This window comes from Hyperoodon ampullatus (assembly GCF_949752795.1).
Source record: "Hyperoodon ampullatus genome assembly, chromosome: 5".
NCBI lineage: Eukaryota > Metazoa > Chordata > Mammalia > Artiodactyla > Ziphiidae > Hyperoodon > Hyperoodon ampullatus.
In genome coordinates this window covers 7722990-7795078 of record NC_136918.1, presented here as the reverse complement: position 1 = coordinate 7795078, position 72089 = coordinate 7722990, and the positions used below count along the sequence as shown (strand labels likewise).

Sequence of the window (72089 nt, the reverse complement as noted above, 5' to 3'; positions counted from 1 at the left end):
GGCACCAGAGACATACCACACACATCTGGGTGGTGGAGGAGGGGTCATTTCCCCTAAAGGGTCCAAACCAAGGCCTGCTGCCCATCCCCTCAGAAGCCTGTGGTTCCAGAGCCAGGTCAAGGATCTTCCCTCTGCTAAGCTTCCAACCTGAGCATGAGCAGTCATTCTCCCCGGAGCCCTGAATTTCCCAGCAGGGCGGACCGGGGGTCCATGCACAGGCAGGTGCCGAGTGGGGGAAGTACTGCTGCCTGGCCACGCCGAGGCTCTGTCCACTGCCTTTCCACGCCACCTGCTGCTGTCCCCAGGATCCCAAGCCCATCCTGGGCCTCTTCATCAACAGAGGCAATGAACTTGGAGAGGTTTAAAGTGGGAAATGTCTGGGCATCTCTTCTCCCCAACACAGGAACTTACATTTCCCTGCTAGTGGGCTCTCAGCACGCCTGCTTTATCTTCAGAAAACTAATAAGATGTGCTTCAGCCCAAACAGCTTTCTACCTAAGCCTATTATCAGATGGCCTGCCAGTCACTCCCTGTCTACCTGCCTAGCTTTCTGCAGAGACGGTGCCTCCTTTAAATTCCGGACAAACTCATTCTCCACAGTCAGACCTATGGGCTGGGTCAGACTCAGGAAAGCTGTCAGTCACTGTGGGCAGAAGGAGGGGCCTGGCTCATCCAGGGGCAGAGGTGGCACTGCCCATGCAGGGGGCTTTCATGTGGGGAGGGGAGATGAGAGTTGCTACAGAACAACACCTGATGGGGGCAGCATGGTCCAGGCACCACTTCCTTTAATTGTCATAACAACCCTGTAAGGGGAGTATTATTATCTCTGTTTACGGTCAGGAAATTGAGGCTCAGAGATGTTAAGTGATTAAGATTCCCTTCATTCATCCATTCAGTCAGTCAGCAACTCTTTACCACCTCAGTGTGGGTTCCCCTGAAGCAGAGCCTGATGAAGGGGTTTGGGACTGTGTGATGTAGTGAGGGATGCTCTCAGGAGAATCACAGCAGGAAATGGGGGAAGCAGGTAGCCTGGGGAAAGGGCTGAACCAGGATGTGGTCTCAGGTGTAGTTTTGCCTTGGCCTGAACCACTGAGGGGGCTCTGGAGCAAAAGTAACGCCACAGAGTTGCCCCACCTCAGATGAGGGGGCTGAGATCTTGAACCCTTGTGTCAGCTGGTCACTGCCCCCTGGGGGTGGTGGTGCCACCTCCCAGTGTCCCTGGATGAGACAGCTCCTCTCATCCTAAGGCCATTCTCTGGGGACGGTCACATGTGCCAGCTCTTGTAGCAAGAGCTGGTATAACTGATGCGGTAGGTTGACCTACAGTGACTCATTTCACCCAAGAGGACCAGGGTTTGTGTAGGGTAATCTCGCTTTGCCCAGAACTGAAAGGTTCCCAGGCTGCAGGATCTTCAGTGCTAAGACCTGGGCAGTCCTGGTGTTTTGCTGAAGGACCTGCTTTCAGCTTCAGGTTCAGAGGATTCACTGGCAAAATAACCACTCCACACTTCAATAAGCAAGAAATAAGGAAATTTATTATATTAGTAGTAGGTTACAGTATAAGGACAAGCTATATATATATATATATATATATATATATATATATATATATATACACACACACATACATCATCAATTTGGGAGCACTTACATCTGTACGTATGTTACTAGTTTGAGAGAACGTTCATCACCAAATTGAGAGAACAAGCAACATCATCAACCTGGGAGAATTTGCATCACCAGGCTGGGAGAACAAGCAACATATAAAGAGATAGAAGTGCATACATCACCAATTTGGGAGAACTTCATCCAGAACCAAGCAATGCTGGGAAGTCCCTGGAACAGCAATCTGCAGTCCCAGTTGGGAAGGTCCCGGGCAATGCCTCCACCCTACGGGTGAGACTTCAGAGTGTCATCCCAAGGAGTCCTGCTTTTATCACCAAGCCGCGAGCTGATGGTCATCAGCTTACGTGCAAATGTGCAGCTCTGGCTACTAAGTTAAATGCTTGTATTTCTAATCGTAAATCTCAGAATGTTCGCTGAACCCCGGGAACTGGCCAGATTCCCAGGGCCCAGGAAGCTTTGCAACTTACTCCCTGTGCTGGTTCTCAAGACCGACTTTCATGGCTTCTGCTGGTCAGCAGTTTGGCATGAAACTCTTTTCAGGGTCTCTGTTCAGTCAAAGGCTTATTATTGCCTCTGAAGCCTGAACAAGACTATTTTATTCACTTCTCTAACACCTGGGCAGCCTGACACTAGTAAGGACCCCTACCTGGCGGCAAAGGACTCTGAGTGGGGCGCCGACCACGTCTCCTGGATTGCCTGAGGGTCGTGACGTGTAAAAACTCTTCTTGGTAATGAGGAGGTAGTGGTCAGTGGTAAAAAGACATGGTCCCTGCCCTCAGGAGCCCAGAGTCTGGTTGGGGAGACCCACAAAAAAGGGCAATGCCTGCACTGAGTGGAAAGAAGCGAGGGAGACTCAGGGAAGGAGGGGTGGGGCCTTTGGAGGGGGACAGATAAGGTTTCCCAGAGGTGATAGCCAGTATGAAGCTGAAAGATGGCTTAGCTGGGTGACGAAGTTGGGTGAGCAAGGCAAGGGGATATTCTAACAACGAAGATTTCAGATGTAAAGACAGAAACCCAATTCAACTACAGAAAAAATATGGGATATCCAAGCATGGACTTAGAGATGCTTCATGTATTAGCTGAGAAACACATTTCCAGCGCTTAGTGACTTAAAGAAACAAACATTTATTATCTCGCAGTTTCTGAGGGTCAGGATTTTGGTGGTGGCTTAGGTGGGTGGTCCTGGTTCCAGGTCTCCTATGAGATTGCAGACAAGATATTGGCTGGGGCATCCAAAGGCTCGACTAGGGCTGAAAGGTCCACTCACATGGCTGTGGGCAAGAGCTCGCTGGCTGTTGGCAGGAGACCTGGGTTCCTCACCTGGGTCTTTCTTTAGGGCTGCTTGAACGTCCTCTGACATGGCAGCTGGCTTCTCCCAGATCAAGAGATTCAAAAGAAAAGAAGATAGAAGTGCCTTTAAGACCTACCTTCAAAAGTCTCACCCTGTAATTTCTATCACATTATATATATTAGAAGCCACTCACCAAATCCAGCCCACCCACAATTCCCCAATTAAGCTCCACCTGTTGAAGGGAGGAGTGCCAAAGAATTTGTAGACATATTTTAAATTCATCACACCAGGTTTGACTGGATTCAGGGTTGAAAATGAGGTCTCTCTCTCTCTCTCTCATTCTTTCTCCTGCTTCCTTTTCACCAAAACACGTTAGAAATGCCTTAGCAACTCCTGTTAAATCATTTCCCTCTGTTCCTCATTTACTCAATCAGTGTTTATAAGGCACTTACACAAAGCAATGATTAAGCCAAAGGAATGTATTTCTAACAATAAAATATCAGGCATTGTGGAAGTTTGGTAGGGGAGACATTTTGGGGTAAGAAGCATAACTATCTCCTTGTTCCAGGTCGAAAACTATTTCATCCCATAATAATTAAATGTAAGGGACCACCGCTTTTCATATCTTTTTTTTTCGTTTCCTCCTTACAGCATTTACTGACTATGCCATCCTACATGAGCACCAAGGTCCTGGCTATATGAGTGTGACCATCAATGCACAGGGTTCAACACCAGTTACAGGCTTGCAGAGCTGGGCCAAATAACCACCGCCAACAGCAAGAATAGCAGTTTAAAAATTCCAGGCTCTGGTCTAAGTGTTCTATACATATTATCTTGTGTGATTTTCACAACGGCTCCAAAAGGTAAGTACTGGTATTACTGTCATTTTGCAGTTGAGAAAACTGAGGCTCAAAGAAGTTGAGTCAGTTGTTCACAGTTACATGCTAAAATATGGTGGTTTTGAACCCAGGTAAAGTGATTCCAACTGCTCTGGTCTCTGCATTCTGCTAAACTGACTTTGGTTAACACACCACATTCTAGGTCAATGACATGATCCTCTGGGTGGAGACTCGCTTATGTGGGTTGCATGTGGCATCTCCATGTGTTCTATGGAAATGGCAGATGGATACTATTGTGAACTCCCTACGACCCCTGCGCCCTACCCGGGAACATTTTGTTCTCCGTGAATCTCCAGGCAAGGTCAGGATTTCAACCTCTGTCACTCCCCTGGGAAATATCTTACAAGAAATAGCAAAGTAAAGCTTAGCAAAAAAAAAAAAAAAAAAATGCAGCATATTAGAACAGGAGAATATAGCATAACTGCATGCATTTTCTCTCTGCATCTTCATACAGGTGCACTGCACTGAGAAGGGGCTCTGAAAGCATGCTTGAGCAGCATCCAGGGAAAGGCCAACCCAAATGTGGTCATTAGGAATGCGGTTCTCTGACTTTCCTCTTTCTGGGGCAGGCAACGTCAAAGCTGCACACACCTGCCCCTTTGAGGTGAGGTGTGGCCATGTGGCTTGCATTGGCCGGTAGAATATGAGTGGAGGTGACATGTCTCACTTCTGGGTGGAAGCCATGCTCCCTCACTCTGCTGCAGGGCTGGCCAGGCTGCAGATGATGCATGTTCTGTCAGCCTGGGGCTCAGAGCGGCACAGCCCAGTGGGCAAGTGATAGGCATGCAGTGAGAGAGAGAGTTACACTTTTTTTTTTTTTTTTTTGCGGTACGTGGGCCTCTCACTGTTGTGGCTTCTCCCGTTGCGGAGCACAGGCTCCGGACGCGCAGGCTCAGCGGCCATGGCTCACGGGCCCAGCCACTCCGCGGCATGTGGGATCTTCCCAGACCGGGGCACGAACCCACATCCCCTGCATCGGCAGGCGGACTCCCAACCACTGCGCCACCAGGGAAGCCCTACACTTTTCTTAAGCCATTGATTTTGGAGTTGTTGGCTACTAGATCATGATCTGGTATGTCATGACTGATGCATCAAGTCTGTCTGTCCCCCTGCTGAAGGAATTACCCTAGATCTCTAATTGATCTAAGGGACAGATCATGCTTTGGAGACTGCTGTAGCTGGATTTGGGATGGACCCATTGCTTACCTCAAAGTCACATAGCCAAAGTAGATTAAAAATGGAAAATTGAAATGAGGATCATAATGGCCCTTGATAGATGCATGGACATTTAATTTTTCAAAGACTTTCTGCATTGATCATAACTTTTGCCCAGAATAACAACAAAAACTATATGTGACAGATTCTGTTTTTCAATATCTACCGTCCCATTCGCTCTTCTGCAATGGGACCTTGCCCTTCCTCCGTCAAGAGATGAGGTTGATTTCCCAATCCTTGATCCTAGGCTGGACTTTGAGGACTTTGAGGACTTTCACCGATAGAATAAATCCAGTGGACTTTGTGCTTTGCCTGTTCTGGGAGTAGCTCTGAATTGACTGCATCTTGTCTGCTGTGTTTAGGCTCTGAGATGAGATACCATGTGGAGAGAGAAAGAGAGAGAGAGGAGAGAGAGAGAGAGGGAAAAGATATATTAAGAGGTACTACTGTGCCAGATATGTGAGTGAAGAAGCATCATGGAACTGGATTCTCCAGCCCCAGAGGCCCCAGCTGATGCCACGTAGGGCTAAGATGAACCACCCAGCTGGATCCTTCCCCAGATGTGTGACCCATATAATCATGAGCAAAACAGACGGTTGTCTTTAGCCACTATGTTTTGTGGTGGTACGTTATGCAGCATTAGACGACCACAACATGAAAACCACAGTAAAACCTGGAGATAGCTAAGGCGTGACTTATTTTCTTCTTTTAAAGGTAAGGAAACTGATGCTAAATGACGCTAACTCCTTTGCTTGGGATAACAGTGCTCCTCGGTGCAGTAAAAAGGGCTAGAACACGCATCTTCTGATTATCAGCCTTGTCCAGGGTTTTTCCACAACAAAAGATATCCTGGCACATAGGATGCTTGGAGCATATTTTAAAGAGGATCTACATGAGAGGAAAATGAAGCTGAGAGGGACTGAGGGCCTAGCTCAAGGTCACCTGGGGAGTCTGGGCCACTGACCAGACATAATCCCCCACCTTTTGACTCCAGGGTCCAGTTCTCTGCCCTACAGTCTTCTGATTTCTCTATTACCCAAAAGAAGAAGAGTGAATTGCTTGAACAATTAAAATGTGTTTTTTTGCCTTTGTTTCTTGGTAACACCCTGTAAAAGCAAGATCATTCTCGGGTGGATGGTAAATAAAAAGCTATGAAAGTATCTCATTGCCACAGGCTGAACATTTGAAGGGAAATTTGCTGAGTGTGAGCCATACTTGAAGCTAAGGGAACCGAGGAGACAAGGCAGCAGTCTGTTCCCACAGCCGGAGACCCCAGGCTCGCTCAGACCCACCCTTGGCCATTTGTTTTCTCAAGATAGAAATAAAAATATAAATATCTTGACATGCTTCATATATCATATTTAATAATTATATATATTATAATTTATAAATTATATAGTTTATATAATGGTGCAACCATTTTATCGAGTGGTTTAAAGCCCCGTTACTGTCTCCAATATGTTCTCTCACATCTTTCTCTCTCCATAATGTTACCTCTAGAAGATTTTATAGCTTTCTGGTCACTTCTTGGTCACAAGAACCCTGTTTTTAGGTGTTAAAAGGTCTAGTCAGATCTAAATAAAAATCCTAATCTCACATCTCACTTTTCTTCTTCCAGGTTAGAATGAGCCAAACTGAGGGATCCACAGCGGGAAAGGAGGGTACAGGGACCTTGTCCTGCTTCCTTGATGTCCTTCCATGGCCCTGCTGCTGGCTCCTGCTCCCACTACTTTTTCCCCCAAAGGTACACCCACAGCATCTTACTCCACCTGGCAGTCACTGCTTTTGAATGAGATTCCATCAGACTGCCTCCAGCCCACTAACTCCTGTGTCCACTGGACACATGGGAATCTGATACATCCTTGTCCCACCAAATGGTGGCAGTGCAGCCACCAACTCTATCCCATCTCTCCTTGTTCTGACATTATGGGCAGCTACTGTCAGGCTCTGCCCTTATATTTCCAGGCATGAGTCTCTAGGCTCATGTATCACAAATCCCAGAGTAATTTATCAAGGTGTATCAGTTAGCTAGTGGTGCAATAATGCTATGTAACAAGCCGCCTGCCAAACTCAGCAACATGTAGCAATAAGCACTTATTCTCACAGTCGTGGGACTTCAGTTCAACTGATACAAGTTTGCCTTGTCTGGCAGCTCAGCTTCAAGTGATGGTTCTAGGTGGTCTTGGCTCCTTGCTGCTGGTTGGGCTCAGGTTTGGTTCATGTGTGTTCCTTCAGGGCCAAAACTAAAGGGGGAGCAGCTTCCCTGGGGAAGCTAAACCCGGGAGATGACAGAAGCACAAGAGAACAAACCATGCACACTTCAAATCTCTGCTAATTACCACGTCTGCTAACATCTCGTTGGTCAGAACAAGTCCCGTGACTGAGTGCAAATCCAGAGGTGAGGAGGTAGGTGTACTCTGCTCACCATGGGGTCAAAACAAGTCACATGACCAGGTCCAAAATCAGTGGGGTAGGAAAGAACACCCCCATGGAGACGGTTGATTGGAAGGAATATTTGCTCAGTAGAAATCTAGGTTACCACAGTCACTAAGATGGGATTTCGTTTCTGCAACTCAGCTTCTAGCTGGAGAGCAAACTGCCAGCCCTCCTTCTTGCAAGCACCTTCAATCTCTCCAAAGAGTTCTCTTCCTGTCTTGAGCGGGGGCACCCCTTCCCCTCCACAGCAGAGGAAGGGAGGAGACCAGTTCTCGAATCCTACTTTATGTTCAATGAACTCTCTTTGAATGACTCATCTTCTCAGTTATAAGCGGGATGGAGTGTTTGTTACTGGACTGGTTTTGCTGTCTTGTAACTAGTCCTGCATGGATGTGTCTAGGGTTTCTCTTTAGAATGGGTGTATATGTACCACCTTTTGTTCTCAGCTTTGGGCTTCAGCCAACCAGAAGAAAAGTCCAATTAGCTGGTCTCTTTCTACAGGATTGTCTGTTTCTCCCCCTACTCCCCTGCAAGACCAATCAGTGGACCCCTTTCCATGCCAGCATATAAACTCTCATTCCTTTTAATGACCTTAGAGTATTTCAAAGTATGGAGATATCATTATTTAAATACCCAAACTCTTAAATGGTAGGCATTTAATTCATTTTTATTGTTTTGTTATTTTGAACAGCTTTGCAAGAAGTATTCCTGACATGCATCTTTATACGCTTGTTTATTTCCATAGAATATATTTCTAATAGTGGGATTGCTGAATTAGCAATAAACTCCAAAAAATAATTTGTGTGTTTTTCACGGGGAAATTAAAAGCTAACATAATATTTCCTTACAACACTTCTTTACAACCACTACTGCCAGAGGCATTACTCTTTTACATTTGTGTATACTGGCAATTCTGATGTGAAAGTGGAAAGTCCCAATGGTAAATCTGATTTAGAGTTGAGAAGATACAGGCAAGAAAAACACCTCAGTTGCTCCCTTTTCCTTTCTCTAAATTTTGTTGTATATGTGCTTGAAAGAATGTATTGCCAGGTTGTAGTGCCAGGTTGAAAGAATATCTTAAGACCAAAGGAGAGACCAGTCACTGGCGTTTCTGGTTCTTTGCAGAGTCTCCAGATTCTTTGCAGCAGCAGCATTTTGTGTCTTCTGAGCCAGACTAACATGCCAAATGCAGGAGTGACAAGAAGGACCGTTCAGATAATACATAGCCACTTAATGGGATGGACAAGCTATAGATCATGATTGCATCCAGATTCCCTGAATTCATCACGTACACCGTGGAACATAAACTCTTATATTGAATGGTAATAAAAGGTAATATCCCAGCATCTATTCTTCCGTCTTTGTTATTTGAGTAATACTATTACATTGTAATAAATATAAAATATTTTAAACTTATTTCTTTTCTGATTATTAAAGAAATATAGTAGAAGAAATGTATAAAGTGAAAGTAGAAGAAATGTATAAAGATGCAGAGAAAGATTTACCCCATAATCTCACCACTTAGAGGCCTATAGAATAAGTTTGGTGTTTTGGCCCTGATTCATACAAATATTATTGCTGGGTCTGCAAAAAAGGAGTATCGCCCCCTGGCGGGAGCTTCCTGAATAGCAGGTAATGCAGGCAATCGATCATTTACTAAGAAGGAAACAACGGAGAAAAGGAAGTGATAGATTTGTTCACCTTTATTTCAAGACAAACGGCCTTGGAAGATTCAGCAAGAGCTGGGGAGAGGGGATGGAAGAAGCACAGGCTTGGAATCAGAGGAGGAACACAGAGGTGATGGAGAGGGTTTCCAAAAAAGATTCATTTATTCAACTCTCTTGTCCTAAGGCACCTCTGCTTGTTACTATGATTAAATTTCTTCATATTTCATTGGCTACAGTATAGTAAGTTGAAGACAGTGTAAACCTGCTGTTTTGATTGAGTAGCTCTTTGGGAGCAAATTGAAACATAGGCTTCCCACATTTGAAAATCAGGCAAAACTATTTAATCTTTCTAACGTTAGTTTCTATAACTTTAAGAGAGCAAGATGAAAGAAAAAAGTAACAAAGACAAACAAACCAACCTAACCACAACCTTTCTCTTTGGGTATTAGAGAACTGGCAAAGTGGCTGTGAGGAGAATCTGTGACCCGGGGACCCTGGAAAAGGGATTTATTTGCAGGGGCTAAATAAAAGGGGCATGATTCTCTTCCATTTAAACTGTGCTCTAAAAGGTTTCCACTTTAATTATATTAGTCACCACAGGAGGCCCAATGCTCAGGCATTGCCTAGGCAACCCTCTGTCACAGATGCTGATGCTGTGCTGGGGGCTGGGGAAGGGTAGCTGGACCACAGCAGGGATTTCTGACCTTGTCAAGTTTGAGGGTCTCCCTAAATGTCGAGCTATTTCTGGTACCTCCCCAGGCTAGTGCTTGTGCTTTCAGAAGCTCTTTGTATATTGCATTTGTTCATTGCCACAGCAGCATCAAGTTTGAAAAATGCAAGCTCGTGTGTGGAACAGGTGCTGCTACTTTCTTAGGCTGCGCACACTGCTTGGTGAACATGCCAATTCCAGGGGCTCTTTGGTTGCTCTGTGACCCAATACTGGGCGTTCCTAGGCCAGGAGACCTCTGTAAGCCTTTCATGGCAGCGATGGTGACGGGCCTCCCAAGACTGCCCTGGGAAAAATTGCAAAGAGGCCCTCTTACCCTCATCTCAGTGTAAAACTAAAGAGCTCATAGATGGGCAAATTCTCCTAAATGTAGGGCCTTTGATCTTGGAGCCCCTGGACTCCTGCAGGGTGGGGCATGGAGGTTGGATGAGGGGCTTCTGGTCTGCATTGAAATCCTGTACCAGATCTTGTGTGTGTGTGCTTTTCGCTAGGGTCTGTCATTTCTCCAGATTCTCAAAGAGAGTCTAGGAATTTGGGAAAAGTTCGGAACTGCTCTGTGTTAAAAGATGCAGGTCTCATCAAGACACGGCTGAATGGAATGATGGCAATCGCATGGATTATCATTGCAATTGTAGCAACAAATCCCAACTACTGGGCATCTGCATCCGTCCGGCGCTGTGCTTGAGGCTGTGGGGATGTATTCTCCTTCTGTGACCCGTGGTCCTCATGAGTGTCCTTCCCAGTGGGCATTACTCTCCCCTTTCACAGAATGAACTCCTGAGGCTCAGAGAGTGTCAACACCCCGCCAGGGTCCTGCAGAGACAGAGTGGCAGAGACTGGACAGGGGCCCAGGTCTGGTGCCTTGATGCTGGTGCCTCTCTGGGAAATCATCCCAGGAAGGTGACAATGGCTCAAATGAGGTGTCCTCCTGGGAATCCCTGCAAATGTGTGAGAGACTTTGCCTTCCCATCCTGTCTCTTCCTGGAGGGCTGGGAAGGAGACCTTGTTTTTAGAGTTGGTGTCAATCTCCTGAGAAAATCCACACTTCACAGGCAAAGTCTCAGGTGAGGTCCCTCCAATCAGCAGGTGGGGACTTCCCTGGTGGCACAGTGGTTAAGAATCCGCCTGCCAATGCAGGGGACACTGGTTCGAGCCCTGGTCTGGGGAGATCCCACATGCCGTGGAGCAACTAAGCCTGTGCACCACAACTACTGAGCCTGCGCTCTAGAGCCCGTGAGCCACAACTACTGAGCCTGTGCGCCACAACTTCTGAAGCCCGCACGACTAGAGCCCGTGCTCTGCAACAAGAGAAGGCACTGCAATGAGAAGCCCGCGCACCACAACGAAGAGTAGCCCCCGCTCACCGCAACTGGAGAAAGCCCACGCGCAGCAACAAAGACCCAAGGCAGCCAAAAATAAATTTTAAAAAATTAAAAAAAATTAAAAAGAAATCAGCAGGTGGATTCTCACCTGCAAACCCACAGAGTGCTGGGCTGGTCCCGAGGGAAGGTGCCTCATTCATTTCTCTACAGCTTAGCCATTCAATTTTGCCCACAGAAGACCTCCGCTGCTTTTAGAGTGGGAAACAAACACTTGAGTTCAGGGTGCTAATGTCCGACACTGGACATCATTGGCCCTTCTGTCACTGGGGGACAGGTGCCCAAAGCCTCTGCTGAGATGAGACAACAGCACAGGGGAAGAGCCTGTCTGGACCTTGTCACGGGGTCTTGGTGGGTGTCTCTGGGTCCAGGTGAGGACCTGGGCCCCTATTTCAGTGTCTTTGTCCTGCAGACCACCTGGCAGACTTCACTCACCCTCCATGCCATCCCTCGGGCGTCATCTGCCTCCTCTGGGACCCTTTCTCGACTCCCAGGGCATCTCAGCCCTCCTCCCAACACGACCCAGCCTGCCCTGCACGCGCTGTGCCCTTTTCACTAGGTTTCTCTCCTGAGGGAGGGACAGTGCCCCCCTCATCTCTATGTCCCCAGCACCCTCACCGTCCTCCCTCCCCCTGCCAACCTCTCACCTTTCAGCTTCATTCTCAGACTAGCTGTTTGTGAGAAAAGGGTGCGGGGTGAAGGCAGAGCCCTCACCTATCACAGCCTCCAGGGCAAGGCTGCATTCTATCTCAACCTCTCTGTGCCACTTACAAGCTGTGTGACCTCGGGCAAGTTACTTAACCTCTCTGTGGCTCAGTTTCCTCACCAGTAAAATGGAGATAATAATAGTGCCTACATCACAGGGTTTTGTGAAAAGTAAATGAGCCCGTACATGTAAAATGCTTGATACAGTGCCTGGAATGGAGTCATAAATGTTAGCTCTTTTGGTTATAATTACTATTATTATTCATTTTCAGCTCAACAACCTATATATGCTCCTCATCAACCACAGGATAAACTTAAAATTTGTTTTTCATTGACCCCTCTAATCTGGCCACAAATCCCCACTTAGGCTTATCACTCATTGGAGATGAAAAACACATTCCTGTGTATTTTTCCTTCTGACACTTCTGGTCACCAAACGTGTGAGGGTTTTCCCACACCAGTCAATTGTGCATGACACCAGCTGGGTGTCCTTTAATTCACTTCAAATCTGACATTGTCTACCGGGAGTCAGCTTCAGATCCCACCAGGGAAGGGCTTGGTCCCATAAGACTCTCCCCACTTCAGACCTGTCACAATACCCAGGTCTTTACCTGCATTGCTGAGCCACTGGCTACACATCAGGGTTCCTAAAACCCCTCCTTGGATTTGATCATTTGCTAAAACAGCTTACAGAACTCAGGGAAACAATCACCTATGTTTACTAGTTTATTATATAATAAAGGATACAGATGAACAGCCAGATGAAGAGATACAATAGGTGAGGTCTCGGAGGGTTCCCAGTTCAGGAGCTTCTGTCCCCGTGGAGATGGGGTGCATCACCCTCCAAGCACACGGATGTATTCACTAGCCCAGAAGCTCCTAGAACCTGTACTATTGGGATTTTTATGGGGCGTCATCATGAAGGCATGATTGATTGTTAACTCCACTTCCAGACCCTCTCCCCTCTCTGGAGGATGGAAGGTGTGGTGCTGAAAAATTGCAAACTTCCAGTCATGGTTTGGCCTTTCTGGTGACCAACCCCCATCAAAGAGCCACGTAGGAGCCCACCCAGAGTCACCTCAATAGAACAAAAGATACTCTCATCCCTTAGGAAATTACAAGGGTTTTAGGAGCTCTGCATCAGAAACTGGGGTCAAAGGCTAAATGTTAGAACAAAAGATTCTCCTAGAACCCCTATTTACAAGGGTTTTAGAAATTCTGTGTCAGGAACCGAGGGCAGAGGCTAATGTATATATTTCTTTTTGTTTTACACTCATGCATTTGACACACTAGTCCAGCTTCTACCTCCTTCTTTGTGCTGTTCCCCTGCCTACTTCTCGTTTCTCTGCTCCTTTAATTCCCTTCAACTTTTGTGACCCCAGGGATGTTGCGTGTCTTCCATGAAACCTGGTCTGGACACAGAGCCCAGTAGGGGTGGCCTTGACTTTCTCCCACTGCTTCAGGTGTGGAAGCCTGTGGAGGGCAGAGCCTCCTCTGTGTGCTCCTCTATTTGGCTGGTGCAGTACTTGGTCAATTTTTATGGAGTGAATTTATGGTCTACTTTGGTGTTCGGAAAGAAACTTCCTAGGCCTGGCTTTATTAAGATGAAAGACTCCCTTTATCTTGATTTTCTTGGAAGGCAAAAAAAAAAAAAAAAAAAATCAAAGAAATAAACCCTGAAACATCTACAGTTTTATAGAGAAGGCATTATTTCTGAACTAAATGATTTTTTTCCTAAAGGAAAATTTAGAAATTGTAGCTCCTGGTGGAATTAAAGGAATGAAAATGTAGTCATGCATAGATTCACAGCAGCTGAAGAACTCTGTTTGGGACTCTATTTTGCTACCTTCTACACTTTGGTAAAAAATTCAAGCTTCTGGGCTCGGTTCAGCTTTGCAGTAACCCGTGTCCCTTGGGCTTCTCCCCAAATTGCATCTTTTCCTAGATTCAGTCAATTATTTGCCTTCGAGTGCATTAGTTTTTCTGAGAACTTCTACACAACCTGACTCTTCCAATTGTTCACTGGCAAAGAAATCCTTTGATTTCAAACCAGAATGTCCTCACAGATCATTTGGAACCCAGGGTGACAGGGAAATGTCCCACCTTATCCCTTCCATCACGTCAGCCCTCCCCTTCCTCCCTGTTCCTTTCCTGTCCCAGAGCTGTGCCTCTTTATTTTTTATTGGAGTAGACTTGATTTACAATGTTGTGTTGGTTTCAGGTGTACATCAAAATGATTCAGTTCTATGTGTAAATATTCTTTTTTCAGATTCTTTACATTATAGGTTATCACAAGATATTGAATACTGTTCCCTGTGCTATACAGTAAGTCCTTGTTGTTTACCTATTTTATATACAGTAGTGTATATCTGCTAATCCCAAACTCCTAATTTATCCCCACCCCCTGCCAGCTTTCCCCTTTGGTCATTATAAATGTGTTTTCTATGTCTGTGAGTCTGTTTGTTTTGTAAATAAGTTCATTTGTATCATTAAAAACTTTTTTTGAATTTTATTTTATTTATTTTATTATACAGCAGGTCCTTATTAGTCATCAATTTTATACATATCAGTGTATACATGTCAATCCCAATCGCCCAATTCATCACACCACCACCACCACCACCACCCCCGCCGCTTTCCCCCCTTGGTGTCCATACGTTTGTTCGCTACATCTGTGTCTCAATTTCTGCCCTGCAAACCAGTTCATCTGTACCATTTTTCTATGTTCCACATATATGTGTTAATATACGATATTTGTTTTTCTCTTTCTGACTTACTTCGCTCTGTATGACAGTCTCTAGATCCATCCACGTCTCAACAAATGACCCAATTTCGTTCCTTTTTATGGCTGAGTAATATTCCACTGTATATATGTACCGTATCTTTATCCATTCGTCTGTTGATGGGCATGACCTGGCTATTGTAAATAGTTCTGCAATGAATATTGGGGTGCATGTGTCTTTTTGAATTATGGTTTTCTCTGGGTATATGCCCAGTAGTGGGATTGCTGGGTCATATGGTAATTCAATTTTTAGTTTTTTAAGGAACCTCCATACTGTTCTCCATAGTGGTTGTATCTATTTACATTCCCACCAACAGTGCAAGAGGGGGGTACCTTTTCTCCACACCCTCTCCAGCATTTGTTGTTTGTAGATTTTCTGATGATGCCCATTCTAACTGGGGTGAGGTGATACCTCATTGTAGTTTTGATTTGCATTTCTCTAATAATTAGTGATGTTGAGCAGCTTTTCATGTGCTTCTTGGCCATCTGTATGTCTTCTTTGGAGAAATGTCTATTTAGGTCTTCTGCCCATTTTTGGATTGGGTTGTTTGTTTTTTTTAATGTGGAGTTGCATGAGCTGTTTATATATTTTAGAGATTAATCCTTTGTCCATTGATTCATTTGCAAATATTTTCTCCCATTCTGAGGGTTGTCTTGTCGTCCTGTTTATGGTTTCCTTTGCTGTGCAAAAACTTTGAAGTTTCATTAGGTCCCATTTGCTTATTTTTGTTTTTATTTCCATTACTCTAGGAGGTGGATCAAAAAAGATCTTGCTGTGATTTATGTCAAAGCGTGTTCTTCTTATGTTTTCCTCTAAGAGTTTTATAGTGTCCAGTCTTACATTTAGGTCTCTAATACATTTTGAGTTTATTTTTGTGTATGGTGTTAGGCAGTGTTCTAATTTCATTCTTTTACATGCAGCTGTCCAGTTTTCCCAGCACCACTTATTGAAGAGACTGTCTTTTCTCCATTGCATATCCTTGCCTCCTTTGTCATAGATTAGTTGATCATAGGTGTGTGGGTTTATCTCTGGGCTTTCTATCTTGTTCCATTGATCTATGTTTCTGTTTTTGTGCCAGTACCATATTGTCTTGATTACTGTAGCTTTGTAGTGTTGTCTGAAGTCAGGAAGTCTGATTCCTCCAGCTCCGTTTTTTTCCCTCAAGACTGCTTTGGCTATTCGGGGTCTTTTGTGTCTCCAGACAAACTTTAAGATTTTTTGCTCTAGTTCCGAAAAAAATGCCATTGGTAATTTGATAGGGATTGCACTGACTCTGTAGATTGCTTTGGGTAGTATAGTCATTTTCACAATGTTGATTCTTCCAATCCAAGAACATGGTATATCTCTCCATCTGTTGGTATCATGTTTAATTTCTTTCATCAGTATCTTATAGTTTTCTGCATACAGGTCTTTTGTCTCCCTAGGTAGGTTTATTCCTAGGTATTTTATTCTTTTTGTTGCAATGGTAAGTGGGAGTGTTTCCTTAATCTCTCTTTCAGATTTTTCATCATTAGTGTATAGGAATGCAAGAGATTTCTGTGCATTAATTTTGTATCCTGCAACTTTACCAAATTCATTGATTAGCTCTAGTAGTTTTCTGATGGCATCTTTAGGATTTTCTATGTATAGTATCATGTCATCTGCAAACAGTGACAGTTTTACTTCTTCTTTCCCAATTTGTATTCCTTTTATTTATTTTCCTTTCCTGATTTCCATGGCTAGGACTTCCAAAAATATGTTGAATAATAGTGGTGAGAATGGACAACTTTGTCTTGTTCCTGATCTTAGAGGAAATACTTTCCGTTTTTCACCATTGATAATGATGCTTGCTGTGGGTTTGTCGTATATGGCCTTTATTATGCTGAGGTTGATTCCCTCTATGCCCACTTTCTGGAGAGTTTTTATCCTAAAGCAGTGTTGAATTTTGTCAGAAGCTTTTTCTGCATCTATTGAGATGATCATATGGCTTTTATTCTTCAGTTTGTTAATATGGTTTATCACATTGATTGATTTACATATATTGAAGAATCCTTGCATCCCTGGGATAAATCCCACTTGATCATGGTGTATGATCCTTTTAATGTGTTGTTGGATACTGTTTACTAGTATTCTGTTGAGGATATATGCGTCTATATTCATCAGTGATATTGGTCTGTAATTTTCTTTTTTTGTTGTATCTTTGTCTGTTTTTGGTATCAGGGTGATGGTGGCCTCATAGAATGAGTTTGGGAGTGTTCCTTCCCCTGCAAATTTTTGGAAGCGTTTGAGAAGGATGGGTGCTAGCTCTTCTCTAAATGTTTGATAGAATTTGCCTGTGAAGCCACCTGGTCCTAGAATTTTGTTTGTTGGAAGATTTTTTTTTTTTTAAATTTATTTATTTATTTTTTTTTGCTGTACGCGGGCCTCTCACTGTTGTGGCCTCTCCCGTTGCGGAGCACAGGCTCCGGATGCGCAGGCTCAGTGGCCATGGCTCACGGGCCCAGCCGCTCCGCGGCACGTGGGATCCTCCCAGACCAGGGCACGAACCCGTGTCCCCTGCATTGGCAGGCAGACTCTTAACCACTGCGCCACCAGGGAAGTCCCTGTTGGAAGATTTTTAATCACAGTTTCAATTTCATTACTTGTGACTGGTCTGTTCATATTTTCTATTTCTTCCTGGTTCAGTCTTGGAAGGTTATACCTTTCTAATAATTTGTCCATTTTTTCCAGGTTGTCCATTTTATTGGCGTAGAGCTGCTTGTAGTAGTCTTTTAGGATGCTTTGTATTTCTGTGGTGTCTGTTGTAACTTCTCCTTTTTCATTTCTAATTTTATGGATTTGAGTCTTCTCCCTTTTTTTCTTGATGAGTCTGGCTAATGGTTTATCAATTTTCTTTATCTTCTCAAAGAACCAGCTTTTAGTTTTATTGATCCTTGCTATTGTTTTCTTTGTTTCTATTTCATTTATTTCTGCTCTGATCATTATGATTTCTTTCCTTCTGCTAACTTTGGGTTTTGTTTGTTCTTCTTTCTGTAGTTCCTTTAGGTGAAAGGTTAGATTGTTTATTTGAGATTTTTCTTGTTTCTTGAGGTAGGCTTGTATAGCTATAAACTTCCCTCTTAGAACTGCTTTTGCTGCATCCCATAGGCTTTGGATCATCATGTTTTCATCGTGATGTGTCTGTAGGTATTTTTTGATTTCCTCTTTGATTTCTTCAGTGATCTCTTGGTTATTTAGTAACATATTGTTTAGCCTCCATGTATTTGTGTTTTTTACATTTTTTCCCTATAATTCATTTCTAATCTCATAGCGTTGTGGTCAGAAAAGATGCTTGATATGATTTCAATTTTCTTAAATTTACTGTGACTTGATTTTTGACCCAAGATGTGATGTATCCTGGAGAATGTTCTATGTGCACTTGAGAAGAAAGTGTAATCTGCTGTTTCTGGATGGAATGTCCTATAAATATCAATTAAACCTATCTGGTCTATTGTGTCATTTAAAGCTTCTGTTTCCTTATTTATTTTCATTTTGGATGATCTGTCTATTGGTGTAAGTGAGGTGTTAAAGTCCCCCACTAATACTGTGTTACTGTCAATTTCCTCTTTTATAATTGTTAGCAGTTGCCTTATGTATTGAGGTGCTCCTATGTTGGGTGCATATATATTTATAATTGTTATATCTTCTTCTTGGGTTGATCCCTTGATCATTATGTAGTGTCCTTCCTTGTCTCTTGTAACACTCTTTATTTTAAAGTCTATTTTATCTGATATGAGTATTGCTACTCCAGCTTTCTTTTGATTTCCATTTGCATGGGATATCTTTTTCCATCCCCTCACTTTCAGTCTGTATGTGTCCCTAGGTCTGAAGTGGGTCTCTTGTAGACAGCATATAGATGGATCTTGTTTTTGTATCCATTCAGCAAGCCTGTGTTTTTTGGTTGGAGTATTTAATCCATTCACGTTTAAGGTAATTATCGATTTGTATGTTCCTATGACCATTTTCTTAATTGTTTTGGGTTTGTTTTTGTAGGTCCTTTTCTTCTCTTGTGTTTCCCACTTAGAGAAGTTCCTTTAGCATTTGTTGTAGAGCTGGTTTGGTGGTGCTGAATTCTCTTAGCTTTTGCTTGTCTGTAAAGCTTTTGATTTCTCCATCAAATCTGAATGAGATCCTTGCTGGGTAGAGTAATCTTGGTTGTAGGTTCTTCCCTTTCATCACTTTAGGTATATCATGCCACTTCCTTCTGGCTTGTACGTTTTCTGCTGAGAAATCAGCTGATAACCGTATGGGAGTTCCCTTGTATGTTATTTGTCATTTTTCCGTTGTTGCTTTTAATAATTTTTCTTTGTCTTTAATTTTTGCCAGTTTGATTACTATGTGTCTCTGCGTGTTTCTCCTTGGGTTTATCCTGTATGGGACTTTCTGTGCTTCTTGGACTTGGGTGGCTATTTCCTTTCCCATGTTAGGGAAGTTTTTGACTATAATCTCTTCAAATATTTTATTGGATCCTTTCTCTCTCTCTTCTCCTTCTGGGACCCCTATAATGCAAATGTTGTTGAATTTAATATTGTCCCAGAAGTCTCTTAGGCTGTCTTCATTTCTTTTCATTCTTTTTCTTTATTTTATTCTGCAGCAGTGAATTGCACCATTCTGTCTTCCAGGTCACTTATCCGTTCTTCTGCCTCAGTTATTCTGCTATTGATTCCTTCTAGTGTAGTTTTCATTACAGTTATTGTATTGTTCATCTCTGTTTGTTTGTTCTTTAATTCTTCTAGGTCTCTGTTAAACATTTCTTGCATCTTCTTGATCTTTGCCTCCATTCTTTTTCCGAGGTCCTGGATCATCTTCACTATCATTCTGAATTCTTTTTCTGGAAGGTTGCCTATCTCCACTTCATTTAGTTGTTTTTCTGGGGTTTTATCTTGTTCCTTCATCTAGTACATAGCCCTCTGCATTTTCATCTTGTCTATCTTTCTGTGAATGTGGTTTTTCCCCCACAGGCTGCAGGATTGTAGTTCTTCTTGCTTCTGCTGTGTGCCCTCTGGTGGATGAGGCTATCTAAGAGGCTTGTGTAAGTTTCCTGGTGGGAGGGACTGGTGGTGGGTAGAGCTGACTGTTGCTCTGGTGACAGAGCTCAGTAAAACTGTAATCCGCTTGACTGCTGATGGGTGGGGCTGGGTTCCCTCCCCGTTGGTTGTTTGGCCTGAGGCAACCCAATACTGGAGCCTGCCTGGGCTCTTTGGTGGGGCTAATGACAGACTCTGGGAGGGCTCATGCAAAGGAGTACTTCCCAGAACTTCTGCTGCCAGTGTCCTTGTCCCCACTGTGAGCCACAGCCACCTCCCGCCTCTGCAGGAGACCCTCCAACACTAGCTGGTAGGTCTGTTCAGTCTCCCCTGAGGTCAATGCTCCTTCCCCTGGGTCCCAATGCACACACTACTTTGTGTGTGCCCTCCAAGAGTGGAGTCTCTGTTTCCCCCAGTCCTGTCGAAGTCTTGCAGTCAAATCCCACTAGGCTTCAAAATCTGATTCTCTAGGAAATCCTCCTCCCTTTGCCAGACCCCCAGGTTGGGAAGTCTGACGTGGGGCTGAGAACCTTCACTCCAGTGGGTGGACTTCTCTGGTATAAATGTTCTCCAGTGTGTGAGTCACCCACCCAGCAGTTATGGGATTTGATTTTACTGTGATTGCACCCCTCCTACCATCTCACTGTGGCTTTTCCTTTTTCTTTGGATGTGAGGTATTTTTTTGGTGAGTTCCAGTGTCTTCCTGTTGATGATTGTCCAGCACCTAGCTGTGATTCTGGTGTTCTTACAAGAGGAAGTGAGGGCATGTCCTTCTACTCCACCATCTTGGTTCCTAATCTCTCACTGATTCTTATTGAGGCCTTTCTTACATATTTTGCCACCAGGTGACTCCTAAACTGCTTGTTCCAAATGGAAGGTAGTGTGGGACTGTCAAATGGGGATCACGTGCATGATGCCCTGCTTTTCCAGCTTCTAGGGGATGCTCGCATTATGTGTTCTGTGGTCCCCTTCCAGGCAACGGTTGTGTCACTCCAACCTCTATCTTCACATCCCCTGCCTCTCCATTTGTATCATTTTTAAAGATTTCACATATAATTGATATCATGATATTTGTCTTTTTCTGTCTGACTTACTTCACTTAGTATAGTATGATAATCTGTAGGTCCACCCATGTTGATACAAATGGAATTATTTTGATGTTTTTTATGGCTGAATAATATTCCATTCCATTAATATTCGATTACATACGCATGTATATCGTACATTGTTTGTTTGTGTGTGTGTGTGTGTATAAAATTTCACTGACCTTGGAATGGATGTCATGGTTCAGATGCAGTGAATGTGGAGCACTTGTGTGCATGTATGTGTGTGCCCATGTGTGTGTGCATGAGTGTGAGTGTGTGTATATTAGTGTATGTGTGTGTGTGCATGTGACACAGCTGAGTGTGTGGGTCTGGGTGCTGCTGAGAGTTTGTACCAGGAAGACATGGCAGTGGGCAGAAACAGGGGTACTTGTGGGTAGCAGTGCTCCTGCCGTTTTGGGGTTCATATTATCTCTCTGGTCCCTGCATATACCCCTTTATTTATCTTGGAGCAAGTGTTGAAATGATATCGATAATTTAAATGATATCAACATTTCCCCACATACCCTGTTTTTCATTATCTCTCAAAGCAAAAAGAGAGAGATATAGCACAGGGTAAACTCAGAGTTTAACAACTCAAATCAATGAGCGTTTTCTGAGGACCTGTGTGCCCAGCTCCCTGTTCATTCCTGTCTCCCTGCCCTTTTGCAAGCCGTCCTTGTGGTGCCCTTCCCTCTGGCCTGTGCCTTGTCCAATTCCTGCCCATTCTTCAGAGGCTAGCTCTGGTCCTACTGCAGCCAGGGACCATCTTCTCACAACTCAGGCCACCATCTAGTGGGTGCCAAATGTTTGCTGGTCTGGGAGAGCGCTGCTCCTCACGGTCACCCAGAGGATTTTAGAAAACACCAGTGCCCAGGCCCCTGTGCTATATAATCTGATCAGTGGCCCTGGGGTGGGCCCAGGGCGTCTGTATTTTTAAAACGCTCCATCGGTGATTCCAATGCTCACTTGGGGTGGGGGTAGCTCCAGAGGCCAAGCAATATGCCCAGTTGCTTTCCAGTTGGCCTTGTGGTTAGGAAGCAACGTGAGGATGGGAACTAGCTTTATGTCTCTGTGGTCTCTCCTGAAGAGCCTAGATGAGCTGGGGACAGTTGATGCCATTAGCATTCTAGCAAATCACAGAGTCACATTCACTGATGACTCGAGTTTGTGTCCCTAGCCCAGGCCTATCCTTTGGGTCCTAGTCTTACAAAACTGTGCCAATTATTAAGCTGGTGTCTCCCAGCCCCACCCCGCTTTTCTGGACTTGGTCTCTGATGCTGAGGCTGGGGCTCTGCAGATAACATTTTTTTTTTTTTTTTTTTTTGCCAGCTGGCTCCATGTGGTTCTGCTACTAGGGGACACCAGAGGAAGACTGGATGCCTTGAAGGGGGTGAATGAAAGAGCTCCTTTCTGTCTTGCTCCCTCTTCTGGGTGGCATCACTGCCCTTCCCAGTGATAGTCCTTCCCAGGCTGTGGCAGTTTAGCTGTTACTGTCAGTTTCCAGATCTTTTCCCCACACTCCTAGAACTGGCCTCCTGGAACTCCCCCAGAGACACCAGCACCAGTCTGGCAGCGACCCTCGCTCAGAGATCTGGGCCCCAGCTCAACAGGGCTCCTCCTCTGAGCCTCTGGTTCTGATAACCCCATCCTCTTCCCTTCATTTCCCCAGTCCTAGGAGTGACAGTGGCTCCTAGGGGTGATAGTTGCCACCTCTGTGTTATCCCAGTGTCCCTTTTCTTTCCTGAGTCCTCCAAAATCTATTGAACCAATTCCCATATTCAGTTCTCTCTGTTAAAAGGACTGGTATGGTTTCTGTTTTCCAGATTGGATCAGGCTGATAGAATAACCAGTTGCTGCTATTTGATTCTGCTCACTAGTTCCTCAAGTATCTCCATTCATCCAAGGCAGAACTCTAATATTTCCCAAAACCGAAACTTGTCCATACTTTCCTGTTTGGATCCATCACCCACCTGGAGCTTAATCCAGAATCTTCGACACCATCCTTGATTACTCTCTCCTGCTCACTCATACACACCCCACTGGTCCGAAAGGGCTCTTGATTCCACCTCAAATCTGTCCCCTCAGCCCAAGTAACCACACTTGTGCTAACAGTCCTCCTGCCTTTTCTCTTGGCTCCCTGGAACTCACTGCCCATACAGAACCGAAAGTAACACTACTGAAATATAAATAGGGTTGTGACATTACCTGGTTTACAGCTTCCTGAGATGCATGACCTCTGTGATGACCCACAACTTCTGCCAAGGCCATTTACCCGTCCTTCTTTCCTCCTTGTTTCTTGCAATGCAGCCTCTGGGGCTGTGTTCCTGTTTTTCTTCCTGCCACAGGACCTTGGCACCTGCTGCAGCTCTATCAAAAATGCTTTTCTCCTCTGCTTGTCACATGACTGGTTCCTCTCCATTCTTAAGGAGACAGGTTTAAATTCACCTCTTGGGAGCCCTTCACTGACAGCCTCTGTTTTAGTCCGTTTGGTTGGCTATAACAAAGTATCATAGACTGGGTGTCTTATAACAACAGAAATTTATTTCTCACAATTTTAGGGGCTGGAAGTCCAAGATAGGGTGCCAGCATAATCAGGTTCTGGCGAGGACCCTCTTCTGGGGTGCGGATGGCTGTCTTCTCGCTGTGGTGGAAAGAGTGTGAGCTAGCTCTCTGGCTTCATCTTATAAAGGCACTAATCCCATTCTTGAGGGCCCCACTCTCAAGACCTAATTACCTCACAAGGTAATTAGGAAACACCATCACATTGGGGTTAGGGTTTCGACACATGAATTTTGGAGAACACAACATTAAGGCCATTGCACCGTCTTTAGAATCGATACCTCCCAGCTCCATGCTCCTTTCCTCCCTAGCACTTTTCATCATTTCTAGTCATCTATATACTTATAGCTTTATCTGTCTTCCTCATTAGACTATAAAATATGTGGGGCAGGGACCATGCCTGTTGAATTTCCCACTGTGTTCCTTGCACCCAAGTCTCATTACAGATGTGTTAAATGAATGAATGAATCTAGAGTGACTATAAAAAGAAAAAGAAAAAGAAAAAAAGTAAGAAGAGGAGAGGTGTCAGAAAACTACCATTTTCTTAGCTATCAACTGTACTAATATACTATAAGCTCTTTTCAAGTAGACACTGCCACTAATTATCTGTTCATATAGCCATACACTGTTCTCTAAAGAAAGACTGATAAGGATGCTGAAATACATAGATATACAGAGAGATTATGGCTGGACACAGTGGTGTATATAGATGAATCTCTTTGTTATATTTGGCACATAAATATATATACATATATATACACAAACATATATGTACTACTGTGCACATGCAGAATTACAAATCACTATATTGTATGCCTGTAACTTACATAATATTGTACATTAACTATACTTCAATTCAAAAACTTTCCTCTTTAACAGTATTTTCCACTTTGTAACATGCTTTCGTGTATATTACTCATTTGAATTTGATAACAATCCGAAGAAGCAGGGAAAGAAACAATATTCTTATTTAATTAAAATCAGCTCTAAAATACCTAATCAAACCACATCATCATATAGACAAAGAAACTGACATCCAGGGTGAGAGAGGGACTTGCTCAAGGCCATGCAACTGGTTAGTAAAGATAAAGTGCTGGTATTACACCAGGTCCTTGCCTCCCTTTTTATACCACAGGAAGGGTCCTGGGAGGGTACACTCTGTGTGAATCATAACCCCAGGGAACAAATGATGTGCAAGGGTTTCTGCATCATTAAGAAATTTCATCTTGTGTTTGGAAGAACAGCTCAGCTACCGCTTAAATGGGCCTCTCAGAGAATCCCACTAACTTCTTGGTTGCTGAATGCAAGTTTACACGTTCTCTAGAGAGGCAAGGTCAGGATGCTGGTGCTTATCTGATTCTGACCATCCTACTTGGCTCTGTGAGTAGGTGTGATCATTGTAATGCAAAATTCATATCATTCTTTTTTTTTTTTAGTTTAATTTCCTTTTAGTTTATCAGTAGTAAAATCCCTGCTGGCATGTCATTTAATTTGCTCCCCATGCTAATGATGATCTTGAAGGCTCTTACAGAAATGATTATATGGTAATACCAAATCTGATGGTGGATTCAAGCCATAATTTATAGTAATAGGAGCATAACGAAACTCCCTCCGGTATTCCTTCTTGTAATGCTGTTGGGGGGCGGGGCAGGAATCTGCTTGGCTTCATCTCACATTATTAGAAGATCATCACTAGGGATCTTTCACAGGGAAAGGGGCTTTTCTGGCTCTGATGCTGAGCCTCTGGGCAAAATAATGGGTTGCAAAGCCATGGTCCTCCGGGTGAAGCCAGATGAGCTGGCCACACCTGCCACGGGACAGCTCATGAAAAGGATGGGGTTAGAGGAGATGGAGACCACTGACCACCGGTCCCTTTCCATGCCCACTCCCACTTCTGTGTGTAGACCCTCATGGTGCAAACTGACATGTCAGGGGTGGGTTCTCAGGAGGGTGACTCTGTGTGCCTGCCTTCCAGCCATAGTTCCTCTGTCCCTGGTATTCATGTGCAATGTGAGTTTCACTGAGCCATCCACTGGGACAGAATGAATGAGATGTCATCTCTGTCCTAAAGACTGGGGACCAATGAGAGCTCCTGAGCCTCAAGGGCTGGAAGAGATGTCTCTGTGGGGGATGGGGTGGGGGAGGATGGCTCGGGGTTTAGTGAGAACCTAGGAGAGGAAGGAGGTATCATCCCCACTTAGACCACCTGGAGAATCAGCAAAGGCTTCACAGAAGTGGTTGAGCTGGGTCTTGAAAGACTGGTGGTATTTTCTAGGCAGCAGTGGGGTGGGGTTCAGGAGAGGGTCGTTCCAGGCAGATGGGCCCTTGTCCAGCTTGGGTACTTCATATCGTCTGAAGGGCCTGGCCAAGTTCAGTGAGGCTGGAGCCGACACACGACTCTGCCATTCTTTCCTGCCATGCTTCAAAGAACCATAGGGGGGTGCCTCCCACCAGGCATTCTACTGCTCTTCCTTTGCCTGGGGATAAGAAGAAGTGAGGAGAAGAGGGAGGACTCTCATTCTTATGGCTCTGGGGCAGACCTCAGAGCTATGGGAAGGCAAGTTCAGGCTCAATAACTAGGAAGCGCATTCTAACAATGTTAGCCTTTTCATATTAAAATAGACTGCATAGTGAGGGAATGAGCTCCCCATCAATCAGTGACTTGCCCAAACACCGAGAGCTAGTTAGACCAGGGTCAACATGCATACCCAGGGAGCCTGACTTCAAAGAGAGTGTCTTTTTAATTTTTTTCAACCAACGTTGCCTCATACAAAACACACCACAGAATTCTGAGCCTAGGATTAGGTCTGAGCTTGTGGAAATGTAGCCACTTGCTGACTTTTGTATCTTAGTTTCTATTTAATGAGCAAACAGCAAGCCATGACATCAGGCATTTCCTTTTATTAGCTCTTAGTAGACTTCTGCTGAAATGGCTCAGATGTCCCGGGAACATCGTCTACAACCTCATTGAAGAATGTGGTGAGAAAAATACATATACACGTGTGTGTGTGTCTATATATGTCTATTTTGTGGTATGTCTCTGAGGTTGCTGCCTGCTCTGCGGGGACACTCAGAAGCGTTTCTGGAGGGCAGTCTGGATACTCTTCAGCAGGCCCCACTTAGCTTGGTTCTTCTCACACTCATCCGATGTTACCACCTGCAATCAGAAGCAGAGAGCCATGGCACCAGCCACAAGGGAAACAGCAGCTCCCAGGAGCCCGGCCCCGGCTGCGGGCCAGGCGCTACACACATCACAGCATTAGCTCCTCATGTCGACAACCACATGAGGCCGGTGTTATTGAACCCATTTTACCAATGAAAAAGCTAAGGCTCAGAAGAACCAGGTAGCTTTCCTGAAGTCCCGCAGCTAATATGTGGTGGGGTTGGGATTTCGCAGACAAAGTCCCACTTCTTTAAGGCAGTTCAAGGACTGACTGCTGATTACTGTGTTGTGGTTGTGACCCCAGGTGGGCTTCACCAGAGATTAGCCCCCGGGGTCCTCCCCCAGTCCCTAGAAATTGCTTCTGTCACAGCTCTTATCATTTGTAAATTTCAGTGAGTGTGTTTCCTTAATTTTCTTACCAGACTGTGAGCACCTTAAATGGGATGTGGAGGCAATGACAGTCTTTCCTCTCTGTAATCCCAGCAGTGGTTATGGTACAGAGAAGTTTCTTAGAAAAGTGAATGAAAGGTGAATAGAACCATTATTTGTACATCTGCCAACTGTTTCTCTTTGCAGCATCATACTATCTCTGATCACAGTGAATAGTCAATGCGCCCTAGAAAAGGCAGCTTACATTGGGTAGCAGAACCCTCCTAGAAGTCTCACCAACTCAGCTTAGATGTGGAGCTCCATGCCTTACCTTGAAGGTGGTGGACTTCTCCACAACTCTGGTCTGGCAGCATTCCTATTCCTTCCTAATACACATTTACTGAGAAGGCATTTAGGGAGTGAGGTCAAGATCCAGGTATGAGAGACAGCCCACAGGATCAATCAGGATTCATGGGGCAGATGGGGTTAGGGGTGCAGTTTGGATGAGGAAGAGCAATGTTTGTACAAAGTATATACAAAGGCTTTTATGTTTGTATTCAAAGGGAAAGGGCAAAAAATAGACACCATTATTATTATGCTTTCTAGTTTTACAAAATTTACATTTAGTTTTAGAGAGAACAGGGCTTCATGCAAGATAAAGATTATGTTATACCTATGATGTTAGATTTTTCATTGCTGGATAAAAATGGACATAACACATAGAGATAATTCCGATAAGGATGGTATAAATGTGTAAGATATACACACAGAGCTATCAGGGGGCAATGAGGAAGGAATAACAGTGTTATGGTGGGTTGAGAATTGACTCATAAAAATAGGGAATTTAAGTTCTGCCTTAAAGTATAGTCAGGATCTCCAGAGATAAAGACTTGAGTGTGACATGTGAATGGGGCAGTGGGGAATGAGGTGTGTCTGTGAATCAGAGGATCAGATGAAACAGGACAGAAGAAACAGAGAACAGAACTTGAGATACTAAAGAAATTGAAATGATAGTTGACCTTCCCTCCCCTGCCCAAAAGGCTCAGATGGTTTTCCAAATGAATTCTACCAAACTTTTAAGAAAGCATTGTTCTAGAAAATAGAAAAAGAGCAATAGTTTCCTAGTTCATTTTTCAAGCTAGTAAAATATTGATTCCAGAACCAGACAAAAGAAATATAAGCAAAATATTATAGGTCTGGTTCACGAATGATGAGAGATGCAGTACTGCAAACAAAATATGAGCTAACTAAAACCAAGTATATTAAAAAATAATACATTGTGATCACATAGGGTTTAGTCCATGAATGCAATTAGAGTTTAACATCAGAAAAATCAGTGTAATTAATTTCATTAATGCCTAAAGGAGAAAAATCATATGATTATCTTAAATAATACAAAAAATTCACAAAGTTGCACGAGCTCTCAGAAATTTAGAAGTAGAAAGAATTTTCCTTAACTTAATAAAGTTTATATGTAAAAAATTACCACTGAATTATACACTTCAAAAGAGTGAATTTCTTAGTATGTGAATTATATTTTAATAAAGCTTTTATAAAAAATAAAAAGTCAGAACACTGTTAAAAAAAACTAAATCAAAAATCATCATAGCTCAATGGAGAAACATTAAGGTCAGGAATAAGACAAGGATATTAACTCTCACAGCCACCATTTTCTGTAGGACCAATAGCGCTGGCCAAAGCTATAGGGAAACAAAAAGAAATAGAGGTTCAAGAATTGTAAGGAAAGAGATAAAACTATCATTATTTATAGACGATAGGATCATACGCCTGGAAAAACAAGCAGAATCAAAAGAGAGACTCTCAGAATAATGAGATATTATTGATATTGCTGGAATCAAGATTATCCTACAAACACAGTAGTTTTTATTCTAAACCAGCAGTACATTAGAAAGTATAATCAGATATAAAAATAACATTAATAATATCAACTAAGTCTGTAAAATATCTGGTTTAACCAGGAATATATAGTACCTCTAGGGGAAGAGTTTAAAAGCCCTAGTAGAGCATATAGAAGATGATTTGAATAAAAATCAAACATATTACAAAAACATTGTCTCCAAATTAGAGACCCAGTGCCTTCGCAATCAAATTCTATCTGGATTTTTTAAAGGAATTCAATTTACTTGAAAATTTTTACAAAATTCATATGAAGGAATCCACTTCTATAATCAGCCATATAAACCTTGAAAAAGAAGGAAGGGTAACAGGCAGGTTTACCTTAGCAGTTCATTTAGACGTAGCATAAAGCTGAGGTTAAACAACGATAAAACTAGTGTGGTATTAATATAAGAACAGACAAATTGACCAATGGAATACAATAGAGAACTCGGAGACACACCTGTAAATATATGGCAATTTAATACAAGATTAAAGTGGAACCTTTATTGTATTCTTATGGAGAGGACATTGCTAGGTAGATGGTATTGGGAAAACTGGCCCACTAGATGGCCAAAAAAGTACATCTCTACGTAGTACTGCATGCAAAGGAGAACTATGGATGGATTAAAGTCCTAAATTTGAAAGGCGAAACTAAAGTTAATAAAAGAATATGTGGAAGATTACTTTTGTGATCTAAGCCATTTTAGGGATTTTTCCTCTTATTTATTTTTTTAACATTTTTATTGGAGTATAATTGCTTTACAATGGTGTGTTAGTTTCTGCTTTATAACAAAGAGAATCAGTTATACATATACACATATCTCCATATCTCTTCTCTCCTGTGTCTCCCTCCCTCCCACCCTCCCTATTCCACCCATCTAGGTGGTCACAAAGCACCGAGCTGATCTCCCTGTGTTGTGTGGCTTCTTCCCACTAGTTAATTTACATGTGGTAGTGTATATATGTCCATGCTACTCTCTCACTTTGTTCCAGCTTACCCTTCCCTCTTCCCATGTTCTCAAGTCCATTCTCTAGTAGGTGTGCGTCTTTATTCCCATCTTGCCCCTAGGTTCTTCATGACCATTTTCTTTTTCTTTCTTTTTTTTAGATTCCATATATATGTGTTAGCATACGGTATTTGTTTTTCTCTTCCTGACTTACTTCACTCTGTATGACAGACTCTAGGCCCATCCACCTCAGTACAAATAACTCAATTTCCTGTCTTTTTATGGTTGAGTAATATTCCATTGTATATATGTGCCAAATCTTTATCCATTCACCTGTTGATGGACACTTAGGTTGCTTCCATGTCTTGGCTATTGTAAATAGAGCTGCAATGAACATTTTGGTACATGACTCTTTTTGAATTATGGTTTTCTCAGGTTATATGCCCAGTAGTGGGATTGCTGTGTCATATGGTAGTCCTATTTTTAGTTTTTTAAGGAAACTCCATACTGTTCTCCATAGTGGTTGTATCAATTTACATTTCCACCAACAGTGCAAGAGGGTTCCCTTTTCTCCAGGCCCTCTCCAGCATTTATTGTTTGTAGATTTTTTGATGATGGCCATTCAGACCGGTGTGAGGTGATACCTCATTGTAGTTATTTTTTAAACATCTTTATTGGAGTATAATTGCTTTACAATGGTGTGTTAGTTTCTGCTATATAACAAAGTGAATCAGTTATACATATACACATGTTCCCATATCTCTTCCCTCCTGTGTCTCCTTTCCTCCCACCCTCCCTATCCCACCCCTCTAGGAGGTCACAAACCACCTAGCTGATCTCCCTGTGCTACGCAGCTGCTTCCCAGTAGCTATCCACTTTACGCTTGGTGGTGTCTATATGTCCATGCCACTCTCTCACCTCGTCACAGCCTCCCCCTCCCCCTCCCCATATCCTCAACTCCATGCTCTAGTAGGTCTGTTTCTTTATTCCCGTCTTACTCCTAGGTTCTTCATGACCATTTTTTCCCCTTAGACTCCATATATATGTGTTAGCATACGGTATTTGTTTTTCTCTTTCTGACTTACTTCACTCTGTATGACAGACTCTAGGTCCATCCACCTCATCACAAATAACTCACTTTCGTTTCTCTTTATGGCTGAGTAATATTCCATTGCATATATGTGACACACCTTCTTTATCACTTCATCTGTTGATGGACACTTAGGTTGCTTCCATGTCCTGGCTATTGTAAATAGAGCTGTAATGAACATTTTGGTACATGACTCTTTTTGAATTATGGTTTCTTCAGGGTATATGCCCAGTAGTGGGATTGCTGTGTCGTATGGTAGTTCTATTTGTAGTTTTTTAAGGAACCTCCATACTGTTCTCCATAGTGGCTGTATCAATTTACATTCCCACCAACAGTGTAAGGGGGTTCCCTTTTCTCCACACCCTCTCCAGCATTTATTGTTTCTAGATTTTTTGATGATGGCCATTCTGACTGGTGTGAGATGATATCTCATTGTAGTTTTGATTTGCATTTCTCTAATGATTAATGATGTTGAGCATTCTTTCGTGTGTTTCTTGGCAATCTGTATATCTTCTTTGGGGAAATGTCTATTTAGGCCTTCTGCTTATTTTTGGATTGGGCTGTTTGTTTTTTTTTGATATTTACCTGCATGAGCTGCTTGTAAAATTTGGAGATTAATCCTTTGTCAGTTGCTTCATTTTCAAATATTTTCTTCCATTCTGAGGATTGTCTTTTCATCTTGTTTATGGTTTCCTTTGCTGTGCAAAAGCTTTTAAGTTTCAGTAGGTCCCATTTTGTTTATTTTTGTTTTTACTTCCATTTCTCTAGGAGGTAGGTCAAAAAGGATCTTGCTGTGATTTATGTCATAGAGTGTTCTGCCTATGTTTTCCTCTAAGAGTTTGATAGTGTCTGGCCTTACATTTAGGTCTTTAATCCACTTTGACTTTATTTTTGTGTATGGTGTTAGGGAGTGTTCTAATTTCATTCTTTTACATGTAGCTGTCCAGTTTTCCCAGCACAACTTATTGAAGAGACTGTCTTTTCTCCATTGTATATTCTTGCCTCCTTTATCAAAGATAAGGTGTCCATATGTGTGTGGGTTTATCTCTGGGCTTTCTATCCTGTTCCATTGATCTGTATTTCTGTTTTTGTGCCAGTACCATACTCTCTTGATTACTGTAGCTTTATAGTATAATCTGAAGTCAGGGAGCCTGATTGCTCCAGCTCCGTTTTTCTTTCTCAAGATTGCTTTGGCTATTTGCGGTCTTTTGTGTTTCCATACAAATTGTCAGACTTTTTGCTCAAGTTCTGTGAAAAATGCCGGTGGTAGTTTGATAGGGATTGCACTGAATCTGTAGATTGCTTTGGGTAGTAGAGTCATTTTCACAATGTTGATCCTTCCAAACCAGGAACATGGTACATCTCTCCATCTATTTGTATCATCTTTAATTTCTTTCATCAGTGTCTTATAATTCTCCGCATAGAGGTCTTTTGTCTCCTTAGGTAGGTTTATTCCTAGATATTTTATTCTTTTTGTTGCAGTGGTAAATGGGAGTGTTTTCTTGATTTCACTTTCAGATTTTTCATCATTAGTGTATAGGAATGCCCGAGATTTTTGTGCATTAATATTGTATCCTGCAACTTTAACAAATTCATAAATTAGCTCTAGTAGTGTTCTGGTAGCATCTTTCGGATTCTCCATGTACAGTATCATGTCATCTACAAACAGTGGCAGCTTTACTTCTTCTTTTCTGATTTGGATTCCCTTTATTTCTTTTTCTTCTCTGACTGCTGTGGGTAAAACTTCCAAAACTATGTTGAATAATAGTGGTGAGAGTGGGCAACCTTGTCTTGTTCCTGATCTTAGTGGAAATGGTTTCAGTTTTTCACCATTGAGGACGATGTTGGCTGTGGGTTTGTCATATATGGTCTCTATTATGAGGTAAGTTCCCTCTTTGCCTACTTTCTGGAGGGTTTTTATCATAAATGGGTTTTGAATTTTGTCAAAAGCTTTCTCTGCATCTATTGAGATGATCGTATGGTTTTTCTCCTTCAATTTGTTAATATGGTGTATCACATTGATTGATTTGAGTATACTGAAGAATCCTTGCATTCCTGGGATAAACCCCACTTGATCATGGTGTATGATCCTTTTAATGTGTTGTTGGATTCTGTTTGCTAGTATTTTGTTGAGGATTTTTGCATCTATGTTCATCAGTGTTATTGGCCTGTAATTTTCTTTCTTTGTGACATCTTTGTCTGGTTTTGTATCAGGGTGATGGTGGCCTCGTCGAATGAGTTTGGGAGTGTTCCTCTCTCTGCTATATTTTGAAAGAGTTTGAGAAAGATAGGTGTTAACTCTTCTCTAAATGTTTGATGGAATTTGCTGTGAAGCCATCTGGTCCTTGGCTTTTGTTTCTTGGAAGACTTTAAATTACAGTTTCAATGTCAGTGCTTGTGATTGGTCTGTTCATATTTTCTATTTCTTCCTGGTTCAGTCTCAGAGAGTTGTGCATTCCTAAGAATTTGTCCATTTCTTCCAGGGTGTTCATTTTATTGGCATATAGTTGCTTGCAGTAATCTCTCATGATCCTTTGTATTTCTGCAGTGTCCGTTGTTACTTCTAATTCTATTGATTTGAGTCTTCTCCCTTTTTTTCTTGATGAGTCTGGCTAATGCTTTGTCAATTTTGTTTACCTTCTTAAAGAACCAGATTTTAGTTTTATTGATCTTTGCTATCATTTCCTTCATTTCTTTTTCATTTATTTCTGATCTGATCTTTAGATTTCTTTCCTTCTGCTAACTTTGGCAGTTCTTTTGTTCTTCTTTCTCAAATTGCTTTAGCTGTAAGGTTAGGTTGTTTTTTTGAGATGTTTCTTGTTTCTTAAGGTAGGATTGTATTGCTATAAACTTCCCTGATAGAACTGATTTTGCTGCATCCCATAGGTTTTGGGTCATCATGTTTTCATTGTCATTTGTTTCTAGGTATTTTTTGATTTCCTCTTTGATTTCTTCAGTGATCTCTTGGTTATTAAGTAGTGTATTGTTTAGCCTCCATGTAGTTGCATTTTTTATAGATTTTTTTCCTGTAATCGATATCTAGTGTCATAGCATTGTGATCGGAAAAGATACTTGATATGATTTCAATTTTCTTAAATTTACCATGGCTTGATTTGTGATCCAAGATATGATCTATCCTGGAGAATGTTCCATGAGTACGTTGAAGAAAGTGTATTCTGTTGTTTTTGGATGGAATGTCCTATAAATATCAATTAAATCTGTCTTGTTTATTGTACCATTTAAAGCTTGTGTTTCCTTATTTATTTTCACTTTGGATGATCTGTCCATTGGTGAAAGTGGAGTGTTAAAGTCCCCTACTATGATTGTGTTACTGTCGATCTCCCATTTTATGGCTGTTTGTATTTGCCTTATGTATTGAGGTGCTCCTATGTTGGGTGCATAAATATTTACAATTGTTATATCTTCTTCTTGGATCGATCCCTTGATCATTATGTAGTGTTCTTCTTTGTCTCTTCTGATATGAGAATTGCTACTCCAGCTTTCTTTTGGTTTCCATTTGCATGGAATATCTTTTTCCATCCCCTTACTTTCAGTCTGTATGTGTCTCTAGGTCTGAAGTGGGTCTCTTGTAGACAGCATATATACAGGTCTTGTTTTTGTATGCATTCAGGCAGTCTATGTCTTTTGGTTGGAGCATTTAATCCATTTACATTTAAGGTAGTTATTGATATGTATGCTCCTATTCCCATTTCCTTAATTGTTTTGGGTTTGTTATTGTAGGTCTTTTCCTTCTCTTGTGTTTCCTGCCTAGAGAAGTTCCTTTAGCATTTACTGTAAAGGTGATTTGGTGGTGATGAATTCTCTTAGCTTTTGCTTGCCTGTAAAGGTTTTAATTTCTCTGTCAAATCTGAATGAGATCCTTGCTGGGTAGAGTAATCTTGGTTGTAGGTTTTTCTCCTTCTTCACTTTAAATATGTCCTGCCACTTCCTTTTGGCTTACAGAGTTTCTGCTGAAAGATCAGCTGTTAACTGTATGGGGATTCCCTTGTATGTTATTTGTTGTTTTTCCCTTGCTGCTTTTAATATTTTTTCTTTGTATTTAATTTTTGATAGTTTGATTAATATGTGTCTTGGCATGTTTCTCCTTTGATTTATCCTGTATGGGACTCTCTGTACTTCCTGGACTTGATTAGCTATTTCCTTTCCCATATTAGGGAAGTTTTCAACTATAATCTCTTCAAATATTTTCTCAGTCCCTTTCTTTTTCTCTTCTTCTTCTGGAACCCCTATAATTTGAATGTTGGTGAATTTAATGTTGTCCCAGACGTCTCGGAGACTGTCCTCAATTCTTTTCATTTTTTTTCTTTATTCTGCTGTGCAGTAGTTATTTCCACTATTTTATCTTCCAGGTCACTTATCCATACTTCTGCCTCAGTTATTATGCTATTGATCCCTTCTAGAGAATTTTAAATTTCATTTATTGTGTTGTTCATCACTGTTTGTTTGCTCTTTAGTTCTTCTAGGTACTTGTTGAACGTTTCTTGTATTTTCTGCATTCTATTTCCAAGATTTGGGATCATCTTTACTATCATTATTCTGAATTCTGTTTCAGGTAGACTGCCTATTTCCTCTTCATTTGTTAGGTCTGGTGGGTTTTTACCTTGCTCCTTCATCTGCTGTGTGTTTTTCTGTCTTCTCATTTTGCTGAACTTATGGTGTTTGGGGTCTCCCTTTCACAGGCTGCAGGTTCGTAGTTCCTGTTGTTTTTAGTGTCTGCCCCCAGTGGCTAAGGTTGGTTCAGTGGGTTGTGTAGGCTTCCTGGTGGAGGGGACTGGTGCCTGTGTTCTGGTGGATGAGGCTGGATCTTGTCTTTCTGGTGGGCAGGTCCACGTCTGGTGGTGTGTCTTGGTGTTTGTGGGCTTATTATGATTTTAAGCAGCCTCTCTGCTAATGGGTGGATTGTGTTCCTGTCTTGCTAGTTGTTTGGCATAGGGTGTCCCACACTGGAGCTTGCTGGTCGTTGAGTGGGGCTGGGTCTTGGCGTTGAGATGGAGATATTTGGGAGATTATTGCTGTTTGATATTAAGTGGAGCTGGGAGGTGTCTGGTGGACAAATGTCCTGAACTTGGCTCTCCCACCTCAGAGGCACAGCCCTGACACCTGGCTGGAGCACCAAGAGCCTGTCATCCACACAGCTCAGAATAAAAGGGAGAGAAGAAAGAAAGAAAGAAAGAAAGAAAGATGAATATAAAATAAAATAAAGATATTCAATTAAAAATAGTTATTAAAATTTTTTAAAGTAATAAAAAAAAAAAGAAAGAAAGAAGAGAGCAACCAAACCAAAACACAAATCCACCAATGAGAACAAGCGGTAACAACTATACTAAAAAAAACCCCAAAAACCAAATAAACAACAAAAAATGGCCAGAAAGAACCCTAGGACCAATGGTCAAAGCAAAGCTATATAGACAATATCACACACAGAAGCATACACATAAACACTCACAAAAAGAGAAAAAGGGAAAAAAAATATCATTGCTCCCAAAGTCTACGTCCTCAATTTGGGATGATTCGTTGTCTCTTCAGGTATTGCACAGATGCAGGGTACATCAAGTTGATTGTGGAGATTTAATCTGCTGCTCCTGAGACTGCTGGGTGAGATTTCCCTTTCTCTTCTTTGTTCACATGGATCCCGGGGTTCAGCTTTGGATTTGAACTCGCCTCTACGTGTAGGTCGCCTGAGGGCATCTTTCCTTCCCTCAGACAGGATGGGGTTAAAGGAGCCACTGATTCGGGGGTTCTTGCTCACTCAGGCCGGGGGGAGGGAGGGGTGTGGATGCGGGGCGAGCCTGCGGCGACAGAGGCCGGCGTGACATTGCAGCAGCCTGAGGCGCATCGTGCGTTCTCCTGGGGAAGCCGTCCCTGGATCCCGGGACCCTGGCAGTGGCGGGCTGCACAGGCTCCCAGGAGGAACGGTGTGGAGAGTGACCTGTGCTCGCACACAGTCTTCTTGGCGGTGGCAGCAGCAGCCTTAGTGTCTCATGCCCGTCTCTGGGGTCCGCGCCTTTAGCTGCGGCTCGCGCTCGTCTCTGGAGCTCCTTTAAGTGGCGCACTTAATCTGCTCTCCTCACGCACCAGGAAACAGAGGCAAGAAAAAGTCTCTTGCCTCTTTGGCAGCTCCAGACTTTTTCCTGGACTCCCTCCCGGCTAGCTGGATCATGTCAAATGTAGGTGGGGCTTAAGATACGGGGTCCTCATTCATTCCTTATGGAAGTGTACATGCGTGCAGTCCAATCAAGTACGCACACACTCTACCCCCCAGCAATTTCACTCATGGTGTATGTCTGATAAGGGCTGAATTGTGTCCTCCCAAAATTCATGTGTTGAAGTCCTATTCCCAGTACTTCAGAATGTGACTTATTTAGAGATAGGGCCTTTCAAGAGGTGATTAAGTTAAAATGAAGTCATTATGGAGGGTCCTAATCCAATCTGACTGTTGTCCTTATAAGAAGAGGAAGTTTGGACACACAGAGACACCCCAGAGGTGCACTCACACAAGAAAGGGCCCTGTGAGGGCACAGGGAGAAGGCAGATGTCTGCAAGCCAAGGGGAGGAGCCTCAGAAGAAAGCAGACCCACCAAAACCTTGACCTTAGACTCCTGGCCTCCAGAACTGTGAGCAAATACATTTCTGTTGTTCAAGCCACTGAGTCTGTAGCATTTTGATGTGGCAGCCCTAGCAAACTAATACAATGTCCCAGAGAAAGTTCCACGTCCCTATCCCACCCACAAAATGTCATGAATGAGGCTGTTTACTGCAGCATTATTGGAGGTCACCTGGGTGTCCATCCTGGCTGAATAGACAGGTAAAACGTGGTGAACAAATGCACACTGTAAAAGATGAGGCAGCATTAGGAGTTAGGGACTAAATATGCCCAGCGACATGGATGGATCATTAAAAACACAGTGTTCAGGGGAAAACGGTAAGACGCAGTAAGTTATGTAATAATACTAGTATTTGTGCAAATTAGTAACACATTCAAAACAATACACGCCATGTAAGAACACATAAAAGCAACAAGATGCACATAAAACATATTAGAATGGATATCTAGGGGAGATCACAAAGGGAAACAAATACATAAACAAGAAAAGGGCCTTGCATGAACCAGTACTGGTAAAGGACCATGAATTGAGGTGTCTGACTAATTCAACCTTCTGTGTATGAGGTTAAAAATGATAGGTCCAGCTTGAGCCTAAATTAGACTCATTCCAGGGTTCTAACCTATTGACAGGGCAAGTAGGGAGGGACAAATAGGGTTCTATTTACATGAACGATCAAGAGGCCTTTTGGAAAAGAATGAATTCTAAGGAGATGAATGCAAACCACTTTGATTTCATTTCAGGGCATGGAGTCACGGTGAGTATGTGGGTAGGTGAGCAGGTAGTTTTGGGGTAGTTATTCCAAATATGGACTAGTGTTGCTCACTCAAATTCCTCTAACCCCAACCCCTGAAGATGTGTGTCTCAGCCTAAGGCAGAGTGTCTGCAGTAAGGACAGAAGAAAAACCAGAGGGGGATTTCATGAAACCAGGGTAAGATGCCCAGGAAGGCCAAGCAGCCCTGCTCTGTGGCTGGAGTTCCAGCCTGAGTGCAGCCAGAGCAGGTAGGAAGCGGTACTGCAGATGCTCAGTTTATCGGGCAGGACCACTTCCTGAGCACAAGTGAGGCACTGTTGGGGGGGGGGGGTGGGACCCAGTATAGACTGAGAAGGAATTTGAGAGGATGGGTGGGGGGAAGGGTGGTTGCCTTTCCTGAAGAGCTATAGGGAAAGACCCAGAACAGTACCAGTTTGTGACTATTCTGGGGCCTGAATATTTACCGCCAAGTCTGATGTAACCTGGGACATCTGGTTTACATCAGATTGTGGTAGGCAGAATAATGGCCCCCCAAGTCCATGTCCTAATCCCAGGAACCGGTGAACATTTTGTTACATGGCAAAGGGGGATGAAGGTTGCTAGTCAGCTGGCTTGAAGATAGGGAGATTATCCTGAATCATCAGGTGGATCCAATATGATCCCAAGAGTCCTTCAAAGTCGAAGAGGAGGCAGAATCGAACCAGAGAGATGATGGTGTGAGAAGGACTCAGCCTAACGTTATTGGCTTTGGATATGGAAGAAGAGGCCATAAGCCAAGGAATGTGGGCAGCTGCATGAAGCCGGAAGAGGCAAGAAAATGAACTTTCCCCTAGAGCCTCCAGAAGGCACACAGCCCTGCTCACACCTTAGATTTCTGATCTCTGGAATTGTAAGTTAATAGGTAAAATTGTATTGTAAGCTACTAGTTTGTTACAGCAGCAACAGGAAACCAGTGCCCATGTGGAAGGTTAGATATTTCATAGGAAGACTTCCTGGAAGTTAGCAGAGATTTGCAGTCAGAGGGGGACATCAAGGTGAGGAGGCTGTTTTCAAAAATGGGGACCGTGGTCATCAGGTACAGGGGTTAGATCTGAGGTTTAGATGAAAAGCAGGAGGAGGAACTGAGGTCACAGGGTATGTGATTTGCCTAAAAACACATCTCCATCCCTTCAGAAAATATCAACAAGGCGCTGGAGTGTTAGAAGCTCTCAGCTGGGGACTGGGAGCCAAGAGAGGTGAGGAAGGCCAGCGCGATGCCTGTCCTCACTGAGCTTGCCGCCTAGCAGACTGGGGGTTTGGACCCAGGTACACCCGCCCAAGTCCAAAGATCTTCCCAATGCATGATCTTGCCTCGCAAGAAAAATAAAAGTGCCGCTCTCATGGCTGTTGCTCTGACAACACTCTCCCAGAGTGTGGTGCCAGGTCCCTAAGGCTGAGCCCACTCTGCCTAGACTTTGCTACATCTGATTATCTGATTATGGTACAGGGGACGAAGAGCTCCTGCCTTGGATGAGACCTAGGTTCCCACTCAACTCCTTCGAGTTACACGAGGCCAGACTCTTTTCCTCTCTGAGCCTCGGTTTCCTCATCTGTAAAATGGAGGCAATAACTCCCTGCCTTCCGAGCGGTTGGGATGATCAGTGATAATGAATATACAGTGTCTGACACAGAGTCAGCCTTCAATAAATGAGACCTTTAAAAAGCATTAAAGTTAATTTTCATGCTTTGTCTATTAGACTACATATAAAATCCCTTAAAAAAATCAAGCCACAGACTATGAAAATCAAATATAAAAGGTGTTATTTCACTTCCTTTACAAAAGGATGTATGGTGGAAATATCGCATTTTGGATAAGAAATGATTCTGCTGCCTTGTTACAGCATTTTAAATGATACCTTTCAGGAATACCTGCTTAGAACTGATGCTGAAGGAAAAATATTTCAGTTTCATAGGAAGGAGCTAAAGTCATTCCTTTTATGAAGCTTTATAAATGTCATTCAAACACACCATCTTCTTTTCATTTGCTATTGAAGCCTTTACTTATGCAAATCATGACAAGTGGGAAGGAAAGCCAAGCTTCCCGTGGAATGCTAATATAATCACAAAGAGGGAGGAGGAATTTCTTCTGAAGGAAAAATCTATATTGCAGCTCTGTGAGTCAGATGAAAATGAAGCTTCCAGAAAACCTGCTCATTAAGAAATTGTGTTAAAAAGCAAAGAAACTGGAATGAGTTTCCTTCCCTTATAGGGAGCGCAAATTCATCACATAAACACAATTTCAGGGAGATTGTTATTTCTTGATTGATGGTAAAAAACACTTAACAGCTCTCAGGCATCTTATGGTACTTTGTAATTATTCATTTTATTTATTTAGACGTTCGTTCATAGATTCATTCGTTTAGTCACATTTTCACTCATGTATTAATTCAATACCCATTAAGAACCATTAAGCTATGTGCACAGTGCTGGTAAAACATTGTGGCAGAAGGAGAGATGAATTAGATGTGAATTTTGTTTTCAAGGGGTTCAGAGTTTACGAGGGATGACAAAATATCTACCTGAGAAAGGCTGACACACTTCCGTCTCTCCACCCCCGTCCTTGTGCCTAGCATCTAAAAATGACTTAAGATACATGTAAAAAAAAAATGGTAACAGCACTGAGTGCGCCCTTCATGAGGAATTTTTAAAAAATGAGAAGGCAGATGGAATAAGATTGAAGGAAAAATCCATAGTCAAAAGGACCTGCTGTCAAACATGGTAGCAACTGTGGGTGTTCCGTGCTCTGGAGAGAAGAGTATCAACAAGAATTGGTCTATGGGGCAACTGACGGACAGGGTACCTGGCTGGGGTCTAACAGGAGGAGCAGCCAGGCAACTTTCTCATCCCACGTCCTTCCCGTGTGAGTGTCTGACCTCCGTGGAGGGGGAGGGGATGCACATGGGTGCCGGGCTCCAGAAGCAGAGCATGGGGACGGAGTAGAGAGCCCCCTCTGCCCCCCTCCAGGAGACTTGATTCTGGTATAATGACCAAGAGCATAATCCTGCCCCACCCTACCTCCTGCTTCCCTTTATCACCAGAGGAAGCAACCAATCAGATTCTCTTCTGCAAACATGTGACCAGAGCCCAAGGGCGTGAAGCTAGTCAGATTGTGTTGGTCGCACAGAGCATGGGCGAGGAACCTCCAAAACCACATGCAAGCTGAATTTAGGGGAGGAGAAACAATGGGCTAGCTGAAAATGGTGCAGCTTTAGAGAGAAGCAGAGATGGAAGGAGGGGGTGTGGGAGAGACAGAGGGAGGAAGTAGAGAGAGAGATATTGATTGAGAGATTGAGAGAAACTGATGACTTTCCAGTTTTTTTGGGTATCAGATGTATGTCCTGGCTGGAAGTGGTCTCATGAGACTCCCTTCTCTCTTGGCTTTTCAATAGCCAAAATGAATGGATTTATTCTCTTTACTTCTAAAGAATCTCTGATTAAGACTTAATCTACTCTGATTCCTAAGAACACCATCATGGCTGTACAGTAAGATAGCTCTAGGCAGTCTTGATATTTTTCTTCCCTTTCTCCTTTGAATATCAATAAAATTATACCCATGAATGTATTTCCCCTGGGGATATAAAACAGAATCAACCTTGCCTCACAAAAAAGATAGGGATAATCTTGTCCCTTCCTTTATTTGGAGTCCATCCTGGCTTACTCACTGGCTATTCCTTAACTTTCAGATAAACAACAAATACATTTTTTTAGTATTATATGTATATCCTAAATACTGCATGAGACATACTAACAATAAAAATTTATTCATTGCAGGTGATATACTAACACTAAAAATTTATTCACTGCATGTGTATAATTATAAACTTAAATTTATATTAATTATGTTTAATTTATATTGCTTAAATCTGATACCCTCTCCTTGCTTTGATTCACCACTGACACTAATACTTAACTCTTTTTTTTTGTCCTTCTCACACCACAATTATTTGTTTGCTAGACCCTGAGCTCCTTGAAGGCAAGAATTACATCTTATTTTCCTCGGCACTCTACACACTAACACAATACCTGGCACACATGTTTTCTGAATCAAAACGAACTGACGATTCTCATTTGCAAAGTTGGTTGAGGCCAGGGGCCCTCTCTGTGCCCTTGAGTTAATGAGTTTTCTGGGAGTAGGGGGGAAGGTCCTATGGTGGGTTCCATGACCTCACAATCGATCCTAACAGAGCTGCATCCAGAGTGGATGAAGAATACCTATCTGAGAAATAAAGTGCATGGTACCTTGCAGATGTCACTCCACTGCCCAGGACCGTTATCGTTGATGGCTCTCACTTTAAACAGATACTCGGTGTTGGGGGTCAGGTAGTGCAGCTCCAGGTACTGCTGCATTATATCCCGAATTTGTCCACAGAGCTCTGTCTGCACATTGTTCGGAGGGGAATTAATGAGTTGGTAGAATTCCATCTCAAAAGAGTCCACGTCTTCTGTTGGGCATGTCCAGTAAATCTAGGAAGAAATGAACATGTCAGTGGGGTACTAGCACACGCCATTCAGCTTTCTTTCCCATGAAGATCTGTGTCGTGGACTCTCTGGAGTGAGTTTAAGCTGACTCATCCTCTCTAGCTGCTGAAGACTTTGAATTAGACCTTGTGCAACAGTCCTGAAAGGCTTCGTGATGAATCCTGACATGAGGCTTGCAATGCGTTTCAAGAACAGAAGAATGCTCTTCTGGTTTCTGTTCCTGTCAATGTGGAGGTGAACTTGTCCTCCTGACACCACTAACCAAAGTGGCTACCATTTATTGAACACATATTATGCATCAGATTCTGTGTCAGACATTGCCTGCCTCATTTAGTCCTCACAGTTCCCTAGGAGGGAGATTTCATTATCCCATTTTACAGTGGAGGCTCAGAAGGCTTACATTCAGCAATTCCAATGGAACCACAGACTACTAAAGTTGAACAGTGTATCTATTTCAACTCTCTATTTCATACACTAGGAAGTAGAGTCCCAAAGAGGTGAAGTGACTTATCCAAGTCATGGAGAATATATGTTCACACTCAAAGCATAAAATGTCAACTCTTGGGAAGAGGTATATTAACAAGTGTCAATTAGCAGATTGTGCCTGGCATATAAATATTTTATAATAATTGCATTTTTAAACAGATATTGCATGCTTTATTTAAATTTTAATAAATTTAAATGTTATTGTGTATAAAGTTAATTTATAATTACTCATAAGTATATAAATTTTAAAATTTGTATGGATGTGTATAATTAATTTATAATTTTTTAATGAATTTACACTTTTAAAACTGTACATTTACATGACTTGTTAATAAAAATTAACTTATCTTTTCCGATTATCAAAACATACTCATTTAAAATACATACCTGGAAAATATAGAAAAATTATAAGGAAAGAAAGAAAATAAACATGTCTTTTAATCCCACAATTCAGTGAATAACTCATTATATTTCTTTCCAATTTTGGAATATACACAAGCACACAAATATATATAATTTGGATTATATTGCTCTGATTCCTGCTTTCTTTCACTTATTACATTTTATATATGTCCCTATATCATTAAAAATTCAGCAAAGCACCATTTTAATAACTGCCCTATAAGTGATTTACTCCTTCTATAGCTGTACATTTAGGTTGTTTCTAATTTTACACTCTAATAAATAATGATGCATTGAACACTTTGGGGCATGAATCTTCACTGAATTTTTAATCACTTCCTTGGGAACAAGTTCTAGAAATAAAGTTGAGTTTTTATGAAAAAACTCTTTAGGATTTTTAAGGTACAGAGTGACAAGTATAAGGCTAACTTAAAGACTATTTCCCATGCCAAAAGAGCACTGTTAGTCAACCATCACTTGAGAGAGATGCCAATACAGATTTCGTCTCCTGCATTACTGAGCACCATGATTCCTGTGTGAATTACATCCCATGATCCTGAAATAAGGATCAATGATATTTTTACATCAAATACCACTGTTTGGCAGTAGGTTTAGGTGTCCTATCTTGAGAGTCAATAACTTGACTGGATTTTTTCTGTGTAGGGTCCTTTCCTGAGCTCATCAAGGGACCATTTATAGGTGGCATAGGGTGACTGTTCTCCAAGCCCAAGTACAGAGCAGGTATCACCAGTCCTTCCCCTGCAGAGCAAGATCCTGCCCACCTCCCAAGTGGTCTGAGTTGTATGAGATGAGACCTAATGCCATCCCTGATATAATATCACATACACTGCAGGTTTTGCTGATCTAAGATCAGTTGGAAATGTAGGTTCAGCTGCTCCGGTGCGGGCATCTGCTATGTGAAGGGCAGAGATCCTTTTGCTGTGTCTGACAGCCTATGGGAGGATATGTTCTATATGTTCTACCTTACAACATAAGGTCATTCTTGGGGTCAATTATAAATGCCAAAACATAGATTATAATGTCTCAGGAAAATAGAAAATTAAGGCTTGGTCAGTGTCTGGCTTTCATTTTCTTGTTTTTAGACCCTGATACTAAATTGTGGTCTGCAGACCGGCAGCAATGCCAACATCTGGAAGTTTGTTAGAAGCGTAGAATCTCAGGCCACACTGAGACCCACTGAAGCAGAATCTGCATTTTAACAAGATCCTCAGGTGCATATTAATATTTGAGAACCACTAGTTTAGGATTCAAGGATGCTAAAAGTCTTTGTGAGTGTTCTTGGATCATGGAGACAAAAGATGGGCTCTGCCACATGGAAGCAGGCAGTGGGTTGGCTTGGGAGATATCCCTGTAGGACCCCAAGAGGAGGCAAGATATGCTCTGATAGAATATCTTTTTTCCTCCCTGGACTTTAATAAAACATTCTATAAACAATTCAATTTAGGTTCAGCTGGATTTGAAAGGAATGTTAAGAGATGCGCCATTTGTTCATGTTAGGCCTAGAAAGTCAAAGAAGAGTCATGTCCCCTGAAGCTGGGTGATGGCAGCTGGAGAGGTCTGTGAGACATCCACACACCTCCAATGTCACCCCCCTTCCCCAAAAAGCTGAGTCTCGGGAGATAAGAATTGGAATTCCATTGGGGATTATCCTTCTAATCTTTCAAAATCATGAAGAGTCTGGATATTTTCTTTAGAAGAAGTAGCACTTTAGAGGAATCACAGCTGATAGACAACAGAGCCTGCTTCTCTAATTCCAATTTCAGTGCTCCCTCTACTGCTACAGGTTTTCCTCTGGGAAATATTACCCTCTCCAAGAAGCCTCTTCAAATTACTTTGTTTCCCAAATTGTGTGCTCTTTCAATAGAGAAGCTGCCTTTGAAGTGGAGTTGGGGCTTTCAGATGTACTTCTGGCTATGAGTTAAATACATTGTTTGGTTTAAAACAATCTTGGGCTACTTAAGATTTCGGGAACTTATCCCTTTTGAATGGACTGACCACAAAGAGTCTAGAGGAACAGATTTGAGTGACCGGACCCTAGAGGTCAAACAAGTAAGTGCAACCTTTCGTGACTACCCCGCTCCATTCCATAGCCCGCACCCTCCTATCTTCCCTACAGGGCCCGGAGCCTTTCTTACCTTGACAGCTGTTGGATACACCACAGTCTGGTAGATAACAATTGGGCCTGGAGTCTTCAGGGAGCTATCATTGAATGAGGACCAGTTGTGGAAGCTGCTGCTGTACTGCACAGGCTGGTTTTCTACCCCTGCACTACAGTAAGTGTAGAGGCCGTCTGTGGGCTTGGCAGGTGCAGCTGACTGGGCTCGCCCATTGGTCTCCGGACCCATCTTGGTCTTCTCACAGCTGGGGGCATTAAAGGACAATAAGGAGGAGCTTCGCTGGTATATCTGCTGGTTGCCGAAGCTGTGGGTGCTGAAAGTGACCCTCCTGGCAACCATCATTTCTGAGTGCAGGGGATAGGGTGATGGCAGGGAGTCCTCTGAGGAACACACCTTCTTGGGTCCTGTGGGGAAGAGTTCGTAGATGGCATTGGAGAGCTCAGCAAAGTCCAAGGGCATGCAGTTCAAGGAGTGTAGCCGGAGCTGTGGGTCTGGCCTGTAGGTGCTCTGGATGCCGTCCTCGATCTGGTCCACCAGAACCTTGGCCGACTGCAGGAACGCCACTTGGCCTGTCTCCTTCAGTGCTTCTTTGGAGTAGGCAATCAGGCCATCCATTTCATTCACTTTCATGGTGGTGATGTACACATATTTTTCAATCTCCTTCTGCCTGGACACTTCCAGATTCTCTATCTGCTCCATGATGGTTTTCTCTTTCTCCTGGAGAATGCTGCGCAGCTTGAGGAATCCATTTCTGATCTCTTTTCGCTTTACCTCCTTGTCAGCTTTAAATCTGTTTTTTAAAATGTTGAATTCCATGAGGTCATTATCAATTTCATATCGGACTGCAAAACAACCAAGTGAGTTACTTCAGTTAAATTTTTCATTTCCCCAGATATCAAAGCCAGTGGCAAACTGGAGCAAACTAACTTGGGCTCCAAAGATGTGGGTGGAAAGGGAGGGAAACCACTTGTTGCTGGGCTGAAAGATGCTAGCATAGGTTTATAAAATGAATGTGGCATCTCTCCATACACCCCTCTCTTTCTTGTGTAATACTTTCCTTGGGTATGGCAGCCATCCTTCCCTGGCATACTTCTATCTAGTAATCCCTGCAGCCTTGGGTCTAAAGTTGGGAGTTCAAGGCCACCTTTGATATTAGTTTTCACCAGACTTCACTTGTCAGCAAGTTGGACTTGAGAAGAGATGATGTCACAAAGTGATGGATTTTCCCTCTGTGAAAGCTTAAGCTTTTGCAAGGGTGGGAGAAAGAACTAAATTTCTGATGACTACTTCTAAATACTGCCTTGTCTTGTTCACCAAAATCCAGCCCTAGACAATGGTGGCAGATCAGCAGAGTTACCCTTCACTGTGGCTGCTCTTTGACATGTCCTTTTTCTCTGCTGGGGACTTTGACTCCCTTGGGTTCAGCTGGGCTCCCTCTCTTGTTTACTCCCCACTTACTTTCCAGAAAGCATCTGCTGTTACACTTCAAGGAAAACCGAGTTTATCCTGCCGCCTCTCACATGGCATTTGGATTTTAAGTTCACTCAGTCATTCAACAAACATGTAACACCTGTTCCATGTCACATGGTTTTCTAGGCTCTAGGGATATAGATATGAGTGTGAGAGGCCACTGATGTTCCAGGCACGCATAAACCCAACGATACTGCATTGTGGAGGATGCTGGGACAGGATGAGCATGTGGCCCACCTCTGTCTTTGCCATTTATAGCAACTACCTCTGTAGTTGCTATAAATGGCAACTTCACAGTTGCCATTTATAGGGTCTTAGGCATTAGGCAGTGATTTATAGGGTCTTTATAGGGTCTTAGGCAGTGATTTCAAGACATGTCAACCTTCTGTGGCCTATTCTAGAGTTATGGTCCTCCCCATGAAAGGCTGACTCTGCAGTGATTTGATGGGCTATAATCCTCTCCAAATTTTACTCAGCAGTGGGGGTGACCAAGTCATGTTTCTTAACATAGCCCTGGGTCCACAGTAAGTTGGATCTCTGTGGGTGGTGGCACAGAGACGTGCATTAGAGTAAGAGAAACCCTTGGGTTTTGGCAGACCATGAGAACAGGACCACAGCTGTCTCAGTTACCACCGTGACTAGGATGTGTAGAGGTGCTAGAATGGTGTTTGTTGAGTGAAAGCCATTCTGTCCTGTTTTCTAACATCTTTGGGGTGAACGTCAGCAGTGTTGCTCTCTGGCCTGCTTTCTGAAGCCCCCATTTCCTCTGCTCACCTCCTCCCTCACACTGGCCCAGAAGGGATGGGGAGGCAATACAGATGGGGGCTGAACAGGAGACTATCAGAATGTGATTGCAGTGGTGCTGAGAAATGCTCCCTGCCCTCTCCACGTGCAAGCCCTGCTGTGACTTAGGGCCCCTGAAATTCCATGTTATACATTAATTCCTTAGACTCTTCAATAGTTACTCACTGTTAAAAGAAATCTGAATAGGAAATTCCTTGCTTTATTAGGGATTAGTTAGGCTCCTTAGAGCTGAGTCTGGAGAGGTAGGATAAAAATGTCTTAGATGAGGGGGAAAAGGGAGCACCAGCAGAAGAGAAAACAGAGAGGAGGCCAGGAGCACTAGTCCCCCTCAGATGCCCCTTACAAATAAGGCAGCTTTGCAAGAGCTGGTCTTAGAACAAAGTCAAAGCAAGGTCTCTTTCAGGCACTATATTTAAAACCAGCTACTACTTATTAAAGTTTATATAGATCCAATCCATACATTATCATGTATCACACATACATTATATTTATATATTATCATACATTACATATAACTTCAGAAGAGGAAGACATTGTTTCCATTTATAGATGAGGACAGTAAGGCTCAGAGAGGTTAAATGACTGCCCAGTGTCACACAGCAAGTAACTAGAAGGACCCAGGGCCTGTCCCTAATTCTATTTGTCTAACTCCAGAGCCTATGTTCTTAATTGCTCCGGTTGCCCTTCTCAGTCCTATGTGACAACAGAATCACCTGGGCTACTTAAAAAAGAATCCAGCCAAGCTCAGGCCATGGGCCCCACCGTAAGAAAACCCTCTAGGAACCAATGGGGGCTTCATTGGCCTGGCAACGTGGCTCCTGTAGGCTTTCTTTAATATAGGGGCTTCCCTGGTGCTGTTCCCAAATTGAATAAGTGTTAATTGACAAACAATGTTTCTAGGCATGGAGCAACTGAGAAATCAAGGTATTCCTGAAATATTCATGCTGGTGAGAAGTCCTGGGGGACATATTAGCAAAGTCTGTCTCTGACCCACTTCTATGTCCAATGGGACCTTCCTGTGCAGCTCAGTGGAAAGCTGCCCCCTTGTCAATCTGTTCAGACCTGTTTGTCTAGACACTGAAATTTCTGACAGGGGAGAGGCTGGGTTGATCTGGAGCATGCTGGTCATTTGACTCTAGGCCACCACGTAGGGAAACAGACCACAGGTGTGGTGGTGGTTCCCATTGTTTTTCAATCTCTTTATCTTTAGATTCTGGTCACTGTTTAGCAGAATAGGTTGTCAAATGAATGTTGTGGAATTAACATGGGCTTTGGAGTCAGAGAGACCGGCTCTGCCATTTACTAGGGGACTTGTGCCAGTTCCTTCTTGGAATCCCAGTTGTCTATCCTGGGGGGGGGGGGAAGTATTAGTGCCTGTACTGTAAGATTATGGAGAGGATTAGACATAAGTCTTCTAAAAGGCCCCGGTAAAGTAGGCCTCTGTTCAAGGAAGCTATTCCCAGGGGCAAAGAGCCTAAAAGGATCCCTGAGATCCTCATGTTTTACCTGGTGGATATACACCCAGAAATTATTGGGCTCTTTGCTGAACCCTGTAAAATATCACTGTACTGGGTTCCATCACGAAAACCTGAGTCAGTTTCCCTTAGAGAAACTATAACTATATTATATGTAGCCAACATAAAATAACCATGAGCAGGCATGCAGAGGAAAAGCGAGCTGTTGACTAGAACATTACTGGCTCTTTCTGGGTTTTCCCTTTATTATGTATTTGCTATCAGTTCCTTTACTGTGCTGCTTGCAACTTCAGGGGAAATTTAAAACTGAGGTAACTCTCAGCATTGACTTAATTCTTTTCCCCTTTAAATTGGGAAGATACTGAAGAAATCCATCTTTAGGGACAAAACACCTTAGAAAGGCTCACAGAGCTTCAGGACACTACAGGATCAAGCTCTTTGTTCTCCAAAGGAGGAAATGAGGCCCAAGGTCATGAAAATTATAACCAAGATTATAGAAGCTTTATGTACTTATTATGTGCTAAATGGCTCTTTGCATGCTTCCGTTAGAGTATCTCATTTAATCCTCTCAACCACCCAATGAGGAAAGAACTTTGTTCAGGGAAGGACAAATCTGACATCGTATTAGATCTGTTCCTTTTGCTTTAACCTTTGTGCTTTGTTAACATGTGGTTAGTCCTGCAGGCTCTGTACCTTTTGTAAAAGAATGTTGCCTATAGCCTGAAATATACAGGATAGCCTGTTCTCAAGGCTCTCATCTTTAAAAGTCCATTCACATAGAGATAAAAAGTTGCAGAACAGAGAATAACATTCGTCTTGTTGGAGGTTTGCAGGAACATGGTGACCTGACCTACGTGGACAGCTGCAAGGACAAAGGATACAGACACCAAGAAGCTGGCAGCAACCAACCTGACCCCTCCCTCACCTTGCTTTTAAAAGTGCTTTGCTGAAACCCCTCCCAGAGCTTGGGGTTTTGGGGGACAGGAGCCACCTGTCTCCTTGCCTGACCCTGCAATAAATCTTTCTCTGCTCCACACTCCAACCTATTGTCAGTTTGTTTGGCCTCACTGTGTGCCGGGCACACGAACTTGCATTGGGTAACACCGTTATCCCCATTTTATAGATGAGAAAACCAAGGCACAGGGAGGTTACGTGGCTGGCGGTAGTTGCCAGATGTGGATTCCAGGCCACTGACTTGCAGCCTGGCTCCGTGTCTCCCAGGGCTTGGACTGCCCCACCAGGTGGAGGTAAGGCTCTCTCTAAACAGATCCTCCCAAATCACCTTCCCTATCAGTTCCAGAGCTAGAAGTGGTGGAGGGAGAACAGGGGACCAGTACCTGCTTTGAACGTGGCCATGGCGCTGAAGAGCGCGGCAGCCCTCTCGGAGCAGGCGTCGATGAGGCTGATGGTGTCGTGGTCACTGTGTAAGGCAGTCTTGCAGAAGCTGCAGAGCAGCTGGTCGTCGTTCCGGCAGTACTCAGTGATGCGGCTGGACGGGTGTTGGATGCAGATCTTCTCGTCCTGGTCCTCGGCGCTGATGTCCACGAACACGTGGTCCTGCATGGTCACGTCCAAGTGGAAGGTCTTGAGGCACTCATTGCACAGGTTGAGGCGGCAGGTGATGCAGCGCTTGTAGGCGATGCGCTGGCTGCGGCAGACCTGGCAGACGATAGGCCCGCTGGAGCGGTCGAAGCGCCACCTGAGGTAGCCATGCTGCTGCATGTAGCGCTTGGTGAGGCGTCCGCGCAGGTAGTTCTCGGGCAGCTGCATCCTGTGGCTGTAGGGAATGCAGTGCGAGCGGTTGCACACGGGGCAGATGAGAATGAAGAAGTTCTCGGTGACCTCGGCGTGCTTCTGCAGCTGCCGCAGGCACTTCTCGCACAGGCTGTGGTGGCAGGGTAGCATGAAGGAGTGCAGGCGCAGCCGGCTGCAGATGGGGCACAGCAGGTGGCTGACCAGGTTGCTGTTCGCGGGCATCATCTTCACCTTATGCAGCTGCGTGTCGCTGCTGCCGATGCGCAGGGCCGTCTTGGAGCTGCAAGGGGAAGCAAACATGGGACCTCAGGAGGAGAGCTCCGTTTCTCCACCTCGGGAGGAACCGGGGTGTCACTGAGCCGCTTTGTGGTGTGATGCGGAGGGGCATGGCTGTGCCGGGGTTGGGGTGGGGGATCGGGGGGATGGTGCCTGGGTTCTAAACCCCCCGTCACCATCCTTTAGCTGGGCGACGCCAGGTAAGTTAATTAACCTCTCTCTGCCGCTCTCCTCCTTATAAAATTAGTGCTCACCTGATAGAGTTTCTTGAGAAAATTAAAATTGAATTGAATACCTGCATGGCCTTAGAGCGGTCCCTGGAACACAGTAAGTGTGATACAACTTCTTGTTATTTTTTGAGCAAGAGAAAAACAGTCCAGAGGGGCCGGCACTGTCAGCTGGGTCTTGGGGTTCTGTTGGCCCTGGATAATAACACAGAACACCCACAGCAGACAAGGCCATTCTGGGACTGTGATGGAGCAAAACAGAAACAAGACCACTTCTTCATGTTTGAACTCAGACAAAAGCAAGAACATTGTCCAAACCACAAAAATGATCAAACATCCCCTGTCCTGGTTAAGGACAGTGACTGCTGCTTTCTCACCAGTTGCAGCATCAGGCTCAACTCTGTTCTTCCCACCTTCTAGGCAAGATTTATTAAGATACCTAATAGGAGATTTACCCCTGTGTCCTCACCTAACTTAGTGATGCCTTCTTACGGAGACACCTCACACTTGCTCGTGGTGTATCACTCAGTTGTTGCACTGGGCCAGTAAATCCAGTCTCCTCTGGGCACTGACATTTTTATTGTGTGAGATGGAACATAGAAGAAGATGGGCAAAGTGTTCTTCCCAGGACACCAAGAGGTTAGTTCCCCAGCCAAGCCCAGAACCCGTGTGTTCTGATCACAAGACCTCAAGTAGGACTTAAGGGGCTAGGTGCTAGGGGCAGGTTGCACAGGGTGAAATGCGCTGCTTTAGAGTTGCACTTTTGAGATAAGTTTCTTCACCTCTCTCATCCTCAGTAAATCAAAGCTCACAATACTACTTCCTTCATGAGGATTTTAAAGTCTCCATGAGATAATCCACGATAAGTGCTTAACTGCCTGGACCTAGTAAGCATTCAATAAAGGGCCACTATAATGACACCTCTCTGTTCCTAGCCAGCTCATGTCCACAGCAGGGGAAAACAGCGGTCAAGTCTATGAAAAGTATGTGCTTGTACGGTGTGTGTGTGTGTGTTGAATCTTTGTCTAATATCTGAGGCTGATTTCATATATTGTAAGAACTGTGGATGAAGTAAGTGCATACTTGTAAAATTTCAAGAGTATGTTCTAAGAAGCTACAATCAGGGCAAAAGCAGTTTATGAAAATAAATGAAGTAGCCATAGGGATGGAGGTATAAAACATACTTATTTGGACCTAGAGTGTGTCATACAGAGTGAAGTAAGTCAGAAAGAGGAAAACAAATACCGTATGCTAAAACACATGTATGGAATCTAAAAAAAAAAAAAATGGTTCTGAAGAACCTAGGGGCAGGACAGGAATAAAGATGCAGACGTAGAGAATGGACTTGAGGACACGGGGAGGGGGAAGGATAAGCTGGGAAGAAGTGAGAGAGAGGCATGGACATATATACACTACCAAATGTAAAATAGATAGCTAGTGGGAAGCAGCCGCATAGCACAGGGAGATCAGCTCAGTGCTTTGTGACCACCTAGAGGGGTGGGATAGGGAGGGTGGGAGGGAGACGCAAGAGGGAAGAGATATGGGAACATATGTATACCTATAACTGATTCACTTTGTTTTACAGCAGAAACTAACACACCACTGTAAAGCAATTATACTCCAATAAAGATGTTAAAAAAAAATACTGATTTTGTGACTATTCCTATCCCTTCTCCTCTGTTTGTAGTAGTGATGTCTAGGGGTTGCATTTGACATTGTGCCTGTGTTCTCTTTTGCCTTCTTGCAGTCCCTGTGTGCCCCTGGATCCTTCCCCATTCCCTTGGCCAGGGACTCAGGTCTCAGAGCCCAGGCAGTCAAGGGTGATACTCAAACATGTTGGAAGGGAGTGGCACCATGGGGACAGTGCCGGTTATGGAGACTCGGGCACCTGGAAAGCTCATCCCTTAGAGATTTGGATGCTGGTATTCAAGCCTGCCAGACTCCATGTTCTCAGCTTTGTTCCTTCTCTGCTTTCCCAGCCTCTCTGCTTTCTCCTGCTCCAGCTTTGGAGGGGTCATCTGGAGGAGGAGGGCAGATATATACAGGATAGCTGGGTGGATTTCTCTAGTTTCATAAGGTGGGGCTATGAGGCTCAGTGTGTAATATAAAGGGAGACAACACGAGAAATCAGAAAGAAGGAGGGAGAGAGGAGGGTGCTGGGGAAAGAGAGAACAGGGAGAAGAGACGGGTGTTAATGGCCCAGGGAGTTGGGGCGAAGGTGAAAAAGAGATGAGTAAGGCAAAGAGGATGAGGAAGATGCTGAGAAGGAAGCAGTGATGAGGAACAGGGGAGGCGGTGGTCCAGACACCAGGAGAGAGGCCAGGTGGAAGATAAGCCTCAGCGTACCCAGCACCAACCCCCTGACACTTGCAATAGCATCTCTGACCATCATCAGAAAGCCTCAGGCTTGGACTTGGGCATTCAGTGGTCATGATTCCATGCCAAAACCATCACCAAGCCCAGCAGCCTTGTCTTTTTGTTGAGATAACTGGCCTCTGCCCCTCTGTACAGTGGCAGCCTGCTCCCAGATTAAGGCCTGTTCCCCTTGTACTTGGGCTCCCATATATCACCTGGCAAGGCTCCTGGCTTCCCTTCTTGTTCCCTCCAGGCCATTCTGCACTTTAGCGTCCCCTGGGGGCAGGAGAGTTTTTAAAAAAATTCTGATGCCCAGGACATACCTGAAGCCAATGAAATCAGAATGTCTGGGGGTGGGGGCCAGGCATCAGTAGTTTTTAAAGATCCCCAGGTGATTCTAATGCAAAACAAGGTTTGGGGGCTACTGGTCTAAGCATCTCCAAAGCACCGGTGTCATCCTTCCCCTGTTGAAATGGGCTTGGTGACTCTTCATTGCTGATGTGCAGAAAATGGGGCAGTTGAGAGGAGAGAGGGGTGTGAGAGTTACTTTCTGCGCCTTAGAACTTTTGCACTTGCATCCAGAACCCCTGGATTCTCTGTTCGTGCCAACACCACGCGAGGTCCATGAGCTGAGAGTAATTTTTATTAACCAGCTACAAAGTGCTGAACTGTGAGAGAGATCATATTCTTCCCCCGAATTCACTGAACGTTTGCTCACAGAATTGTTTTTCCAGCCTTGAAAGGCTTCCAACCTGCCTCTCATCTTTCCGCCTCTCCAAGTGCTGTCATCTTAGAGTGCTGAGTTTTGGTCTTTCCCCTCTAAGAAGTCTGCCTCTGCTACTCCAGACGTCCCTCATGTGTGACATGAAGAGACCACCTTGGTCAGGGCAGGAAGAGGCTATGCAGTGCCTGACACAGAGGGTTAATGCCCTAAGTGAGAAATTGAGACCCTCAGTGCCGTGACTTCTGGGTAGGAACAAAGAGAAGCCTGGCAGGAGTTCATGGCCACCTGGGGTACTTACACAGGCCATAGGGGTTGAAAGCGGCCTGTGGAAGTTACTGCTTTTCCAATGAGTGTTGCAGTTATCAAGGGTTCAGAGGAGGAAGGGCAATTTATATTTTTATATCACATAACAGATTTCAAAGCAATATTAACCCCCTGAATCATTGCAGGTACCATACTCTCCATTTTTCAGGACAGCATTTTAATTTAAGCACACAGACTCTGGGTTCAAATTCTGACTGCATCTTACTAGTTGTGTGATCTTGGGCCAGTCAACCTCTCAAATGCTCAGTTTCTTCACTGGTGTGATGGGCATGAGGTAAGGGTTACCTGGGGTCACGCATGTGGTTCCCAGCAAGTTGCTTACGCACTAAGTATTAGCTATTAGTATTTTGTAGAGGTGAGAGTGGTGGGGTTCAGGAGAGCTCAGCACTCACTCACACAGCTGGGGGAGCTTGGATTTGGAACTCAGGTCTATACTGATTAGTGACTCTTTAGGACACGTACACTTAATGGCTACAAAGTGTAGTTTTTTGTTTTTTTTTTGCAGTTGAGGTAAATTTTATTGCTACATTTTGAAATGCAAAAAATATTTAAAATAATAACGCCATTGAATATATATTTTTACTGTTACATTAAGTGCAAAACAGACTTTATAGTTTTTTTTTGTTTGTTTGTTTTTTTGCGGGCCTCTCACTGTTGTGGCCTCTCCCATTGCGGAGCACAGGCTCCAGACGTGCAGGCGCAGCGGCATGGTTCACGGGCCCAGCCGCTCCGCGGCATGTGGGATCTTCCCGGACCGAGGCACGAACCCATGTCCCCTGCATCGGCAGGCGGACTCTCAACCACTGCGCCACCAGGGAAGCCCTATGGTATTTTTTAGCTCTTTTTTTCTTCTAGTTTTATTGAGATATAATTGACATATAGCACTGTATAAGTTTAAGGTGTACAACATAATGATTTGACTTACAAATACCACACAGTGATTATCACAGTAAGTTTAATGAACATCCATCAACTTGCACAGATACAAAATTAAAGAAATAGAAAAAAATAAAAAATTAAAAAAATTTTTTCTTGGGCTAAGAACTCAAGATTTATTCTCTTAACTTTCATATATAACTGACAGCAGCATTCATTATATATATCCTGTTGTACATTACATCCCTAGTAACCTATCTATCAAAGCTGGAAGTCTGTACCTTTTGGCTGCCCTCATCCAATGCCCCACCCCTACCCCCTGCCTCTGGTAATCACACATCTGATCTTTTCCTATGAGTTTGTTTGTTTTTGAAGAGTAATTGACCTACAACACTATGTTAGTTCCTGTTACACAGCATAGTGAGTTGCTATTTCTATACATTTCAAAATGATCATCATGAAGGCTAGTTACCAACTCTCACCATACAATGACTATGTAATATATTTGCACCAAGACATATTGTAACTAGAGTTAATTGCTCCCAAGTTCCTGGCCTCCCTTTTTCAGATAAAGAGGTGGAATTGGGGCGGGGCTGCTGACCTGCCCTGTCCCCACAGCTGGCAGGGGGCCCCCCAGTTTTCCTGAGCCCCGGTGGCCCGCGTTGGGTGCGCTGCACTTACAAGGTACGGATGCTCTGGAGGCGGCCCCTGTGGAACGTGATGGTGACATTTGGGCAGCACTGGCTCTCGTAGTAGTGGCACTTGAGGTTGCTGCTGGCTGTGCAACAGCACTTACAGTTGGGGTCATTGGCCCAGGAGCAGCAGCACCAGTGGCAGTTGGGGTTCTCGGAGCAGGTGCAGTGGCAGCATTGGCAGCTGCGCTCATCTTTGTAAGGGCAGGGAAAGCAGGTGCAGTTCCGCTCCGAGGTGAAGAGGAACTTGCAGCACAGACAGGAGCATAAGTGGGGACAACACCTCTGCCATGTACAACATGGAGAGCAAACACACATGGCAGTCTCCATGGCGCCTATATGATCGCCACCCGCTCCCTGGAGCTCTTGATGCCTCCTCTACCAGGATCCTGCTGTCAGTTCTCCCATGGAGGGGTCCCTCCTCCCCTGAATGAGGAAGTCAGCTTGGAGGTTTCAAGAGGTTGGCTGTTGTGAGGCCTTCACAGGAGGTATCCCTGCTCGGAAGCTCATGAGCTGGCATTTACATAGATCAGTTCCAGGCCATTTGCTTATGTCACAATGCCTGTCTCCCCACCATGTCTCACCATACAGGACAGGAGGGAGGGTGGGATCTGGGGGGTAGTGGCAGGTGGGCTGACAGATACTCCCTGCTTCCAGAGGACCAGCTTCAGAGGAGTGTCAATGAAAAGAGCATCCTGTCCTGTATCACACTTTGGGTTATTGGGTGGATTTCAGAAGCTATTTCTCTTTGTTTGGTCCTTTTCCTGCAACTTGGGCAAGTTGACTTCAGGGTATGTCTTCATGGGCTGAAAGCCTGGGTATGATGCATTGGAAAATACAGACTGACATGATATTCCTCTCCTTGGGCTTTTTTTGTATTGCTAGAACTCTTTATTTGATGAACAAAGTGCAGTGTTTACGAACAATAATGTCATATATAAAGGGAATCACCATTTGGAGAAAGAATTAAAGGAAAAACAGATATAGGTTCTTTAAGGCACTTCTGTCAGTAGTGATTGAGTTTGTCAGTTGCTGCATAGTCACTGCTGATTTTTATGAGGCTTCAGGCATTAGTCACTGTGAATATTTCTTGGCATTTTTTGCAGCCTCATGGGATTAGGCTGAGACTCAAGCTCTGTTTCCTACGCCCCTGCCCTCTTCCCCAGTCTTATCTCACTGTATCCCTTTTATCAAGAGGCTGGAACTCTACATGAGACTCTTTATCTCTTCTTTTAGTATATGCTCAGCATCTCTAGAAATGACCTTCTATTTTAGGAGAGAATTTTGCTTTCCACTTTATGCAGCTTGCAAAGATTGAAAGAGCAGAAATTTCATTATCATACCATATATATGATATGAACACTGTCTTATTTTTTTCCAGAAAGAAGCAGAGGTGGGAGCTGAATTTGGCTGTAGGAATTTATTGCATAATATATTCCCTCTCCCTATGATTATCACTTTATAATAAGAAAGAACATTCACTGAGTGCTAACTGTTCCAGCCACACTTTGATTTTAGATTCCTACAGATGAAAAATTTGGATCATAGGCTATGTACTTTATTTATGTATTTATTTATAATTACTAAGTTGCTTACTTAAATGAATATGACAGTTCATACTGACAGCAGTGGTGTATGGGAGACACTTTTTCCACACATGCTTTCTCAAACAGAATTTTATCAATATTCCTATCTGTTCTCTAGACACAGAGGTTTGAGTTTCACCCCTGAATTTATTTTCATCATTGGTCAGTGCAAGACTTCCTCTTTTTAAAAAGAAAAATAAAATTTTTATTAAGATATAATTCACTATTTTTAAAAATTTATTTATTTAATTAATTAATTTTTAAATTTTTGGCTGCGTTAGGTCTTCGTTGCTTCGCGAGAGCTTTTCTCTAGTTCCAGCGAGCAGGGATACTCTTCGTTGTGGTGCACAGGCTTCTCATTGCGGTGGCTTCTCTTGTTGCAGAGCTTGTGGGCTTGTGGGCTTCACTAGCTGTGGCTCTCAGGCTCTAGAGCGCAGGCTCAGTAGCTGTGGCTCACGGGCTTAGCTGCTCCGCGGTATGAGGGATCTTCCTGGACCAGGGCTCGAACCCGTGTCCCCTGCATTGGCAGGTGGGTTCTTAACCACTGCACCACCAGGGAAGTCCCATAATTCACTGACTATTAAACCCACTGTTTTAAAGTGAACAGGTCAATGGTTTTTAATATATTCACAAGATTGTGTAACTATCACCACGATTTATTTCCAGAACATTTTCATCACCCCAAAAAGAAACACTGTACTCATTAGCTATCATTCTCTACGCCCCATCCCCACAGCCTCTGGCAGATATTAATCTATTTTTTTGTGTCTATAGATTTGTCTATTCTGGACATTTCATATAAATGGAATCATATAATATTTGGTCGTTTGAATCTGGTTTCTTTCACTTAGCATAATGTTTTCAAGGTTCATGCATGTATCAATATTTCCCTTTTATATGACTGAATAATATTGTATGGACATACTTCATTTTGTTTACCCATTATCAATTGTTGGACACTTGGATTGTTCCCTCTTTATGGCCAATATGAATAATGTTACTGTGAACATTTGTGTACAAGTTTTTGTATGAACATGTGTTTTCATTTCTCTTGAGTATATAATATACCTAGCAGTGGAATTGTTGGGTTATATGGTAACTCTATGTTTAACTTTTTGAGGAAATTCCAAACTGTTTCCAAAACAGTTGCACCATCTTACATTTTTACATTCCCACCAACAATATTATGAGTGTTACAATTCCTCTACATTCTTACCAAAACATGTTATCGTTTTTTAAAAATAATAATTATTATAGCCATCATGGTGGGTATGAAGTGGAATCTCATTGTGGTTTAGACTTGAATTTCCCTGGTGACTAATGATGTTGAGAACATTTTGATGTGCTTATTGGCCATTTGTATATCTTCTTTGGAGAAATGTCTACTCAAATCCTTTGTCCATTTTATTTTATTTATTTATTTTTTAAATTAAGTAATTATTTTTTGGCTGCATTGGGTCTTCGTTGCTGCACGTGGGCTTTCTCTAGTTGTGGTGAGCAGTCTCTAGCTTGTTGCAGTGCACGGGCTTCTCATTGAGGTGGCTTCTCTTGTTGTGGAGCATGGGCTCTAGGCACGTGGGCTTCAGTAGTTGTGGCTCATGGGCTCTAGGGCTCAGGCTCCATAGTTGTGGCGCATGGGCTTATTTGCCCTGCGGCATGTGGGATCTTTCCTGACCAGGGCTCGAACCTGTGTCCCCTGCACTGGCAGGAGGATTCTTAACCACTTTGCCACGAGGGAAGTCCCCCTTTGCCCATTTTAAAATTGAGCTGTCTTTTTTATTGATGAGTTGTAACAGAGTTCTTTGAGTAATATAGATACTACACCATTACCAGATATATGATTTGTAAATATTTTTTCCATTCTGTTTTTAGTCTTTTCACTTTTTTCAGTGTCCTTTTTAAAAAAATTATTATTATTATTATTATTATTATTTGTGGTACGCGGGCCTCTCACTGTTGTGGCCTCTCCCGTTGCAGAGCACAGGCTCTGGATGCATAGGCTCAGTGGCCATGGCTCATGGGCCCAGCTGCTCCGTGGCATGTGGGATCCTCCCGGCCCGGGGCACGAACCCATGTCTCCTGCGTCAGCAGGCGGACTCCCAACCACTGCGCCACCAGGGAAGCCAAAAAAAATTTTTATTGGAGTATAGTTGATTTACAATATTGTGTTAGTTTCAGGTGTACAGCAAGTTCATAGTGTCCTTTGAAGGACAAAAGCTTTAATTTTGATAAAGTCTAATTTATCTATATTTTTGTTGTTATTGCTTGTTCTTTTAGTGTCATTTAAGAAACCTTTGCCTAATGCAAGATCATGAAGATTTACACCTATGTTCTCTCTTAACACTTTATAGTTTGAGCTATTACACTTAGATCTTTGATCCATTTTGAATTAATTTTTTAATTTGATTTGAGAAAATCCATTGACCATAGATGTACAGTTTACTACCAGACTCTATTCTATTCCTTTGATCTATATGTCTATCCTTATGTCGACCACACTGTTTTGACATTGCAGCTTTGTAGTAAGTTTTAAAATTGGGAAATGTGAGCTCTCCACATTTTTTTCTTGTAAAGATTATCTTGGATATTCTGAGCCTCATGTATTTCAGTATAAATTTTAGGATCAGCTTTTCTATTTTTTCACAAAAGGCCATTAGAATCTTGACAGGGATTGCATTTAATCTTTAGATGACTCTGGGGAATACTGCCATCTTAACAATATTAAGTTTTCCAATCCTTGAACACAGGATGCTCTTCCATTTATTTAGGTCTTTTAAGTTTTCTGTCAACAATGTTTTTTAGTTTTCAGTGCACAAATCTGGCACTTATATGGTTAAGTTTATTCCTAAGTATATTTTTTGGATACTACTGTAAATGAAATTGTTTCTTAATTTTATTTTTGCACCGTTCATTGTTAGTGCATAGAAATAGAACTGATTTTTCTATATTGGTCTTGTATCCTGCAACATTGATGAATTCATTATTAGCTCTAATCTTTAAAAACATTTTTTTTATTTTTTAAACTTCATGCCATCTGTGAATAGAGGTACTTTTACATGATGTTTTTGAATATGACACCAAAAGCATAGGCAACAAAAGCAACAATAGATGAGTGGGACTATATCAAACTAAAAACTTCTGCACAGCAAAGGAGACAATCAATAGCGTGAAGAGGCAACCTATGAAATGGGAGAAAATATTTGCAAACCATATATTTGATTAGGGGTTAATTTCTAAAATATATGAAGAACTCATACAACTCAAGAACAAAAAAAAAAAGACCCAGATAGTCCAACTAAAAAGTGGGCAAAAGACCCTAATGAACATTCTTTTTCCAAAGAAGACATACAGACAGTCAACAGGTACATAAAAAGGTGCTCAACATCACTGATCATCAGGCAAATGCCAATTAAATCCACAATGAGTTATCACCTCAGGAAGTGGAGAAAAGGGAAGCCTTGTGCACTGTTGGTGGGACTGTAAAATGATATAGCCTCTGTTGAAACAGTATGGCAGTTTCTCAAAAAATTAAAAATAGAACTAACATATGATCCAGAAATCCCACTTCTGGTTATATAGCTAAAGGAAAAGAAATGAGTATCTTGAAGAGATGTCTGCCCTCCTACGTTCATTGCAGCATTATTCACAATAGTCAAGATATGGAAACTACTTAAGTGTTCACTGACAGGTGAGTGGAAAAAGAAAATGTGATCCGCACACACACACTCGTACTGGAATATTCAGTCATAAAAAAGGAAATCCTGCCATTTGTGCGACAACATGGATGAGCCTGCAGGATATTATTCTATGTGAAATAAGTCAGACAGAGAAAGACAATTATTGTATGATCTCACTCATATGTGGAATCTGAAAAAAAAGTCAAACTCGTAGAAACAGAAAGTAGAATGGTGGTTTCTGTGGGGGTGGGGGGATATGGACAGATGTTGGTTAGGGAGTACATCCTCCATTTATAAGGTGTATAAGTTCTAGGGATCTTATGTACAGCATGGTGAATAGAGTTAATATTATAGACTTGAAATTCGCTAAGAGAGTAGATCTTAGCATTCTCATCATACCAAAGGTTATGGCTGTATTAATTAACTTGATTGTAGTAATCGTTTCACAGTTTATACGTATATCAAGTCATCAAGTTATATACTTTAAATATATACAATTTTACCTCTTAATTATTCCTCAGTAAAGCTGGGGGAAAAAAATCAACATACAAAAATCAATGATCTTCATATATACAAACAAAAACAGAAGATGTAAAAGGAAAAAATACCCATTTACATTCACAAAAAAACAAAAGGAGAAAACAAAGTATATAGGTATAAACTTGACCAGAAAGTTTCAAAATCTATATCAGGAAAGCTCTAAAACGCCCTTGAAAGACTTAAATGTAGACTTGAGCAAATGGAAATATGTACCATATTTATGGATAGGAAAACTCAACATCTTAAAGATGTCAGTCTCCCTAAATTAACACATTCAATGCAATTCTGATAAAAACAGAATTTTTTTCTGAAGCTAGAAATGTTGATTATAATGTTTACTTAAAGAATAGATAAGCAAGAATAGTCAGGAAAATTCTGATGGAGAATAGAAATAAGGGGTGTACTGGTACTAAATATTTTTTTTAAATTTAATGCCTCTATAATTAAACAGCGTTGGTGTTGGTGAAGAAATAGACTGACACTGAAAGAGAAATAGAAAAATCCAAATAGACCAAATTGCATATGGAAATTTAATATGTATATAAAGGCAGCATCTCAGGTCAATGGGGAAAAGACAAGGTATTTAAGCTATGTGGTTAGGAGGATTAGATAGTCTTCTGTAAAAAAATAAAATTTAATCCATTCTTCACACCAAGATAAATGCTGAATGGATAAGAGATTTAAATGTGGTGAAAAATTAAATCATACAAATAATAAAAGGAAACATGGATTAATGGCTTTATAACTTGGGAGTGTGGAAAACCTTCCTAATTATGACAAAAATGCAAAAGCAATAAAGGAGAAGATTGATAAATTTGATTACATAAATAAAAATATTTTAAAGGACTGAAACAAAACACAAACAAAAAAGTGAAACAAAACCCTCACAAAAGTACCAAACCTACTCACCATTAACAAAGTAGAAAGACAATGAAAAATTGAAAACAATGTGTAAACTATGGGCAGAGATTTGATATCTTTAACATCTAAGGAGCTTCTAAATATTATAGATGGAAAAGATCAGGTTTCCTTCAGGAAAATGAGCTAAAAATATGAAGTTTATAGAAAAAACGTTATTAGCCTTTAATCAGTATAAAGGTTCTTACCTTTGTTTTCATCATAAGTGAAATGCAAAATAAATCAACACTGAGATACCATTTTCCACCCATCAGATTACCAAAATTCCAAAAAATTGAGAACATACTCTCTTGGCAAAGCTCTAGATGAATCGAAGTTCTGATATATTATTGGTGAGAATGTTACAAATGGCACAAACACTAGGGAGGGGAATTTGACATAATTCTCGAAATCTCATCTACCTGTTAACTCAGCAATTCCAGTTCTAAGACTTTCTCCCAAAGATATACTGACAAAAATACAGTAAAGATTCGTTCATGGTGTTATTTATTACAGCACTATTTGTAATAGCACAAGACTAGAAACAATCCAAATGTCCATCATCGAGGAATTGATAAACTGAAGTACATCCACACAATGGTATCTAATGCAGTTATATAAAAGAATGAGAAAAAACCTCTGTTGATTGTTTGAAAATGATTTCCAAGGTATTTTTCTCAATGCAAAAAGGCGTAGAAATGTGCGTATAATATCCTACCATTCATCTCAGAAAAGGTCTTAAGTAATTGGTTTATCCTGACATATGAGTTAGAAGGATAAACCAAAAATTTAGATTTATGAGGGAGTGCAAGAATAAGGTTGAGGGGAAAATATATCTTAATTTATAGAATTGATTTAGAAACCACTCAAATATTTTAAATAATTATAGCACAAAATTAAACCAAAAAGAGCAATCCTAATACTAAAAGCAAAATGAAAAAATGAGCCTGTGACATGAGTTGGTGGCATAGCCACACAAAGAGGAATTATCTTAAGTTAGTTTATTTTTTTATTAAAAAATTTTTTAACATCTTTATTGGAGTGTAATTGCTTTACAATGGTGTGTTAGTTTCTGCTTTATAACAAAGTGAATCAGTTATACATATACATATGTCCCCATATCTCTTCCCTCTTGCGTCTCCCTCCCACCCTCCCTACCCCACCCCTCTAGGTGGTCACAAAGCACCGAGCTGATCTCCCTGTGCTATGCGGCTGCTTCTCACTAGCTATCTATTTTACATTTGGTAGTGTATATATGTCCATGCCACTCTCTCACTTTGTCCCAGCTTACCCTTCCCCCTCCTCGTGTCTTCAAGTCCATTCTCTAAGTTAGTTTAAAACACGGTAATTTGATTGTACATTCCCAGTGGGGTTTATCCCTAAGTAGAAGCAAAACAAAACAAAACAAAGAGAAATCTTATGTTCTTTCAGTAATCATATTGTTAATGGTAGGGTTGGTATTGTTATTCTGAAAGGGTTGTGTGTGTATTTTTCAATAAAATAAATGAGAAATTTTGTTGATGTCAATGAGAATCACAATTTTTGGCTTGGGAGAAAACATACAGATGGATGACTGATGAAGTTAAGAAAATCAGTAGTCCTGATTTCAATTAAAAATACCAATATCAATTCATGATGTATTTTACCTTAAAAAAAATTTCTTAACTCTGGCCACTGAAAAGGTCCAGAAACCACAACTTACCCACTAATAATGAACCCCCTTGTGGTCTCTGAATTTCAGTAAAACGAACCAGGGCTCTTTGGAGAAATGGGTGATTCCAGGTCTGGGGCAGGAAATGTACAAGACAAATGTGGGTTTAGATCTACATTTTACAAAATTCCACAGGTCTCTTTTGGCACTAGTTCTTTTAGCTTTGCTAGAGAATACAGGACAAGAAGAACAGCATGCCAGCAGGGCAGGGGAAGGTGTGACAGCTCAGGTATAAAGGAATGAGACCAAATGAGCAGGTATAGTGATGCTGCAGTGCACCATCAAGGTATCCTTGTTAAGTCTGAGATACTCATTCCTCTTGTTGTCTGGAGTGTTGGCTGCTTGCAGCGCACACCTGAATCTTTCTCTGGAAATTGCTTTCAGTGGAGGGGAGCTGCCTTGCCAAAGATTACACCCTTATTCAGGGAGCAGTCCTGCCTAAATTGGGACCACTTTAAAAGGCCATCCCAGCTCCTGAGGAAGTCCTATTGGAATGGCTGAGGATTTCAGTTGTAACTATATTATAGTTTAGCTCTTCCCGCTGCACAATCCTGTTTTCTTCACTATCTAAGAACTCTCCCCAATAAACCTCTTGTGCATAAATCTCCATCTAGTAGTTTGTTTCTTGGGGAACCTGGCCCAAGAGATGGGTATGGGAGCCATTCAGGCTTATAAGCCCCACCCCCATATAAGCCAATATGTTTTATTTCCTCCCAGGGGAATAACTTCCAGGGGTCTTAGCAAGGGGCATGCACAGTTACAAGAATGCACTGCATTCAGAGAAGCTCAAACTATGGATTTCCCCTAGGTATTTATTTATAAGCAATTCATAGTCCTCCAGGCAAGGTGTAGTTTACTAACTAGAAGTCATTTTGTAAGCAAGGTTGCCTGGTAACATAGATGACTTCCACCTTTATTATGTTTCCAGGGGAACAGAGCTAGGAAGTTAACTCAAGGTCATTTTTTTTCACAGAGAAGGAGAAAGAGTTTGTTAACCCTTCATTCACATTTAAAAACCTATGAATTCATAAAGATAACCAAAATAAAATAAAAATCCCAACAACCCTCACTTAGAGGGTACTAGGAAGCTAACTTGTTATTTTGAAACCTTATAATAAAGGGAGAGAATTTATTTAGACTCTGTTGTATGAACTATGCTTCAGGATAATGAGTTGATAAAGGGAATTTTCTCTATATAGAAGTATCCCGGCTAATAAATGAAGAGGGATGGAATTGAAATATCATCCATTGCAACTCCTACTGAAAAGATGAATCTAGACAATATCACCAGGACTGCTAATAGATGATTATATTAAACAGTAAATGTAGGGACTTCCCTGGTGACACAGTGGTTAAAATTCCCCCTGCCAATGCAGGGGACATGGGTTCTAGCCCTGGTTCGGGAAGATCCCACATGCCTCGGAGCAACAAAGCCTGTGTGCCACAACTACCGAGCCTGTGTGTCACAACTACTGAAGCCCACGCACCTAGAGCCCATGCTCCGCAACAAAAGGCACTGCAATGAGAAGCCCGCAAACCGCAATGAAGAGTAGCCCCCGCCGCCGCCGCAAATAGAAAAAGCCCTCACACAGCAACAGATACCCAACGACCCAGAGACTGCTAATAGAGCCAAACAGAGACCACCAGACATTGTTGGGTCGTTATATAAAAAAAAAACCTCATTATTTAAAAAAAAAAAGACAAAAACTCTACCTGTGCATTTTTGTGTACTATGTGTATATGAGAGGGAGTCCAGAGGGGTGTTGACATGGGATCCTTGGGGTCGGGGGAGTGGGAAAGTGTTTTGGGTGGATGGTGGAGAGATGAGGCTGCTGAAAACCGCTGGTAAAAATATGAGGAAGCTATGACGTGGCCCCTGTCACTGGCAGATGAGCTCTGTAGCATGAGCATGGGTTGTGGGATCAGGCTGCGTTCCGGTTCAGCTTTGCCCCTTACCAGTGGTGTCATCGTGGAGCGTTCAACAGTGTTCGTGGAGCACTTCCTGTGGGCCTGGCTGGCCTAGGAGCTGGTGATACAGCAGTAAAGATGCAGTTCCTGTCCCTTGGAAGCTGCCATGCTAATGAGGGAAGGAGAAAGGTCGACATGTATAAGTTGCACAGGGTGCAATGGGCATATTGCTTAACTTTTATGAACCTCGGGTTCCTTACCCATAAAATGAGTTATGACATCTGCTTCACAGGGTTACTATGAGGTTTAAATATGTGCAACATGAGTCTCACTGCACCATCTTGGGCCACAGTCTTCTGCAACCCGCTGGTATTTCCTCCAGGGGTGGGAAGATGGGCACTGAGAGTGGGTCAGGTGGGGCAGGGGCTTCGGTCAGGGAAAGTCAGTCTGAGCGCTAAGACAGTAGAGTGAGGCAGAACTGTATGATGGTTTCTTGAGAACACAGAAAAAAGGAGCCAAATGTGTGCATTTATCCTTCACTTGAAAGCATTCACTTCATGCTTACTAGCTTCTACAGCAGTGAACAAAGTAGACCAAGATCTGTGCCCCTTCAGAGGTAATAATCCAAAAAGGGGAGACAGAGAGTAGACATTAAAAGGAATGAATGAGTAGATTCTGTGATACATTAAAGTTCTATGGGAAAGAGGAAAAGCAGAGCAGGGGAAGTGTATTAGTTAGCTAGGGCTGCTGTAACAAAATGTCACAGACTGGGTGGCATAAACAGCAGACATGTATTGTCTCACAGGTCTGGGGGCTGGAGGTCTGAGATCAAGACCAGGCTCCCCTGCAGGCTCTAGGGGAGGATTTGTACCAGGCACCTCTCCTAGCTTCTCGTAGTTCCCTGGTAGTTCCTGCGGCATCTTAACTTCAGTCTTCACATGACTTTCTCCCTCTCTGCATGTGTGTCTCAATGTCCAAATTTGACCTTTTTATAAGGAGACCAGTCATATTAGACTGGAGGCCACCCTACTCCAGTATGACCTCATCTTAACTAATTACACTGACAATGACCCTATTTCTAAATAAGGTCAGATTTGGAGTTATTGGGGGTTGGGACTTTAACATGGATTTACAGAACAGGAAGGGAGATTGAAGTGTCCAAAGGGTTGAGCAGCCTGCAGTGTTAAATAGGGAAACTTGTTGAGAAGGGGACACTGGAGAGAAGGTTTGAAGGAGGTAGGGAGTGAGCCATGTGGATATCTGGAGAAAAGAAGGGTGTCCCAAGTAGAGGGGACAGCCAGTGCAAAGGCACCTTGGCAGGAATGTGCGTGAGATTTTCCAGGAGCAGCAGGAAGGCAGCATGGCTGCAGCAGAGAGTATGTGGAGTGAACCAGGAGATGAAGTCAGATGGGATCAGGCCCAGATCATGCAGCCCTTGGAGGCCCGTGAAGGACTTTGGCTTTTATCAGAGCATATCTATCGGTGGTTCTGGGCAGAGTGGCTATGTTGATAGGACACTGTGGATAGGTGGGGAAGTGGTTAGGAAGTCGTGGCTGTGACCCAGGTGGGAGATGACTGAGATAAGACTGGCATCCTCTCCACCCACCCCACTGTTCTCCATTCCCCATCACTCATCTTAATCTCTATCGGTTCTTTAATCCTTAAAGAATGTGAGCTGGTAGTGGCTTATAGAAATGTTTTCAATGGTTGTCCAATGAATCCTACGTTTTGGAGGCAGTGCCTTGGGGCCATGTGAGGGTGCAGGAAATCCTAAATGGAGGAACTCCCAGGTATTCCCACCCATTCCCCCTGCCTCTGCTTCATTGCCCACTTTACCAGAAAATTCGATATCTATGGTTTGTATAGAGGGGCTCATTAAAGAGTTCTATTCAAAAGCAAGAAGATTCCTGCTTCTTAAAAATAACCCATTGTCTTACAGCATTTCTCCTGTCTGAGATATTTTAAAACCCTCTAACTCCAAAGAAATGAATCTCTAACGGTGGAATTTTAGATCATGGTTCTGCTTGTTTTGCTACAAATAGATTTTTTTTTACTTCTTCAGATAATAATGATGATGACAATGGTAACTAATATTAATTGAGGGCTAAACTTGCCCGTGTTTAGGATCCTGCCTAGGATTATAAAGAATGAAGCTCTTCATAGTCATAGATCCGTGAAGTCATTCATGTTGGAGCCTGGAGAGCTCGTAACAATATTCTAGTTTCAACTCTCTCATTTTATTTACAAATAACTGAGAGAAATGTTGACTTGGTCGAGGTCATCCAAGAACAGCTGGGTCTAGAATCCAAGCGACCTATATCCCAGGTCCCCAATTTTCCCATTACATCCTGCTGGAAGGCAGGTGTCCTCAGACTAGGATAAGGAGTGCCATATCACAGCTGTTGAAACAAAGGGTAGACAGGAAATGAGTGCTGAAGACATGTGATGTGACATTTACCGTCCCTGAGAGTTCAGGTTTATAAGCTCCACCGCATTTAAGAGCCTTTTAAAGTCTCTAATTGCTCATTTATCTGATGTTACAAAAACAGTCTCCACAGATACAAACTGGCAGGTAAATAGCTTGTTGAGAATTTATTTAAAGTGATAAACTAACATAATGCATCTTCTCTTGAGAGAATTGTCAAAAGCACGGGATTGTACCACAGTTTGTAGTAATATTTCTTCTGGAATCATTATTGGCTGTGGCCTCCTAATTTTCTGGGAGAATATTTCATTTCTTGATCCACGAACTACTGCACTGTAAATAAACCTGCCAGTTCCCATGGGGACAAGTGGATCAGAGTAACCTGGTGAAGGGTAAAGAGGATAATTTGGGGGTTGGCCAGATCTGGGTGTGAGTTCTGTCTGCCTCTTAGATCTGTCTTACTTGGGGTAAGCACTTTAGTTCTCGATGCCTCAATTTTCTCTTTGGTTAAATGGGAATTGTAATATCTACCTCACAGGCCGGTTGTGGCAATTAAGGGTGTAAAGGCTATAGGGCATCCTCTGCCATGCCTGGCTCTAGTAGGGGCTAAATAGTGATCCACTCTATTGGGAGGCAGAATAGAGATGTGACTTGAAGGCCAAGTGTAGTCCTTGGACTACAGCCTCAGCACACTCCAGTTTGGGGACTTTGGAGTCAGTCTGGTTGGGTTCAAGTTTCAGTGTGGTTACTAATTAGCTATGTGGCTTTGGATAAAATCACTTTCTCAAAGTTGCTGTTTGTTCATCTGTGAAATGGGAAGGATACCATAGGAGGACCCAATTTCTGGGTCATTTTTATATATCAGTGAGATGCTGCAGAGTCTCTCGCCATGTCTGGCATGTGAGAAATCACCATTAGGATTTTCTAGAGCCTGCCGTCCATCAGCAGCAAGCCTGTGGTAAATAAAGCTAATATGACAGTTTGGGATAAGGAAAGCTATTTCCATGCACCTGCTTCAAACCAAGGTATTAGATGGATCTTTGGTTTCCAGACCACAACCTACCACCTGTTTGTCTCAGTACTAAATCTTACTAGTGGTTAGCACGCTCTGGGGGCAGAAGAGGTGAGGGGAGAAGAGGGTTGGCAGCTGGCCCGAGCATCTGATAAGAGGGTCATACCAGCAGGACTGGAACAGACCTAACACTCCACCAACAACCTCGACTCATGCACCCTCAGCCTCTCCTTGTACTTCTCTGGTGTTGGGAAGCTTCTTCCTTCTGCCTGAGGAAGCCCATTTCAGTTCAACTTGGGAGATCTCTAGTCCTTGGGAAGCTCTTGAGTCAATATGCAGTAAGACTCAGGGAAACAGAGTCAGTTTGGAACTGCTATAGACTGAATATTTGTGCGCCTGCCAAAGTTCATGTGTTGAAACCTAATCTCCAGTGGGATGGTATTTGGAAATGGGGTCTTTGGGAGGTGATTAGATCAGGAGAGTGGAGCTCTCATGAGTGGGATTAGTGGCCTTAAAAAAGAGACCCGAGGGGGAAGGGTAAGCTGTGACAAAGTGAAAGAGCGGCATGGACATATATACACTACCAAACGTAAGGTAGATAGCTAGTGGGAAGCAGCCGCATAGCACAGGGAGATCAGCTCGGTGCTTTGTGACCGCCTGGAGGGGTGGGATAGGGAGGGTGGGAGGGAGACGCAAAAGGGAGGGGATATGGGAACATATGTATACATATAACTGATTAAATTTGTGATAAAGCAAAAAATAAAAATAAAAATAAAAATAAAAAAAAAAAAAAAAAAAAAAAAAAAAGAGACCCAGGGCTTCCCTGGTGGCACAGTGGTTGAGAGTCCGCCTGCCGATGCAGGGGACACGGGTTCGTGCCCCAGACCGGGAAGATCCCACATGCCGTGGAGTGGCTGGGTCCGTGAGCCACGGCCGCTGAGCCTGCACGTCCGGAGCCTGTTCTCCACAACGGGAGAGGCCACAACAGTGAGAGGCCCGCTTACTGCCAAATTAAAAAAAAAAAAAAAAAAGAGAGACCCAAAGAATTCTTTGCCCCTTCTGCCATGTGGGGACCCAGCAAGAAGACTTCCATCGATAAACCAGGAAGGGGTCCTCACCAGATCCCAAATCTGTGCCTTGATCTTGAACTTCCCAGCCTCCAGAACTGTGACAAGATAAATTTTTGTTGTTTAAGCCACTCTGCCCATGGCAGTGTGAATGGACTAAGACAGGAACTATATCTCAGGGTTGGGAACAAGGTTCTTCAATGTATTACTTTCTTCTTATGAAATCATTTTGGTTGACTTTTATTCATTAACCAATTTGGGGGACATTTATACTCCCAAATGGTAGACACATTTTTTTTTCTATGACATTCACATGTTTAATTCGCAGTAAAAGATTTTTGAATTCCACAGGAAAATAAGTAGTTTCTTGATTGGATTAAGTAAACAACCTATTTAATTTGTATTAGCTCCAAGCTACATTCAAAACCTCATATTTCTCTTGTGCTAATTATATGACAGGGAACATTAGCGTTATTATTCA

At 42.8% G+C, this 72089-nt stretch overlaps 1 protein-coding gene across 1 annotated transcript; it reads right to left on the bottom strand.

Annotated features, from left to right (window-relative positions):
- Nucleotides 1–26487: 26487 nt before the first annotated feature.
- TRIM42 (tripartite motif containing 42) lies at nt 26488–57115 on the bottom strand (the record flags this gene model as incomplete). Its single annotated transcript, XM_079704444.1, has 5 exons — nt 26488–26574; nt 42542–42766; nt 45826–46649; nt 50894–51591; nt 56775–57115. The coding sequence occupies 5 exons, from the start codon at nt 57113–57115 to the stop codon at nt 26488–26490; spliced, it is 2175 nt and encodes a 724-aa protein (XP_079560570.1).
- Between the last annotated feature and the right edge of the window lie 14974 nt (nt 57116–72089).